At 34.8% G+C, this 53,180-nt stretch overlaps 1 protein-coding gene across 1 annotated transcript; it reads right to left on the minus strand.

Moving 5' to 3' along the window:
* Nucleotides 1–1,857: 1,857 nt before the first annotated feature.
* Nucleotides 1,858–52,263, minus strand: LOC145260414 (uncharacterized). Its single transcript, XM_080118396.1, has 9 exons — nt 51,421–52,263; nt 32,554–32,697; nt 30,384–30,420; nt 27,040–27,179; nt 19,422–19,551; nt 17,395–17,614; nt 16,427–16,493; nt 11,949–12,067; nt 1,858–3,781 (listed from the first exon to the last, which is right to left on the minus strand). Exons 1-9 carry the CDS (start codon nt 52,121–52,123, stop codon nt 1,973–1,975), a joined length of 3,369 nt encoding a protein of 1,122 aa, XP_079974522.1. The 5' UTR covers nt 52,124–52,263; the 3' UTR covers nt 1,858–1,972.
* Nucleotides 52,264–53,180: the final 917 nt, after the last annotated feature.

Here is a 53,180-nt window from a genome sequence, read left to right on the forward strand (position 1 = left end):
CGACACTACCAAATGTAGCTGCATTTGAGAGTTGTTTATGCTTCATATTCTCTCCTGAAGAAGAGATATATTCACAAAATTTTGGGGAAATTCTTACACCTACATCTTGCGCGACGCTATGTTAGGAAATAAATGTGTATGATTAAAAATTACTGAAATTCCTTCAATATCGTCATTGTTATTTATCTTACTAAATAGACTGTTTCCATACTGCATTGTGATAGCCCTCCAATACATTCCTTTCACACTTCGCACAATGCTTCAAGGAAACTACAAAATCCTCCTCATATATATATATATATATATATATATATATATATATATATAGCATCCTCTTTTTGTTCTGATGAGGTGGTCTCTTTGAATTGAGATTCCATTTCATTGAAACATGTATACACATATGTATAAGAGAATTAATGATGGAACAATTTTAATATTTTCCCCATTATGATACTGATATCAATTCTGATTTATTTTAAATCTCTAAATATTTAGCTATAAAGTTGTTATTTATTTTCAGATTACCATAATAACCCTTGTGGTGGATTAATCAGGTTTTACTGTTCAAAATCAATAAATAAATCATTTATTGCTAATATTAGCAATTGAAAACTAAATTTGAATAACAAAAAACAAATAAATAAAAACCGTTTTTAGCATTGGAAAATAGGCACAATTTTTCTGATTCCGATATCCAAAAATGTTCCGATTAATCGTCCTAACACATACACATACACACACACACATATATATGCTGTGTATAATGTTGCTTTTCGACATTAATGATTGCATAGGTTATACTGTTATTAAAGAAACCGTTATTTTACGGCGTGTGAAAATTCAAAATGAGAAAAATCTGACTCATAGGCACAAGTCTCAATTTTCTCTTTGTGAATTTCTTATGTTAAATAAATATGAAAAAATAATAATTAACAGTTTATTTAGTAGCGATATCATTTATGCTAACACAAATGTCTGTCAAAAAATATAACATTTCATGGGTAAAACTTCTTTATCAAGTGTTTCTATTTCTTTACCTCAGGCTACTATCTGACTTGTGTATATAAATAAATGCACAAGACAGGTAATAGCCAGAGATAAAGAAATAGAAACACTTGATAAAGGGGGGGGTGATATCGCTGAAATATTATGACATTCCAGCATCGTTCATATGACTCTAGTGATGAAGGAAAAATCTGGATAAAAAAATCACCTCATTATTCAATTTTCCTGTATATTTCTGCATTGTTATTAGTCTTCTATAAATTATCGCTTTCATTATATATATATATATATATATATATATATATATATATATATATATATAAAATAAATATATATTTATTACATACATACATATATATATATATGTATATTTATTTTAACATTTTACAGAAGGTCAGAAAAACGTTGGTACTGTTGGTTTCAAATCTGATACAAGAGAACCATTTTACAGTTGAAAAATATCGGATTTCTCTTCAGCTTCTGTTTATATCTGTTCTTACCAGAGGCTGAAGACAATCCAATATTTTTCGAGCATGAACTGGTCCCCATTATATAGGATTTGAAACAGTTTTTCTGACCTTCTGTAAAATTTAAAAATAAATACTACGCTCTTATATTGAATTCTTTTTTATAATTGAGCACTTCGCCAGGGTTCTTTCCCACAAATACCACACAGTAATATATATATATATATACACACACATCCTATAGATAAATCTCCTATACAAAAGCATATACTGTGTGTATATATCTATCCCATATGTACAAAAGTGTGTGTGTGTGCGTGTGTGCATATATAATTATATATACATTAAAAAAAAAAAAAAGAAAGAAAAAAAATATTATGGGTATTTTTAACATCCCCACCCCCCAAGTATATGTAGGGACAATGTTTAGAGAAAAAAAAAAAAAAAAAAGAAAAGGTTAAGTTTTCAATAAATCTTAAACTTCACATTTTATCAAAATATCAAGTTGTATCCTCATCGCTTGATTGCTGCTCCGACTGACTTTGTTGTCGGTAATGACACCGGGCACGTTCCAGCCGGTGCTTAAAGCGTTTGAATTCTGTCCAAACCGGCTCACTGCTTGAACTGTTTACACTGCTGCTTGTTGCCGTGACAACAGCATTACTTGTCACATTGCTGTTGCTGAGTCCTGTTGATGTAGCAGTACTTTCGGATCGGGTAAGGTTGTTGTTGTTATTGCTCTCGTTACGGCTACGCGACCCCATGAGCTCTGCACTAAATGCTTGGGACGCATGCCCGCTAACTGGGTTGCCATTTTCCCGATTGCTATTCTGTCCAGATGTAGACGTTGAGACCTTTGTCAGAAAATTACAACCATTTTCAGCGCTGTTTGTGGCTTCTCCAAGATTTAGCGGTAAAAGCAAAGGGTCTCTTTTGTGAAGGTAGGGACCTAGCTCAGGCTCATCTTTATGCACTGTCCTGCCCTCCTGAGCACTCACAGATGGAACCTTAATGCTCGATCTGGTGGGTCTGCTTTCGGCAGCTGTGATCCCAGTCTGTAGCCCAAATAGGGAAGAAGAAATAGAAGAAGAAGAAAAAGGTAGAAGTGAAGAGGAGGAGCTGGAGGGAGAGGAAGAAGACACAGTTTGGGGAGTCAGTTTCTTTTCTCCAACTCGGTAGTCCGTAGAATTTATCTGACACCGGAGTTCCTTCCATTTCCTTAGATCAGAAAGGGCTTTCTGCTTCTGGGTGCTGTCAGAACTAACTCGGGAGGTCCAGGTTTCTGAGGAGTTGGCTGTTGCTGTCCTCGAGAATAAACTGGAAGCAGAAGAAAAAACTGCTGCGGTTGAAGCTGAACTCGTAGATTGCGAAGTTGACGCTGGATTGGCCATCTTTTTCAGCTTAACACGCACCCTCGGTGAGTAGCTTACATCCTCATCAGAATCAGAGCTGGAAGGGTTCCACGGATAGATACGCTTCTTAATGTTGGCCACATGGCCCCCGTCACTGACCAGCATGCTCGCATTCTCTTTTCTTTTCTGTGCTATCAACTGTGAAATACTTTTCCTATTATTATTCGGCTGCTGACCTTCCATGACCATCCTTTCACGACCAGATGCAGGTGACCACTGCGGTCCTTGCAGTGTTATATTGGCATCAAGGGGTATGGCCATCAATGTAGAACTTGGTGAAGAAGAAGTACTTACTGCAGCAGAAGCTGAATTTCCCGAGAAAATAGTTAAGCTACTACTAGTACTATTACCACTACTAGTAACAGCAACAGAAGTAGTATTATTATTAGCGGTAGTAGTCGATGGAGTCGTAGTAAGAGCAGTAGGAATAGTGATAGTAGTAGGAGTAGTACTACTATTCTGTAATAAAGTATTCCGGACAGTCCGGATGCGATTTTGGGAATTGTCAGCTTCTCGGGCAGTCATAACACTGGCAAATGCAATCGTAAACGGACTGAATGAGCCCTCGTCATCATCGGAGCTCGGCTGCGGAGAAATTTCAAGCAGTTCTGCCTGCGCCTGCGCCATCCTCTCATAAAAATCATCATCATTTGTGGAATACTCTTCATCGGAACTCCATCCTTCCAGTTCGCGTTGTACCAACGAATCGAAGAAAGCCATCATCCGAGGATCCTCTTCTGTCGATTGGTGAGTGTAGTCATGTGACATGATGTGCCCACTTCGCAGCACAAGGTTGATGTACTCTTCGTGTGTGTACACGGGCCGTTCGTGTTGGGTTACTTTGTGGCTTTTCCTTAAGCTCCCACGGGAATTAGGAATTGGAAATGGGCTCCAGATCTAAGTAGGAAAAAAAAAAAAAAAAAAATTAATTTTAGGTAAAATATTTTCAAATTTAATTATGGACGGAAACTTATTGTTTATTGAAAAGGTTTTGGAAAACATGAACGAGAAAAAGCAATTTTAGCCTCAAAAATAAATTTGTGTATTCATTCTTTTTTATATAAACTGTTATCCTCATTTTTATAGTTGTTGTTTCACTACGTTTCGAGGTCCGGGGAACAGTGGATAGAGGCATTTAGTTTCTACGGTTCCAAGTGAGCATTGTTTGAAGGTAACGGTTTCAATCCTACCCAAGCATGCTTGAAGATTAGTTGGCCAAAACATGGTGAGACGACAACTATGGAAAGCAGTAATTACTGGGGATACAGTTATAAGACACAGCGATGCCTCTGTTTAGTTTCGAAAGACAATGGATACCCCCTGTAGGAGCAGCTGCGCATATAATTGTGAGGCAAGGGTTGTGCAATCCCTCACCACACCTCTCCTGAATTGGCACTATTTGAGTCCAGTGGCAAGGAGAAGTCCAGGACGATTGGAAACAATGCCGAGACTCAGCATTCCTATCCTGTGGCAGTTGATCACCTGAAGACGACCAGAGGATAAGTTGGCCGAAACAACAACAACAACAACAACAACAACGAAGATGAGGATAACAGTCTACAAAAAAAAAAAAAAAGAAAAAGATACAAATTATGAAGCTTCATCCCAAAAATAAAAATAACTCAAAAATTAAATAAATTTTTTTTATTTAGTTTAAAAAGAAAAAAAAAAAAAATTAAAACTAAAAAAATAAATATGAATCAAAAAATAAATTTGGAAATAAAATATCTGTAAAAAGAATGAATGGAAAAATAAAAAAATAAACCCCAAAAATAAGAACCCCGCCCCTCTAAAAATAAATAAATCCCCTAAAAAAAAAAAAAAAATAATAAATCCAGAAAAAATACAACTAGAATAAATAAATAAATACAAAATAAAATAAATAAATAAATACAAAAAATTGAAACCAAAAAAGTTTTTAAAAATGAAAATGAGAAAAAGATTTTACAAAAATATTAAGACTTTTTTTTTTGTTTTTGAAGTTTAAACAAATGTTTAAAAGTATAAATATGAAAATAATAAACTTTGGAAAAGAAAGTTTGAATAAAATCAATCAAAATGTAAAGATGGATGAAAAAAGCTGATATACGAAAACAATACACTCAAATAAACTTATATGCTGATATCTATAATATAAATCTCACCTGTCTGTTTAAATGTACGTATGTTAGTATGTCTGCCTAAAACTTTCGACAGAGGTGACGGATTTACACGAGACTGGTATCGTTTTGAAGTGCGACTCTTCGGACAACAAATATCGAAAAATTGGCTAAAAACATTAATTCCTTCACCCTCAAATAGACACTTTCTACAGGGAGGGATCACTTTTTTTAACAATATTTTCGAAAGTCATCCCCTCTTTTCGATTAACTAGCCTTAATTTAAACATTTGTCATTTTTGGTTGGTGATGGGCGCAACAGCAAAGACGCCACACTTTTTTTTTCATGTTCTTTTCCCCCTTCGCGGTACAAGTTTGAGCCTGCCTACTACCACCCGTTTTTTGTTTTTTTTGCTCAACACACACCTGCAAACACCTGGGCAACCTTGGGTACCCAGGCTAGTCTATATATATAAAAGGCAAAATGTGTGTGACCATTTCGTGTATGTCTTCAAAAGGCTTTTCTCGCACATGGTCCCGGGTTCGTTACTATCGCTTAAAACTGTTTATATAGGTCCTATATAATAATATCTAGGAATTAGGAAAGCGCGTAGTGTATAGATTTATTCACGTCAATTTTTACAAAATTATTGCTACTTTGGCTTCTCGCGTGTTGATCGGGCTTTTTAGTATAAATAAAGTGAAACTAAACTCAAACGACGTATTCTCGCCATTGCGCCGGGAAAAACGTCCAGAAGCAATCAGCTTTGATCAATCTTGTATATCAGATTCAATCTGGACAATTGGGAGCTGCTTTCCCCTCCCCAACATCTGTTGGGGGAAGAAACAGTCAAATTTGGATAAACAAACCCAAACGCTGCGTGACTGTTTGACCTTCTTAATTAGGTCAAATGGGAGCAGCAGAGTTAACTGTTATTGCGCACACCTGTTTTTATAGTTAAATAAATAAATAAATTCTAATCAATGTTGTCTGTCGCCGTGGCTCAATGGTTAACGTAGCACTTTTTTTTTTTCACACATTAATTTCCAACTCAAGGGTACGGGTTCGATTCTCATACTCACCTACCAAAACATTTTTTTATTATTACTTAACACCCCCCGGAGTTTTGATTTACCTCAAAACACCCGGGCATCGCCGGGTACCCCCTGCTAGTCTGTATATATATAAAAGCGAAAATGTATGTGTGTATGTATGTTCGCTTTTCCTCGATGTCCACGAAAGGCTTCTTTCAAAGAAGCGCTTGCTCGCTTCACAACTTCTTAAAACTTTTTATATCATCATAAATTGTAATATCTCAGAGTTATCCACGGAGCTCGCCTGTCTATTTAATTTTATTAACTTTCAAACGTTAATTATTCCACATTTCCCCGCATTGGCACGCGTTACATTCGGTTTTCAGTATAAAAAAGCGAAACTCCACTCTAATAACAGGCCCAGAGCCAGTGAACGTTTGTCGACTTCGTCATATCAGACGGGGGAGCGGGTTTTTGAAAACAAACAAACCGATTTATTGACCTCATTAAAAACTGTCCCGCACAAAATTCTGACTGCTGAATACCTATCGGCGTCACGTCAATCAAAAACGAGCACCTGTTTTTTTTTGTTTTTTTCACACTTTACTATTTTCCAACTGCGCGTCGTAAAAGCTTTTTTTTTTCACGGGCACCTGTTTTTTTTTTCACACACACCTACAAACACACGGGCAACGCCAGGTACCCCTCACTAGTCTATATATATAAAAGCGAAAATGTATGTGTGTATGTATGTATGCTTTTCCTCGATGTCCACAAAAGGCTTCTTTCAGAGAAACGCTTGTTCGGTTCACAACTTCTTAAAACTTTTTATATCATCTATAAATTGTAATATCTCAGAGTTATCCACGGAACTCGCCTGTCTATTTAATTTTATTGACTTTCAAACGTTAATTATTCCACATTTCCCGCATCGGAACGCGTTACATTCGGTTTTCGGTATAAAAAAAAGCGAAACTCGACTCTAATCACAGGCCGAAAGCCAGTGTTCAATGTCGACTTCGTCATATCAGACTGTAGCTTTCATTTTGCTCCTCCTAATAAACAGGGAGCGGGTTTTTAAAAACAAACAAACCGATTTATTCACCTCATTCAAAACTGTCCTGCACAAAATCGTAACTGCTGAATACCTATCGCCGTCACGTCAATCAAAAACGCGCACCTGTTTTTTTTAAAACACTTTACTATTTTCCAACTGTGCGTTGTGAAGGCTTTGGTTTTTTTTTCAGGTTTTTTTCACATACCCCGAAAAACACCCGGGCAACGCCGGGTACCCCTCGCTAGTCTATATATATAAAAGCGAAAATGTGTGTGAGTGTGTGTGTGTGTTTGTATGTATGTCTCGCAAAAACTTTCGACAGAGGTGATGGATTTTCACGAGATTGGTATCATTTTGAAGCCTGACATCTTGGACAAAAAATACCGAAAAATTGGCCAAAAACATTAATTCCTCCACCCTAAACTGGGCCCTTTACAAGGAGGGTGCTGAAAAAATCGTTCCTTCATTTTCTCTCCTCCTGCTACTATGACAATTACGTCATGTTTGACCTAGAAAACGTTGACGTTAGTTTAAACCACCTGCAAGTGTTTTTAAAGGTTTAATTTTATCTGTTATTAAGTATGTCTCTTTGGCGTAGGGGTAACATGTCGGACATTTTTTTTACGCCTTAGCATCGATGCTTCGGTTTGAGCCTGTCTTTTTTCCTCTTTTACACCTTTTTCTTCACTTTTTTTTTTTTTCCACTTTTTTTTTTTCCCACTTTTTTTTTCTTCACTTTTTTTTTTTTTTTCACTTTTTTTTTTTTTAAAAACGTTTGTTCGCTGTTTTGCTTTGTTTTATTACTTAGGGGGACGATTCAATTAGAACTTGTTCACATTGGACTTTTTCTTTTTTTTTTTCATAGGCATCAACACATTATCAAGGCCAAGAGGCCACTCAAGGATAAGGGTTAAAGAGTGTACAGTAGAAATTGGACAATATAATAATCATTAGTAATGAAACTTTGTTAAATTTGATAATTATATGGAACGGCTCATCAAGAACTTATTTACGTTAGACTTGAAGACAACCATATTGTAGTCAGCCGGAAAGCAGGAAAACGGAAGACAATTCCACAGGCGTGCAGTTCTAATAAAAAAAGCTTTGTTCATGGAATCTACGTTTAGGTTTAGGCACAGAGTGGGGGGAATTATTGATAGTGTTTACAGCTAGACGAGTGTTTCTTGTGAAAGTTTTGCGAGGGGGAACCATAGATTGAAGCTCAGTCGAACACTTTCCATGAAAATAACGATACATCAGAGACAGACTCGCAACGTTTCCTGATGATAGTGTTGGGTCAATGACTCCATGGATGAAATCATTTGGGTGTTGTTGAAAGGCGTTGTTTGAAAAAAAAATAAAATGAAAAAAAATTATTATTTAAAAGATTTTTTTCTGTTTGTGCAAAAAAGTTCTCCATTCCATAGTTTTTTTGTTTTTTATTTCTTTTAGAAGCATTTTTTGCTTTTGAGATCTGGTATTTAATCCAATCTCATCCTTGTTGCCAAATTTTGTAGTGTTCTGAGAAATTGACGTCAGGATTATTGGATAACATAGAACATCTAGGCAAGCTGATTGCATTTTTAAAACACAATTTATTTGTGGCAGAAACATTAAATTAATTAGACGATATTGAATGTCCGACGATGTCCGCCATGTTGCTTTTCTGTCCTCTCTCAAACTCTCTAGTCTTTTCAAAGATCTATAAGGAGCGATAACTCTTTATTTATTTATTTAGAATTCTTTCTTCTTTTATCGCTATAACAAAAACAATGATATTGTAGCCAACTGGGAAGTAGCCCAGTAGTATCATGTTCCACAAAAGAGTAGTTCTTTGAAAGAAATTCTGTTCATGGAAGTTCCCTTTAGCTTTACATACACAATGGTAACAAGGAAATATTTCTATTGTGGTTGTAGCTAGACGAGTTGTTGCTATAAATGTTTTTACAAGGAAGTGGGGGGGGGGGAAAGACCAGAGGTTGTTTTCATTAAAATTTGAAATGTTACTTATGTTTCAGAATTTTTTAGATGAGAATAATTAGTAGGATTCAGACTACTGTTCTTGTAATATACTGGCTGCGGCCCTTCGTGCAAAATGTCCTTTTCAGTCCATATAATTGCTAAATTCACTTTTGTCACTGATCTACAAAGTATAGACACACTGACAGCGAATAAAACATAACATAGCTGATCTATAAATAATTTTTTGTTTTATTTCATTCTGCCAACAGTTTTGGATTTAGTTGCGATGGGTGCTCGACATCAGTGAAGGGAGGTGGCAGTCGTATGAATGCTTGACAGTGAAGAAAATGTGTTGCTTTCTGTTTGTCTCAATCTATATAAACATTCTTTTACTCCAGAATGTTTAATATTACCCATTATCCTTTTTTTTATTATTTCTTTTGATTGATATCCTCTCATATTCTGAGCCAAATATGCACTCCAATAGACAATGGAGGAAAGTCTTGCATTCTTTACATGGAATCGATCTGCGTGTGTGCAATCTATCGAATGCCCCTCTTCCTGAGGTCACCTGCCAAATATCCAACATTCTCATATTGAGTGTTATTTTCACAATGTTTTAGCTGATGTAACCTTTAACCTTTTTCAGGTGTATCTGTGTATCTTGTCGAACTCAGGAATTTGTATAGAATTTTATAATAAAACCCTTTATTTAATCCACAGAGGTAGCATGCTCTTGTTCCATCGGTCATGACCAGGTAAGAAGTCTTCAGTAATTTACAATTAAATTCTTAGTATTGTCTGCACCTGAGGATTGAACCTTTAACTTCCAGAAGAGTTTCACTTAAAACTGAATATTATCTAGTACTTTGTCCGTTACACCACAAACAATGCAGACAACACTAAGAATACAACTGCAAATTTTTAAAGATTCCTATCTGGTCATGGCTGACGGAACAAGGGTATGTAACACCCGTGGATTGAATAAACGGTTCCGTTTGAAATTTTGTGCAGATTCCAGAGTTCAACTGAAAGATTCTTGAGGTCGACAAGATACATTTGAAGAAGATCAGAGGTTATATCTGCCGAAATGTTGTGAAAATAACATTCAAGATAAAAGTAGTTTGAATAATCTATATATTAATAGGATAGCGTGTGTGTTATTTGTTTTGTGTGTCACGCTTACATCCGAGTGACTATCGTTTAATTGTTATGGACTTCCATTTCTTGCAATAAATAATTTTATCAAGAATTCTTCGTAAGTTTTGGTTTCGATTATAGCTGAAAGGAACTCAAGTTATATATATTTCATAAATTTTGGTTTTGGTTTCGATTCAAGCTGAAACAACAAAGTCATATGGATATATTTTTTATTTTTGAAATAGCGACTTTATAATATGTAAAAATTGTAAATATGTAAAGAACATTGACTTTATTATAATTCTAGCAGTTCAGCCCGGCTTTGGTCGGGCCCTATGTACTGTTCATAACTTGCCTTATGTGTGAATACACTTTATGTAAAATTTCAAATGTTTAGACCAAAATTTGTTTGAGTAATTTTGTAGAGACCACAGAGGTCAAATTCTTTTTTAAATTTCACCCCAATTTTGACCACTTAACATTTATTATTTTGGTCTCAAGTAAAAATACAAAGTTTTACTCATGTCCAAGTTACCTACATCTAAAATTTCAAGTCCTTAGACACAAAATTGGCAGAGGAATTTGGTAGAATCTGCAAAGGTCAACTCTTTCAACTTTGACCTTTTGGCAGCCAAATTTTCATCCCAAAACTGATTAAAATGCTTGCCGCACGTCTGAATATCTGTTATGTATAAATTTCAAATGTTTAAACCCAAAATTGACTGAGTAGTTTGCTAGACACCGCAAAGGTCAAATCTTTTGAACTTTGACCCCTTGGCAGCCCAAATTTTCAACCCAAACCGATTAAAAAGCTTGCCCTATCTCTGAATACCCTTTATGTAAAATTTCAAATGTTTAGACTAGAAATTGACTGAATAATTTGGTAGAGACCGCAGAGGTCAAATGTTTTTAAACTTGGACCCCAATTTTGACTTCTTAACATTCATTTTTTTTTGGCTCAAATCAAATTAAAAAGTTTGATCCATGTCCAAATAACCTACATTTAAAATTTCAAGTGTTTAGACCCAAAATTGGTGAAGGAGTTTGGTAGAGTTTTCAAAAGTCAAATCGTTGAACTTTGACCCCTTGACAGCCAAATTTCTGGCTGAAAACCGATTAAAAAATTTTCCCAAATCTCAATACTCCTTATGTCAAATCTTGAGTCACTAGACTGAAAATTGACAGAGTTATTTAGTAGGGAAATGTACACACACACACACACACACACACACACACACACACACACACACATTTTCACTTTTATAGATATATAGATATACAAAATTTGTAAGAATTAAAATATAATAATTAAGCGTACTTTACAACCGGGCTATGCCGGGTGTCTCTGCTAGCTTAGATAAATACTTTTGCAGTTTTAACAAAAGAGTTACAATATCAGAGCGTCTATTTATGCTGAACATCTACAGAATGCTAACATCAATATATTACATATGAATGAGTCCCTTGTGGAATTTTCATGGGTCCCTCTAGTTCAAATTAATTTCCTACACAATAAAAAAAAAATTACTTAATATAGAATTAGAATCTTATTAACTTTAGTTACTTAAGATTGTTACCAATGGAGGCATATCCAAAATTCTTGCATAGATTAACGGGCATTTGTAGAGGTCACATATGGATGAAGATTTTTAGCTAGATAATATTTATCGTATTTTAGCGATGCGCAAAGTTTTTTTTTAAATTTAAACCAACCTACAACAAGGAAGATGCGTGTTTGAGCGACATGATGGAGGAAGAGATAATTACTCACCTTAACAACCTTTTCCACACCTGAAGATATAACCAGGTGATTGCTGGGATTGAATCGAACTTGATTCACAATTGATCTATGATCACGTAAAACCATGTGAGCCCGGTTAACATAAACACCTTCAAAGATAAAAACAATAAAATAATAAGATGTTGCATACAAAAAGTAAAATTTTCAAATTCTATAAAAAAAAAAAAAAAGAAAAAAAATGTCCTTATTTTTAGGATTCACCAGGAATAAATTTTTTTTAAAATTAATAATAAAAATTATATATATATGAGGAAGTATTAAAAAAAAAAAGCTTCTATTGGGTGATGTGCAGGAATACAAAATGTTATTTTGAAAAAAAAAAAAAAAAAAATACTTGATCAAAGTATGTGATTTTTGGTATTTGATATTTTCTTTTCATCATGGATACATCATAAATTTTTTTTTTCATTTTTGTTTTGTCAGCAGGAGTGGTAGGTATGGATTTACATTGAAAAATATTGTATAAATTGTACAATAGAGACAAAATATGTAGAAAAGAAAAAAATGTAAATGAAGAGACCAGAACACCACTTGACTTTTACAAAGGAAGTTGATTGATAAAATCTCATTTCCAGTGCCATCCTTAATATTAGTGCAACAAGTATTGTTCTTGCAGAAGAAGTAGTTGATGTTTTTGAAAAAATTAAAAAGTGTGGCTACACCAACAAAAGTCATTCTACTAGAAAACACCAATATAAATAGAGATTGTGAGGTTGTACTTGTAATAACATTATGTGTACATCTTGATAATAGTAAATGATAGAAATGTCCATTTGATACCCCAAAGAGTGAATTCTTTGTTTTAATTTTAAATAATACATCCAAGGTTATATTGACTGAAAAAAAAAAAAAAATGTGTAGGCAGTTGTTGCATATTTTTCTAAGTTTTAGTTGGACATGCATACATTTGCCCTTTATGCAATAGATTTTTCAAAAATAAACTTTTGCAGTCAACTATGAATAGCACAAAACTAGTGTTAATGTTACTGTGTTGAAACTGTGTGCATGCGCGCGCACACACACAGGCGGTCAGTTGGTAGGGTAAAGTAACCAGCTGACGAGTGCAGATCTGTCAAAACTGAATTTGTCGGAGGTGAATAGGTCAAGTAGTTGACTTCACAGCTGCTGGGGTTAAACACCTGCAAGAGAACAGGTCAATATAAACAAGTGAGATGACACAGAAAGAAGAGAGTCAAAAGCGATAGTGAGCCATGAGTCACGTAGCTGCACTGTGTCACTGAAATCCGCCCACCTCCTGCTCCCCCATTCTGTCTACAAACTGAAGCGCGCAACACAGAGTGAGTAATAAGCTAGTGTTTTATATTTTTCTAACAAACGCGTTCTTTGTTGTGAGTTCTTTTCTTGGCTGATGAGAAACTGCTATTTATTCAACCCGGCTAATATCACATTACAAGATTTACTCTTATGTTGTCAAAGTGCTAACCAAGGAGTCAAATTAACCGCAGATGTTTGCCAATAAGTGTAAGACAAAAAGCAGATAGCTACAAAAGTGTTGCGTTATAAAATGGTGTTTTCCTTTGATTCTAAAGAATCGCGCGTTAACGAGCAATTTATGTTAATCTCCTTCTTCAGGTATCAAATCTGTTATTGCATACATTGATGATCATAGCTCTCTAATCCCCTCTGGATTTGGTCTAATGAGATCTATAGTCATGTTTCCAGTGATCCTGGTAAGGCTTTCAACAAACTTTGTGGGTTGTCTTCCTCTGTTTTTTTTTTGTTTTTTCCCATGATTTTTCCCCAACATCAAACATTTTTCCAAGCTATCCACCCGCATTAAATGGCCGAAGAACTTTAACTATCTAGCATGGACGGTATTGAGTAGTGATCTGCTGTATTCTACCTTACACATGACTTATTCGCTTGCCTTCCTTTTTGTCTATGAGATTCTCCTTATAAACCATATCTCTGCCGCTTCCAAATGACTTTTAGCCATCTTTGTTACTGTCCAACATTTGCAACCGTAAAGGAGAATTGACCATGTGTATGTCTTCAAGATTCTGATTTTTGTGTTTAGTTTTAGGTTTCTGTTTTGTAAGATGCACTCCATGCTATGGATGGTGGATGGTGGATTTTGCCATCACGATTCTTTTCTTGATTTTCGCGTCACTCTTATGTTATTCACTACACACATTTATAGAATACTTTTTTTTTATTGTACAAAACGTTTTCAAGACCAAAAATTAGAAGTAGTAAAAGCCGTTCCGGTGCTTGTTTACACTTAGGCTACAGCAGTAAATTTTTAAATATGTCCTTTTAAGCAAAAACAGTAATTATCATCTCGAATATAACAATATATCCAAAAATTATGAAATCTGACTATGCAAAAACATATACTATTAATTTTTAAAAAGAAAATGCATAGATATTATCAGAATTGATGTCCGACATTAACGCCACGGACTTTTGAAAAACAAGGGAGAAAATTCAATTTTTCTGCTTTTAGCGTTATTATGTGTAAGTATGAAGACAATGTCGAAATATGCAACATTTTGTAAAATTTGCTTTTATGTATAAAAAAAGTTATCTAATTAATCAAATTTCGTAATTTTTCAATATATTGCTATTTTCAAGACGACAATTACATACATGATATTATTTTTTGATTAAAAGGACATATTTTAAAAAAATACTGCTGTAGTCTAACCATAAACAAACACCAGTGTTTTGTATTTAGTTGTAATTTTTAAATCTTCCCGATTAATTTTTGAGATGTTCAAATTAAAATTGTGGTTCATAAATCAAATTTTCCCCTAATTTAAGTTCAGCAACATATACATTTTGCCTTGTTTGTAACAGATAAAAATAATTTATTCTTTCAATCTTTTTAAATGCCATCATGGTAGCAGATAATGGGAGTACGTTTGCTAGTATACATTTTAGCATAGATGATTGAGTGCGGGATCAAAGTAACCTTGCTGTGTATGGAACAAAAGAAGTGTAGTGTACTGAGAATAACCTGCGGAAGTTGAGAGAGAGTGGAGAGGTCATGGACAACAGCAAGGTAGAACAGATTTTTAGAACACCGGTTGGGAGCTCGAAGTGAACGTTTACTGACAAAATGTTGTAATGATAACAAAACTGCTGAGAATCACACACAGTGATGGGCACTGATCCCTTAATCTATCTATCTAGCTAATAATTACTTACATTTATATAACAGTCTCTCTTCTAAATAAATGTAAGTTGTACTTGTAATTATTTAATATTTTTCTCTCAATAAACCTTCATTTTCAGACTCTGTCTTATCTTAATTATTTTTCTATAATTCGGCAAAGTCGTATGGACAATAGATCCTGCCACAGAAATGACACGGCCACGGTCTTAAGGAAGAAAGAACCAACAAAAAATCAACACGTCTGTGAGGAGGAAAGAAAAAGGGACAATGTAACAGCTGTTATAGCTTAATTAATGAAGTACAGCATATCAGAGATATCAGTTTCGATTTCCTTTTTTTGCGGGGAGCAGGGGGCATATTTTCAATACTAGTTATCTTTTATTAGTTTTATTTTAATAGAATAAACTAGCAACCTTTCTTGGCTTAAATTTATATTTTTAATGAAAATTGCTCCAGACAAGATATGAAGCCATTTGATGAAAAAAGCTAACAAGAACAAAAGTGTTTATCGCAAAGACAAGACACATATTGGCCTTGGCTGGGCAGGAAAAGAATTCCACAAGCCTGCAGTTCTTGGAAAGAAGCTGTATTATAATAAGGTATCAGAACAGCGAATTGAGAGAGAGATCATCATAGAAATTGCTAAGTTTTCTAACAAATTTATAGTCAAATGTTGAAATGCAAGGATTTTTCCCAGAGCAAATAATGAAGTTATCTGTTGTTCTTTTTAATTGCTTTTGTTATTACAGTCACCAAGAGAAAATGAAAAACATAAACATCTTTATGACTGTTACTGGCACTACTGTTGAGAGATGTAACTATTTAGTGAGCCAATTACTTACATGTTAATGAGAGTCAGCTCTTTTTGTTAAGAAGGCTCTGGATAGGGATTGATGAACTCTTTATGTAATGCTACAAAATACAACGCAACGCAACTTCAATCTTTATGCTATTCCTTCAAATGATTGTGCAAGTAAGCGATATCATTTTTCATATTAGTATTATATGAAAACAACTTTCTATAAATTACAGTAATTATAGTTTTTAAAAAAAAGTGAAAAATCGATCTATCCTAATGGCGAGGAAGCCTTAAGTGATTCTTAATTAAATTCTTAGTATCACTGAGAACTTAACCTTCAATCTCTACAGGACTATCACTAAGAAGACTAAGAAATGATTATTACTTGGTATTTTATTCATTGCACCATGAGCCAGTCCAAGATGAGAATTGTAGTCCAAACAATTCAAATTATCAATCTTTATCTAAAAAAATGCTGGAAACATAATAAAATCAATATTTCATACTTACATTTAGACAAGTCATCTGGAATTCTCCACATATACAGGTTGAAATCATCCGAACCAGATAAAATATACTAGGAAAATAAATAAATAAACCTTTTGTAATAATGAAGGTCATGTACTTTGATATATAAGATAAATATGATGTAGAATCTGACAGAATTAAAAAAACGGACAAACAAAGTGAGGTTTTAGTAATTTGGTAGGAATCACTGGTTTCTTGTTAAAAAAAAAGAAAAAAAAAAGATTTTGACCAAAACATGAAGAGTTTGCATACGAAACGGTCTAGCAATTTAATCAGAAATCCGCCTTTTTTGGATTAAAAAAAAAGGTTCTTGTCCAAAATTCCCCTTCTATTAAAAATAAAGGAAAATCTCTATGGTATATGTACTCATGACAAAATGAAAATATCATATTCCAAAAATCATGTAAATTGATCTAGTAGTTTTATTTTTATAGAGAAAATCAAATTTTATGAGTGACTGAAAAATTGCTGTCTCGTCTGCAATTTTGAAAACAATCTAAAAAAAAAAAAGAAAAAACTCAACAATAATTCAAGCTTGCGAGATTTATGTTATAATGCATACAAATTCCCATTAATCACTTGAAAACAATTTTTTCCTTTATAGAAATAAGAACAACAATTTACATTAACTTTTGTAATATGATATTTTAGTTTCATCATAGGTATCTACATTATAAAGATTTTCCTTTGTGTCTTAACATAGGGGTAATTTTGGACAAGAAACAAGAGCAGATGACTCACGCTCCTGATTCCAGGGAAGGAAGATGAATAGTTGAACATCTCTACGACTGTCATGTCACCATCTTTACAATAAGATATCACCAAGCATTTCAAAGAAACAAACAGCTGCCTCTGTCGACAGGAAAAATTTGCGTAGATAGAAGAAGGTCCCATCTCATCAGCTATGCTACATTGTCTTTAAATGCAAAGAATGCGTTCACTATGCTCACCTGGTCCTGATCTCCAGCAAAACAACAACTTTTCATCGTACAGGAGTTGTAGTATCCCGGCTGGTCGAATTCGCACACCGGATTTGGATTATTAAACTCGTAGAGAACAGGAGGTAGACGTCGGCGCAGGGCTATGATTTTGTCTCCCAGGGAATTGATACGCACACTCATACAGCTCTGTTGAACGTTGTAGCCAGATCCACCAAATCTTAACAAAGCGCTGCGGAGAAATAAGAAATAAAACAAACATTTGCACACACACACAAAAAAGACAAATAAAGGGACAACAAAGGAAATAATCTATTAACACAACAGAAATTATTGGCTCCATTTTTTTTAATGATTTTTATATTGTCAGACAACGGGAGGGGTAAGTTATATGGGAAGCAATTTTAGGGAATTACAGAATGATGAAAGTGAAACTACCTAGCAGCTGAATTCCTAAATGATTCTAACAAATGCTAAAAAGCAAATATGCTTTAATTGCTACCCCTTTTCTTTCTTTGCCGAGACTTGCTCTCTTCAATTTAGTTTTCACAGAAATATGTGAACTAAAAAAAATTTTTTTCCACCAATGAAAACCATTTCAAACCCCAGAAAGTTGTTACTGTTTATGTGAAAATAGTAAACCAGTGAGAACTTAGAGATTCTTATTAGATCTTTTCAAAATGCCTTTCTTGATGCCTTTTAGGCTGGGGAAGGCAAGTTGCAGAAGGAAAGGATGCAATGACTCGCATACAAGCTTCCTCCATCTCGCACACACATTCTTATGCACTAGCAACAGTCAGGCAAACAGAAACGAATTACTACTCACAACTACAAATGCACTAACAAGAACAAGGTAAACCAATGCACACACATACACAATGCCACCCTGCCAAATGTTCACATTTCTATACTAGCAGAGGGCGCCTGACCATGCCCGGTCATAAAACATGCTTGAATATATTTTAATTCATGCAGATTTTGTATTTATTATTACAGAGCCAATTCTCTATTGAATGTTATATTGTACCTAATACATATAATACTGATTTCAAAAGTTAAAAAAAAAAGTTGAGGTGACTTGTTAGAAAAAAAAAATGTTTACATTTAACACCATGGCGATTACTTGAATTTGCTCATGAAACAATAACAAGGTTTAAATTTAAGCAAAATAAGATATACTCTCAAAACAGGTTAGACTATCACCTAACATTGATGGTGCTCAAAAATACAGAGCCATCTGTAAGATGCCCAGTAAAATATACTATTGGCAGCAGGATTTATCACGTTTTCTCTCTCTCATGGTGGTGTCTGAATTAAAAGAGGTGCCAGTATTTGAGATTGTGCTTAACAGGAGACTGTGGGCAGTTGAGCACCAAGATGTTTGTTCACATTACATTTAAACTTCAGCAGGTTAGTACAATCAGAGAAGCAGGAAAGTGGGAGAGAATTCCAAAGTCTAGTAGTCGATGGGGAAAAAAAATATTAGAGTAGAAGGCTTCCCACCATCTAAGGACCATAAGAGCAAAGGGGTCAGATTTTGCTGCCTGTCAAGGAGTATGTACATTGAGGGGATACACATGGTAGGAGTTCATCAGTACACATTCTGTTAAAGTACTTGTAAAACAGACAGGGATACAATATTGCGACAAGGAGACAAAGATCTGAAACTTGCTCAACAGTGTTGGGCTTATTAGAGACTCTTTTTTGGACCCTGTCTAAAAGGGAGATGCACCAGCCAAGATGCAGCAACAATACTCCATACATAGCCACATTGCGACTTTTTAAAGATATAATACTTTGTATTGCACTTATATTAAAAAAAAAAAAAAATGTAATTTTAATGAAAAAAATTAATTGTGGAATATCAACGATTTTTTTGTACTATTTGTAATTATTTTAAATTTTATTATATCTGGCATACCAGGAATTCATCATGAAAAATTTAGTACAAACATTTTAAATGCTTGTTGGAAATAAATATTATGGAGAGTCAGTGTTAGATTTTTTTGTGAAAGAAGTATTTATTAAAAAATACTCACGTCCGAGGTTTGCGAACATCCCAAAGGCCCACACCTTCTTTAGCGTTGGCCGTAGCCAAGAGCCTTGGTTCCACAGGGTTGTACATAACGGCATGCATTGAAGATGCATACTCAGCCAAACAAAAATAATCTGAAAAAAACAAAAAACAAAACAAAAACATTTTAAATATAAAATTAACAAAAATTAATTATTCATTATTTGTTTATTTATCTGCTTGCAAGGACCGTACATTCCTGCATTGTAAGCCTTCAAAAATACCTTTTATCTGTTAAACAATAACATACTTCTAAACAAAAATTTTTTTAATTAAAATTTTTTTAAATAAAATTAAAATAAATTAAGAAAAAAAACAAACATTTTTTTGATTTAAAAATATTATTTTTTTAAGATAAACTTAAAAAATTAAATAAAAACAAGTGAAGCATGCATGGTCCCCTGTAAGTGCACAGTGAACAAGGCCTAAAAGAATGACTAAGTTCAGCACCCCCTCCCCCATTTAGCCCCCAAAGTCCCCAGGCGATCTCAAATCCTGGTGAAAATGAACAAATGGTGCAGTTTTAGGCCTCAACATATGTAAATTTGAGTTCTGCATCATGCAAAAAAAAGAAATAACTAAGTCCATCATTGCCCCCTCCCCCAATTTAGCTCCAAAAGTCCCCAAGGCCTTAACATATTTGAGTTCAGCACCATGCAAAACTGCTAAATAGACATACACAGAGAATTTTGGACAAATATCGTAAAATAGTCTCAAAAATGGAGTGTTTTTATTAGCCCTAAAAGAGCCCAGAAAGTTTTATAAAATTCAAGGCATCAATTTTTTTTAATAAGCACAAAAGTGTCAATTTTAGCCATTTTAACCCGAAACACACCCCAAGGGAAGCAACCAGAGTTTTCCATGAAAATCCATTCTGTTACTTTTTACTCATATCATGTTTAATGTTTGCGCAAAATTTCAAAAAATTCCAAGGCAAAGTAATTGAGAAAATTGTGGACGGATGAACGGACAAGGGTGAATTTACAGGTCACATTCCTTTTGTTGGGGGGACCAAAAAAAATTGGTAGGTATGTTTGTTAATATATTTCCTAAAATATATTTGGTTAGATAAATCTGGTGTTATATTGTAAACAGGAAATGTTTCAGACAAGGGATCATGAAGAGTTTAAATGTTTGATCCTTCTTGTATAAGCTAGAAATCATAAGAACGGTTGGTCTTTCACAGCTTTTAAAGTTCTAAAGTGTCATTTAAGGCAAGAAACCTTTTTTATTTTTAACTTATTTGATCTTAAAAAAATAGTTTATAGGCTATCCTATTTAGGACAATATTTTCTCTTCATTCTTTTGTTATTGTTTTCAAAAGTAAAATGTCACTTTCTTTCAAAAACAAAATGCTGTCAATTTTTCTTTTGAAAATGTTTTTCGAAGTAAAATGTTTTAAGCCAAGCCAGTATGTTCAGACAAGGAAGTGGGAGGGGGGAAGAAAAAAGAGGGGTGGTCATAATTGTTGTTTTTGGCTTTGCAGAACATTGATGCATTTGAGTTAGGAAGCTGATATCTTCAGACAGCCTGATCTAGTAGCACCAGATGGTGACGATGGAAGTCAATATTTAATCAGATATGGCATCAGATATATGACAGACAAAATAATGAACACAACTCCAGTTTAGTAGAATCGGCTAAACACGCATTTTAAAGCATGTTATTCATTCTATATGAGGCACTGACATAAGGGCTATTGTGATAGGGGTCAGATTTGGGGGGGGGGAATTGGATAGCAAAATGTTTTGTTCACATTACTTTTAAATTTATAAATTTTGATATGGTTGGGGGAAACAGTGAGTAGGAAGGGAATTCCAAAGACAAGTGTTCTAGGAAAGAAACTGCCAGAGTAGAAAATCTTACGATATTTAGGGACCTCTATAATGAAGGAACGGGATATATCTATCTGATAGCCAGGTTAGTCAACGGTAATTTTGTTAAAAAAAGTTCACTAAGTTCATTGGAGCACATTCAGTAGAAGTACTTGTAAAATAATTGTTTCTTTTATTTTTTATATTAGTGGATACATTTGCTAATATCAGCTAAAATATATTTAATCAGATAGATCTGGTGTTATATTGTAAACAAGAAATGGTTCAGGCAAAGAGTCACAAAGTATTTAAACATTCGACTTTTCTTTTATAAACTAAAACTCATGAGAAAGGAAAATGGATGACCTAACAAGATCTACGGGTCCATCACACTGCGAGAGGTAAGCATGCTCTTGAGTTCTAAATGAGGTATTTCTGTGCACATACACCTGGGTAGATAAAATAGTAAGTAGCTACTTATAAAGTTTTTCTCTCTTCTAAAGAAATTAACATAAAATTGAAGATAGGTTCCCCTCTCATAATAAGTAGAAAACATGGAACTATAAAGCACAGAAAGCAAACCAATTATTTTTTTATTGATTAATTTGTTTTAGAATAAATGAATATAGTATGGTTTAAAAATTGTCTAAATGATATAAAGAAAATACAAGGCGAAAGTGAGATAAATTCATTTATCTTTGACTTCTACAAGCTTCATTGATGGCCTATCTAAGAGAAAGTTGGCTACATTTAGTAATATCAGAAACCGTTTAAACATTTGACTTTTCTTTTATAAGCTAAAAATCGTGAGAAAGGAAGTTCATAATAATTTTAACTCAGATATGACGTCAGACGACATACAACACAGAGAGTGGCAACACCATTCTAAAGAGCTCAGAGAAACTGATCGAGCTGCTAATATGTATTGAAGATGATCTCAACAAATGTTAAATAATCAAGCTATGAGTTTAAAATAAGTCTTTCTTATCCTTTTTTGACCTTGCAGCCTACTGGATAAACATGGCCAATAAATCATTCATCTTTCAAGATCATGTTGTTTATTATTTGCAAGGTAATTCATGTAAGAATAATACATCAGATGGCCTTTCATTACGGTTATAAAAATTATCCTCAGTCAGCAGGATCACACAAATGCATGTTGCTGGCAAGTTGATCAAAATATTTATAATTAAACTAGCAAGGCTACCAAACTTTGCCTGGAGCAGAAGTGTAACCTATTTCTATTAAAACTTCTATCTCTTTACCTTTTTCTCTCCAAACCCTTCTTTTCTTTCTGCTCTGCAGATTCTTTTTTAAGCTGGACATACACACAATTCTCTTTTATATAATAGATTTCTTGAGTAACGAGTCAGCATTTTCTTTCCAAATCAATACATAATAACACAAAAAAAAAATAATCTATGAAACCTGACCTCATTGAGCACCAGAGAATGTATAGTCTTTTTTTCCTTAATTTTAGATATTATTCACCCTGCGTAATGCTCATCCAAAATATACCAATTTTTTTAGTCTTTGTTTTGTAGTTTTTGACTTTTAGTTGGACATATAAACATACACACAGACAACTATTCTTTATATGTAGAAGAACTACCTGGCATTGTTTGCGGTCATAAATAACTAAGTTTCTCCCACCACCACCTACTTTCTTTGTAGAGAAATGATGAATTAAATCTGGAGTCAGCGTCTTTTAATTTGCAAAAATGCTAACTTATTTCCTGGCCATGGTGATAGTTGTGCTATTCATCCATAGGTCAGTTCAGCCAGCTCTTTCCAACAAGTTCACCAAGTCTCGAATACTGGCCAAGCAGGCATGGTCCTCCAAAGCCGCTTCCACAAGTAATTTGCAGTTCCAGTAATGGATCCTGTGAAGGTGGGGGCCCAGAATCAGTTCAGAATCTTACTTCACCCTCCTGAGCCAGATTTCAAATTTGGTCACTACCATGTTTCTTGTTCATTTCTTGCGTTGTATTAATACACAATAACCTTAAAAATCATGTTTAATTATTGATAACATTCAATGATATAAATAACCATTTGACCCCCCCCACCCCAAAGAATGAATCTTTTTTTCTTTTAAATTTAGATATTTTTCTGATTAAAAAAAATACCAACTTTGTAGGGGTTTGTTGTATATTTTATAAGTTTTAGCTGGACATATAAACATACACACAACAGTCCTTTATAAAATAGACTAATAAGGCTACCATCATAAAAACAAAATAGAATAAAATGTGTGATATCTTTTTATTAAAATTTCAATCTTTCTGTCTCTCAATCTTTCTTTCTGTTTCCTCATCTCTTTTGCCAACCGTCTCTTTCTCAACTGCTCTTTTAATTGTTGTTTAATAATTCCTAGACTTTTATTCTACCTCATCTCCATTTAACAATACTATGAATATAAATGATCTATATATTAATAGGATAGCATGTGTTGTTTATTTTGTGTCACGCTTATATACGAGTGACTGTCGTTTAATTGTTATGGACTTTCATTTCTTGTAATAAATAATTTTACCAAGAATTCTTCATAAATTTGGGTTTCGGTATCGATTATAGCTGATGGCACTTAAGTCATTTATTTTTTTTATAAATAATTTTACCAGGAATTCTTCATAAGTTTTGTTTTCGGTTATAGCTGAAGAAACTCAAGTTTAAATATATATATATATATATATATATAAGTGAAAGTGCGTGTGTTTGTGTACATTTCCCTACACAATATCTATCTCTGTCAATTTTCAGTCTGCAAGACTCAAAATTTGATATACAGGGTATGGAGATTTGGAAAAATCTTTGTAATCCGTTTTCGGACAGAAATTTGGCTGTTAAGGGGATAAAGTTCAACAATTTGACCATTGAGAACTCTACCAAACTCCTCCGCCAATTTTGGGTCTAAACAATTGAAATTTTAGATATATGTTCCTTGGAAATGGATCTAACTTAATAACTTGATTTGAGCTCAAAATAATAAATATTAAGGGGCCATAATAGGGGTCGAACTAAAAAAAAAATTTGACCGCTGCGATCTCTACCAAATTACTCAGACAATTTCTGGTTTAAACATTTATAAGTTTACATAAAGGGTATTCAGAGATAGGGCAAGCTTTTTAATCGGTTTGGGTCGAAAATTTGAGCTACGAATATATAAATGTATGTATGCATGTTTGCATGTCTGCCTAAAACTTGACAGAGGCAACGGATTTTCACAAGATCAGTATCGTTTTGAAGCTCGACCCTTCAGACGACAAATACCGAAAAATTGGCTAAAAACATTAATATGTTCACCCTCAACTGGGCACTTTTCAACAGAGAGGGATCGCTTTTTTCGCCGATATTTTCGAAAGTCATCCCCTCTTTTCGATTGTCTATCCTTAATTCAAACCTATTTCACTTCTGGTTTGGCGGTGGTCGTAACAGCTAAGACGTGACTCCCCCCCCCCCCCCCCCGTTCTTTTCCTCCTTCACAATACAGGTTCAAGCCTGCCTTTCTACTTCCATTTTTTTTTAATTTTTTTGCTCAACACACACCTGGCAACGCCGTGCACCCATTCTAGTATATATATTTTCATAAGCTTTGGTTTCGGTTTAAGCTGATGCACCCAAGTCATATGGATATTTTTTTTTTTTTTTTTAAATCGCAACTTTATAATATATAAAATTCAATAGAATAATAACTCTATAATATACAAAATCTGAAGAATTAAAATATCATATTTAAACATACTTTATGACCAGGCTACACAAGGCATCCCTGCTAGCTTAGATAAATCCTTTTGTAGTTTTAACAAAAGATCTACAATAATATCAGAACGTCTCCATTTACGCTGCTGTGGAATTTCCACAGGTTCCACTGGTCTTCATAATTACAATACTACAAAGAGATTTCATATGTATACAACTTACCAAATGTAATACTGAAATCTATTATAATAAAGTCGTATTCCTGTCTGTCTGTTCAGTTTGATAAATTAATTTTCATATTGAAAACGGATATTTACACACTTTCATTCCACCATGATTTCTATATGTACTATTTATTCAAAGGAAATGAACATTTAAGTTACCGCGTTTGTATATTACATGAAAGAAAATCTACTTTAATAATCATCTCAATGCTATTAATTGTTTATTGTAATAGAACAATTAATAAAACAATTCTATTTAGAAATATTATTTAAAATTCATTTATTTTTATTTTGGTTTATATTTAGTATGAGAGTTATTTCTCATTTAATTTTCATAGACGAAAATGGATGTGTTTTATGCTTTCATAAATCCAACATGTGGCGCACTTTCAGGAAAATTGTAAGTTAGGATCTATAGGTTTTAGTTTTACTGGTGTTTTAAAATCAGTAAATATTTATTTTATCATTAGTACCAACAGTGGAAGATTTTGTTTTAAACAAAATCAAATAAAAAAAATAAAAACAATTAAAAGAATTGTTTTTAGCATCGAAAACAGACACAAATTTTTCTGATTCTGATATCCTCAAACAGTTCCGATTAATTGTCCGAATACTAATTCTAATATTTTTCATCATTCAACTGACAATCTATCCATTTCATTAACCCTTATCCTCAAGTATTGTTTAGCCTTGATAAGTAGTAATTCACTATTAAACAAGCTGCGCATGCGTGATCCCTCCCTAATGCTGCATGTCAGATGACACCACAAAAAATAGTGAAGAAATGATGAATGTGAGAAGTGTAAAGGGTCAACGTTACCTTCACATTTTCGCCAAGTTTCAGAAAAATCTAATGAATGGGGCAAAAGTTATGGGGTAAAAAGTGTCATTTTTTGTAATTTTCGGGCATTTGTGACCCCTTTTGAGCTCCTGGGATTGCCGAATCTCAGTGAAAAATGGACGAATGATGCAGTTTCAAGCCTTAAGACATGTATATTTGAATTCAGCACCATGGAAAACCACTATATAGACATACATATCAAGTTTTTGAGTAATATGAAAAAAAACCTCCAAAAAGGCATGTTTTTTTAGCCCTAAAAGTCTTAGAGGGATGCAAATCAGAATTTTGTCAGGGTCACCCATACTGAATTTATATTAAGAACAATAACCTCCATATTTTGGCCAAGTTTCAGGAAAATTTAATGGATGGATCAAACTCTATGGGGCAAAAAGTGCCATTTTGGGACATTTCTTTACCTCTCATGAGCCCCTGGGGATGCCGAATCCCAGTGTAAATGAATAATGGTGCAGTTTCAGGCCTTAACACATGTATATTTGAGTTGACCACCGTGTAAAACCACTATATAGCCAGACATATCAAGTTTTTGTTGAGAAATATGAAAAAAGAGCCACAAAAAGAGGTGTTATTAGCACTAAAAGTCCTCGGGGACGCGAACCAGAATTTTGCCAGGGTCACCCATATTGGATTTATATTATGAACAATGGGCTCCACATTTTGGCCAAGTTTCAGAAAAATCTAATGGATGGATCAAAAGTTATGGGGCAAAAGTTCATATTTTGGGACATTTTTTCTTTTTTTTACCTCTTTTAGAGCTCCTGGGGACGCAACAGGAATTTTTGCAAAAAAATTTTTTTTACTGTGCACATCTATTTAATGAAATACAATTTGTGGCAAAATTTCAGGACAAACTAATGGACGGTTATCTGGCAATTGTCCAGAATAATGGACGCACGGACGTACAGACGCCACTGAAAACATGTCCCTCTCCGATAAATCGCGGGACCAAAAAGAAAAAGTCCCTCAGAGTGGATAGATATTTACCTCTCGTTGCTGGTTCTCGGATGTCGATGATTAAAATTCTACCATCATCACAGGCGCTGGCAAAAACATTGTTGTTATTAGGATCAACAGAAAGTCCATAGACAGCATCTTCATGAAGGAATACATCCAACATGGTACCACTGATAAGCAACAAGAAGAAAAGCAACACCATTAAAATACAAGAGAAAAAATAAGCACTTCAAATAAAATTCTTTCATCAATTTTTTTATATAAAATAAAATACAATTTGTATTTATTATAAATTTAATATTAAAGTCTGAACGTCTGATTGTGGTTGCTTGATTCATTAGAATATTTGGGTTGTGCAAGGGGGATAATCAGGTCACTGATTATGCAAGTGGGGGTCGAAACTGGGATTTCGGAAATGAGGAGAAATTCGGAACTGGGATTTTGAAAGACACAGAGAAATTAGGAATAGGAAAAAGGGAAATTGGGATTTTGAAAGGGAACTGGGGAACTAGGGTTTCAAACGGGAAAACTGGGGTTTAAACAGGGAAGGCGAACTGGGGCCTTGTAAGGGAAGTGAAATTAGGGAACTAGGATTTTTAAATGAAGAAAAAAATGGGAAAGGAGAAATTCAAGATTGGGATTTTTGAAAGGAGAAATTCAAGATTGGGATTTTTGAAAGGAGAAATTCAAGATTGGGATTTTTGAAAGGAGAAATTCAAGATTGGGATTTTTGAAAGGAGAAATTCAAGATTGGGATTTTTGAAAGGAGAAATTCAAGATTGGGATTTTTGAAAGGAGAAATTCAAGATTGGGATTTTTGAAAGGAGAAATTCAAAATTGGGATTTTTGAAAGGAGAAATTCAAGATTGGGATTTTTGAAAGGAGAAATTCAAAATTGGGATTTTTGAAAGGAGAAATTCAAGATTGGGATTTTTGAAAGGAGAAATTCAAGATTGGGATTTTTGAAAGGAGAAATTCAAAACTGGGATTTTTGAAAGGAGAAATTCAAAACTGGGATTTTTGAAAGGAGAAATTCAAAACTGGGATTTTTGAAAGGAGAAATTCAAGATTGGGATTTTTGAAAGGAGAAATTCAAGATTGGGATTTTTGAAAGGAGAAATTCAAAATTGGGATTTTTGAAAGGAGAAACTCAAGATTGGGATTTTTGAAAGGAGAAATTCAAAATTGGGATTTTTGAAAGGAGAAATTCAAGATTGGGATTTTTGAAAGGAGAAATTCAAGATTGGGATTTTTGAAAGGAGAAATTCAAGATTGGGATTTTTGAAAGGAGAAATTCAAGATTGGGATTTTTAAAAGGAAAAATTCAAGATTGGGATTTTTGAAAGGAGAAATTCAAGATTGGGATTTTTGAAAGGAGAAATTCAAGATTGGGATTTTTGAAAGGAGAAATTCAAGATTGGGATTTTTGAAAGGAGAAATTCAAGATTGGGATTTTTGAAAGGAGAAATTCAAGATTGGGATTTTTGAAAGGAGAAATTCAAGATTGGGATTTTTGAAAGGAGAAATTCAAGATTGGGATTTTTGAAAGGAGAAATTCAAGATTGGGATTTTTGAAAGGAAAAATTCAAGATTGGGATTTTTGAAAGGAGAAATTCAAGATTGGGATTTTTGAAAGGAGAAATTCAAGATTGGGATTTTTGAAAGGAGAAATTCAAGATTGGGATTTTTGAAAGGAGAAATTCAAGATTGGGATTTTTGAAAGGAAAAATTCAAGATTGGGATTTTTGAAAGGAGAAATTCAAGATTGGGATTTTTGAAAGGAGAAATTCAAGATTGGGATTTTTGAAAGGAGAAATTCAAGATTGGGATTTTTGAAAGGAGAAATTCAAGATTGGGATTTTTGAAAGGAGAAATTCAAGATTGGGATTTTTGAAAGGAGAAATTCAAGATTGGGATTTTTGAAAGGAGAAATTCAAGATTGGGATTTTTGAAAGGAGAAATTCAAGATTGGGATTTTTGAAAGGAGAAATTCAAGATTGGGATTTTTGAAAGGAGAAATTCAAGATTGGGATTTTTGAAAGGAGAAATTCAAGATTGGGATTTTTGAAAGGAGAAATTCAAGATTGGGATTTTTAAAAGGAGAAATTCAAGATTGGGATTTTTGAAAGGAGAAATTCAAGATTGGGATTTTTGAAAGGAGAAATTCAAGATTGGGATTTTTGAAAGGAGAAATTCAAGATTGGGATTTTTGAAAGGAGAAATTCAAGATTGGGATTTTTGAAAGGAGAAATTCAAGATTGGGATTTTTGAAAGGAGAAATTCAAGATTGGGATTTTTGAAAGGAGAAATTCAAGATTGGGATTTTTGAAAGGAGAAATTCAAGATTGGGATTTTTGAAAGGAGAAATTCAAGATTGGGATTTTTAAAAGGAGAAATTCAAAATTGGGATTTTTGAAAGGAGAAATTCAAGATTGGGATTTTTGAAAGGAGAAATTCAAAACTGGGATTTTTGAAAGGAGAAATTCAAAACTGGGATTTTTGAAAGGAGAAATTCAAAACCGGGAATTTTGAAAGGAGAAATTCAAGATTGGGATTTTTGAAAGGAGAAATTCAAAACCGGGATTTTTAAAAGGAGAAATTCAAGATTGGGATTTTTGAAAGGAGAAATTCAAGATTGGGATTTTTGAAAGGAGAAATTCAAAACTGGGATTTTTGAAAGGAGAAATTCAAAACCGGGATTTTTAAAAGGAGAAATTCAAGATTGGGATTTTTGAAAGGAGAAATTCAAGATTGGGATTTTTGAAAGGAGAAATTCAAAACTGGGATTTTTGAAAGGAGAAATTCAAAACTGGGATTTTTGAAAGGAGAAATTCAAAACCGGGAATTTTGAAAGGAGAAATTCAAAACTGGGATTTTGAAAGGAGAAATTCAAGATTGGGATTTTTGAAAGGAGAAATTCAAGATTGGGATTTTTGAAAGGAGAAATTCAAAACAGGGATTTTTTAAAGGAGAAATTCAAAACTGGGATTTTGAAAGGAGAAATTCAAAATTGGGATTTTGAAAGGAGAAATTCAAAATTGGGATTTTTGAAAGGAGAAATTGGGAACTGGAATTTTGCAAATAAGGGAAGTGAAGGGAAGAAATGTGATTTTCCAAGGAAGAGAAATTGAGAAGTTGGATTTTGCAAAGAGGAATTGTGAACTTGGATTTTTCAAAAAGTAGAAATCAGCATATCCTTACATTTGAAGCTAGGAATTTGTGTATTTGCAATTTCTGTATGAATCAGAGTCAGATTTTTTTAAAATAGACTTTGTTTTTTTTTTTTTTACTAGTTTCCAAGTCTTTTGTAGTAAGACTAAAATCTAAGAATTAACAAAAATCAAAAGTTTACGCAAAACTAATTTGCAGTTTACCTTTCAATATCATGGACTTGGACAAGTTCATCATTGCCTGAAAAAAGATACAATAACTGTTTTATTATCTCACATCCACAATTATTAAATTAATATTTATTTACATATATTATGTATGCAAATGTATGTACTTATATCTGATAGACTCAAAACCAATTTAAATTATTTTAGAATAAAAGGTTAATGTACAAGGAGCATTCCAAAAGTAATACCTCCTATTTTTTTTTTATTCCATTCAAATGAATCAGATGGAACTGCAAATTGCATTGTTATGATGACTGAACTTATGCATTCATGACCTGGAAGTTTCATCTGTTGCAAATTATGAAGGTTTGTAAGAAAGCAACTTATCATGGACGTGTGTTGGAAGCAGAGAAGCGTCATTGAATTTCGAATGGTGGTGATTATGTAGAAAAATAAATTTTGGGGCACAAAAGGTTGATCGTTTTAATAGTATCACTCATGTCTTCATAACTCCAACTTTTTAAGTTAAAAGCAAAATAAAAAGCTTTACTTTTGGAATAACCCTAGCAGTTTGCTTGAAGCATTGTCTAGTGTGTATATAAAGAAAATGTATAGAAGTTTATACAATGCAGAGGTAGATGCAAACTGAAACAAATTAAGACATAACGGAATAAGCTATGTAGATTCACCTTTTATTAATCTCTCTCTCTATATGAAAGTGACATTGTCTACCTGTCTGAGGAACGGTCTCTACCAAACTCCTCTGTCAATTTTTGATCTACATACTTGAAACTTGATATATAGGGGATTTGGAACTGTGGAACAAATTCGATTTGACTTTTAGCTGGCAAGGGGTCAAAATTGATAAAATCGAAACTTGGCAGGCACAAATCAACTTAAAGTGCTTCTACTCATGCACAAGTATACATTTATATGTTAAAGTCAGTTCATTTTTAACTGTTTCTTAGCCATCTGGTGAGAGCTCAAACAGTAACAATTAAGGCTAGAGTCCTATATGCTTTGATTTCAATTCTAGCTGATGGCACCCAGGTCATTTTTTTTTTTTTTTACTTCTGCAATCATTACTACATATTGGGTACAATATAATAACTGATTAACAATTGACTCTATAATAATATGAAATCTGCATAAATTGAAATATATTTAAACATACTTTATGACTGTGCAACGGCAGGTGTTGTGCTAGCACGATATATATATTTTTTATTTTATACTCGCATTGCGTTTTTACTTGCACCATATCGTTAGGTGGAAGTTCATTGTATATTTCGGGGAAAATTAGCACCTGTACGCACTTAAACTAAAGTTGAAAACATATATGAGAAAGGGATATTTTCCCCGAAATATCATACAATACAAAACTTCCATCTGACCATACTGATGCAAGTAAGAACATAACACAAGTATAAAAAACATATTGCATTAATAAAAAATGAATCTGCAAAGCTTATTCCACTGTTATATGTCTTAATTTGTTTCAGTTTGTGTCGATCCATTACACCATTGTATTGCTTTCTATAAATTACCTTTATTTTAGAATTTTTATCATTATGACCCAATGGAAGATAGTTACTTCAACTACAGGGTGGTCAAAAAGTCAGGTAACATGTTAAAGGTAGAAAAAACAATATGATCCATTATAATCTCTATTCGTTTAATATTATTTCTTGGATGAAATTTTTCCACAACGATGGATTGGTCGCCGTGGCCCAGTTGAATGGACAGCCAGATCTCCGGATCTTACCCCTCCTGATTTCTGGCTTTGGGGCTATGTAAAGGATAGCGTTTATGGCAAGAAGCCTGATACAATAGCGTCTTTAAAGTTATTTATTGAAGAGGAGATTGTGCGGATATCAGCTGACATGATTACACGTGTTACACAATCAGTGGTTAATCGCTTCCAGCGATTGATAGAGAGAAATGGACGACAATTAACAAAATAAACATATTTCATGTTTGTTTCATTTTATATTTCAATGTATGGTACTTAAATATACGTGTATTGCTAATATCGTTTTTCTTTAAAATGTTACCTGACTTTTTGACCACCCTGTAGTTATAAAATAAATCGCATTTATTTTTAAAAGATTTTGATGGCCAGTTATTATATAGAGAATGAAGTTTTTGAAAATTTTTAAACAGCAAATGATTGCTATTTCTGCCAGTAGAAATAAATGATTCTTACCACCTGAGAATATCTTCTTGTTTTCATTGTCAAAAGCCAAACAGAAAATATTGCTGTTGTGTTCTCCTTTCATACTTATTGGATTGCCAATGCCCGACAATGCCTTCTCCGTATTCCAAAGCAACACTCGCCGATCATCTCCACCTGACAAATATTAAATTTTTAAATTATCATTCACAAATGTATAAAGACAAATGCTAATATTTTAGTTTTTACTTTGATAGACATCTTGCTAAAACACTATACAAGCAAAAACAAATGTAAAATTCTATTTAAAAATGCAAAATCCCATAAAAATGTAAAAAATCTAAAATTGCATAAAAAAATACAAAATCTCATTAAATATAAGATCCCATAAAATACGAAAACCTATAAAAAATACTAAACACCATTAAAAATACAAAATCCCACTAAAGAAATAAAAACTCATTTAAAAAAGAGAATTCCAATAAAAAAAAATTTCATTAAAAATGTCAAATCATAAAAAAGAGAAATCCCATTAAAAAAATACAAAATCCCATTAAAGTAAAATACAAAATCCCATGAAACATTTAATTACTATTTTGTTTTAATTTTTCTTTCTCTCCTTTGTCACCGTATTACTTGTTGGATTCTAATCTGTTGGACCACTTCTGGTTGTTCACCAGATAGCTGCTGTAGTTGAGGCATAATAACATTCAACAGTAAAAAAGAGAAATCCCATTAAAAAAATACAAAATCCCATTGGTCACTCCCTTGCTTCCTCAGCGGTAAAAAACTGTTGACAAAGTGTGAGTTGTAGACTCTCCATGAACACCTGACACCAACGTGTAGGTGGTCCTTTTTGTAGTATGCAGATACTTGTTTGTGGACAAGGTTTTTTTTGAACAACCAGCAGTTCTTGTCCACAATTCAACCATATATTAAAAAACAAAATTAAAAAAATCTATATGATGTATTCATCATGAAATGAAAACATCATATTCTAAAAATTATGTAAATTGATCAAGTAATTAGATTTTTAAATAAGCAAATCAAAACTTATGAGTATCACAAGAGTGACAGTATCACCTGCCATTTTCAAAATAATATAAAAAAAACCAAGAGAGATAACTCAACAATAATTCATATTTACTAGATTTGTGTTTTAATGTCTATGAATTTCCATCAATCGCTTAAACATGATTTTCTTTATAAAAATAAAACTACTTAATCAATTTACATAATTTTTGGAACATACATCATACAGAATTTTTCATTTTCATTTTTTACCAACATAGAGGATTCTGGACAAACACCCAACTAGCTGCTGGGTGTACTGTATTGTACTGTACCGTACTGAAGCGGCACTCACTCTAGGCAGATTGAACTGGCTTCCTCCAAAGGAGGAAGTTTCATGGGAGTATGAAAATTCACAGTCTGGCACAAGTCGCATGTATATCCCTGTCAGGTAGATGACGACATGAGGTTTTTGCAGCTCTTGCAGGAAGGTATCGACATCCTCCAACATACAGCAGCTGGTATTCCCATATCGTCACTCATCTGGTGCTAGCCAGGCTTAACTTTGGTGGTCTAATGAGAACCGGTATGTCAACGCGATTATGGTAGGCATGCCTGGAGGTAGATGGCTAAAGACAAATATAAACAAACCAAGCATGTGCCCCCCTTCTCCACGAGTGAATAATTTACTTTCACTATGACTAATGTTTGTGCAAAAATTTCAAAAAATTCAAGTAGTGGTTATTGAGAAAAATATGAACAAATGAACGGATGAATGATTTGGTTGCCCTGGAGGAGCAACCAGACCAGGAAAATACGTTCTGGCAAAAATTTACTTTCACCATAACTAATGTTTGTAGCATTACAAGCGTATGCTGTATTTTCGTGGACATCGGCAATATTACATATCTAATGTGCTTCAACAAGTCATATTTTTTTTTATTTGCTAGTCAATTTTTAAAAGAATTACATTGTTGAAAAGAGAATAGAATAAGCATTTCAATGATCTTTATTTATTTTTCTTTTATGCGTTCAATATTTTTATGCTCCAAGTTAAAAATAAAAAAATGGTAAAAAATTACAACAACAAAAAGGGAAACAGTTTTTTTTAAATGTTTACATTTTATACGTTATGTTTGGATACATATGCGCAGGGTTAAATTTGATTGGATATGACTGAAATTTTACAGGCTATATAAACAAAGAAGTCTATCTCTACTGGTGTTTGATTTATATTTTTACGACCATAGGAAGCAAAGTTATGACTGAGCAAAGTTGACAAAGAATAAAATTGATAAGATAAATCGGTATATATCATCTATTTTCATATAGATAATAGTTTCAGAATTATTTTCATGTATAATATGTAAATATTTGATAATTGTGTGCAAATTTCTTTAAAATGTTATCTTTTATAGAAATTCAAATGGCTTAAAGGGAAACGATGACAGCGATGGTTAGCTATGCGCTAACCATCACTGTCAGCGTATTAAAGAGTTTGTATTCTCTCAAAAATAGAAAACTGTTTTGTCTACTTTCAAAACGAAAGCAGAAGAAAAAATTTAATTTTTTATTCTGGGTTTGTCAATTTAAAAAAAAATTATTATCAAGTTTTTCAAATTTGATTTCCAAACAATACTATTTTGTTGTTTTTAATGCTTGTAGTGTACAAAAGCGTTAAAAAACAACAAAATGTACTAAGTACATGCATTTGTTTTTTAGTGGTAAAAAAGAACAAACAAAACAAAAACAAATATATAACAAATAAAAGGTACTTGTGCACTTATGTTACCATGCTGACATAATGTTATTATTTAGAAACCCATTCTTAACATGGGGAAGGAAGGGTGTTTTGTTAACTATTCTGCATTTTCACCTAACAATTAAATAAAATATATTGTGTAATAATTAGTTGGTTCGATAAAGAATTTCATTGTGATGCATTTTGTAAATTTTTACCTTGTTTCCCTCTTAACATTTTTCTTTAAAATGACTATCTTATAAGGTTTTTGGGTATACTGAAAACGAATATCGCATTTAAATTTTCCGCAAATAAGTAGCTTTCCAAATATTAAGCAATGTCATTTCTTATGTTATTGCTGGTGGCCATCTTGGTATGTGTGTTTATGCATAGTTTCTCGGGGTTAGGTTTGCACGCTCGCGCATACCAAGATGGCCACCAGCGATTACATAAGAAATGACATTGCTTAATATCCAGGAAACTACTTAATTGCAGAAAATTTAAACGTGATATTTGTTTTCAGCATACCTTAAAACCTCCAAAAAATTAATCATTTTAAATGTTAAGGTGGAAACAAGGTAAAAAATTACCGTTTTATTTCTTTGCTTATATAGTTGAATTTTCAGTAAAACAACAGAATAGAAATGACAAAAATTACCATCAACTGGTGAATATATAGTTTTTGCTTATCAGGATTCCTGCTATCCTGGTACTGCGAAAGCTATATCAAGGATTCACATTAAGTACGATTTATGGTTGCATCTCAGAAAATAAGGATATATTTTGGACCAGATAGAGAGGATTTACAAAATTGAAAATTGGACTGGTCCCCAAATGCATAAGTTCTGGTCGACTATGGGAATTTCCATCTTTTACAGAAATCCAAAAGCTATATGAAAAATTTTCTTCAATTTATTTCTGAGATGAATTCATATCTACTCAATTTTTTTTTTCTAAATTTTAGTAAATACCGGCCATGAATGCTCTTTAGGCATTCAATGGCTACACCAAGATTAAGCTCTCCTTTGGTGAGGAGGCAGGAAAATGCCTATTCTCAATAAAGCTATATTTAAGTACCACTATAATAATCAGTTTTATTCATGAATAGACACCCACTGTATGATATAATGCACCAGTTTAAAAAAAATTGAAATTTGTATATCTGAATTTATAATTCATGGCTTATGGTAAAGAGATACATCAGATTTAACTGCATAATCAGAAAGAGCACACAATTTTACATAAGAGTGCCAAGTTTCATGAGAATATCTTGAAAAATAAATAAATGGTGGCAAAATTACTGAATTTCTTAAAATTTTGAGGTCCGTAATTTAGCCCACTTTTTCTAAAGAAAAATGTCCATGGAAAAGCCTAAATTTTGGCACTTAAAATTCTCATAACTTTTGGACTACTGATGGTATTTGCATAATTCAAACGGTTTTAAGCATCTTTTACATAGCTCTTTTCATGCAAGTTGATAAAATAACAATTATCGAAAAAGAAAAAAAATCAACTTGTAATGCTAATATTTGTGCAAAATTCTAAAAGAATCCAAGGCGTGGTTATTGAGAAAAGTCTGAACAAACGGACAGGAGTGAATTACTGGGTTCAATCCTTTCTTTGTCAGCGGATATATAAGGTAATATAGGTGTAAAAGAGTGAGAATTCCTCATTCAATCCTGAGCAACACCAGGTTTTCTTGCTAATTCATGGTGGTAATACGTTTCCTTCTGCTCCAATCTTCACTTTTTATCAGTTTGTGGTACTATTCACTTCCTGTTACTATTTTTGTTTTAACTTTGGTGCAAATATTTTGAATGTTTATCGTATTGGATTTGCTATTATCAGTGGCAGTATCTACCATACATGGCATTCAATATTAGAAGATCACTTTATAAAATACACTAGAAAACCGGGATACAGTGGCCCTAGGATACATTTTTTTTCAGGTTATGTTTTCCGGCCCCTGGTTATGGTATTTGCCCCACCTTATGATGCTATTTATAATGTTATTTAATTATATACATGTGTATTATATAATGTGCTGTATTTTCTTACTAATCTTTAATGCCATATTCCAGGGTTCTACTGTAATTGATTGTCACAAGTTGGCAATACAAAATAATCTATTATATAAAAGGCAAAGTTTGTGTGTGTGTGTGTGTGCGTGTGTGTGTGCATGTGCGTGTGCGTGTGGGTGTTTGTGTGCCTGCCAAAAACTTCTGACAAATGCATCAGAACCTGAACAAACTGATATAGTTTTCAACTTAGATCCTTTGGACGACAAATATCGAAAAATTGGCCAAAAACATTAATTCCTTCACCCTCAACTGGACAGTTTTGTATAGGGAGGGGTTGGTTTTTGTGTCACAATTTTTTGCAAGTCATCCTCTCTTTTCGATTGACTAGCCTTTATTTTGTTCTCAACTTCTGGTCAGGCGTTAGAGACATCGACTAAGATGTCAGGTCTTTTTTCTTTTTGCCGCCTTCGTGTTACGGGTTCGAGCCTGCCTGCCAATTACCCCCCCCCCCTTTTTAAAACACCTCTGCCTACTGTTGTTTTGACCCCCCCCCCTTGTTAATACCACTCCTGGGGGGGGGGGGCTTACTACACCACCTACGTACCCGGACAACGCTGGGCACTCCCACTAGTAAAATATAAATCACCAACTAAAAAAAGATGTTTGGCTTTGCTAAATAAGATTTCTCAGTTTATTATTTGGATTGTTGAAACTACTGTTCTTATCTTCATGGAAATAGTAAAACTGGGCCTAAGAGGGATAAATAAAGACCTGGACGGAGACAAATCTGATACTTTTTGAAACGCTAATAAAAGACGTCATATCTTGTTCAATAATGAGTTATCCACCGTTGCAAATTCTTATTTTTAAGTGATTATTTAAAAATGTGTTGCATGGATTTTAGGTGTGACATGGAACCGAGATCTGCTGCCACTTGTATAGCCTTCCCACAGCCACCCTGTCAACCCAGTCTATGACAACAGCAGACAACACAATATAAGCATCTGAATTAAGTCAGAGTCCCTTTTCGAAGATATGGAGGCAGAATGATGATACCTTCACTAGAAATACACCTAAAACCATCAGAGTTTGAAGTAACTTTATACAAGGTGATCAAGACAAATCTGACACTTTTTAAAAAGCAAAGCAAAAAACAATGTCAGATCTTGAACAATAATCGATGTATGTTCAAAATTCAAAGTTCATTCCATAGAGGATCATTTGTTGAATAGTTCAATTAAAAAAGTGTGAACCTGGAGCTTGCTGGACAATAATTTAATATCAACATCTAAATTAAGTCAGAGTCCTTTTTTGAAGATGAGAGAAGGGGCGCAGCATGATGTGGCCTTTGTTTTTTCTTTTTGTTTTTTTTTACTCATGTTCACCCCTTATAAAGAATATTGCCACTTGGAAGTAAGGGGCTACTATTTGGGGCCATGTCTAGGAAAGATAAACAAGATATTTGTTTATGTTACACTTAAACTTCTGTATATCAGTACAGCCAGGGAAGCAGGCAGCAGGAAGAGAATCCAAGGTCTAGATGTTCGAGGGAAGAAACTATTAAAATAGAAAGCTTTCTAGCATTTAGGGACAACGACAGTGAACGGGTGAGATCTTATTGCTGAGCGGGTTTGTCGGGAATATGTACATCGAGGGGGGGTATGAATGAAGCAAGTTCATCAGAACACATTCCATTAAAATATTTGTAAAACAGGCACAATGATGCAACATTGCGACGATGAGACAGGGGCTGGAGCTTAGTTGATAAAGTGGGACCGATTAGATTGACAACTTTTTTTTGGACTTTATGTTATAAAGGGAAATAACCAAAAAGCAAAGAGTTATCTTCCCTGGATCGGCAGGGGGAAGAATTTTCCAGATGACTGACACAGCATTTCACATAATCGGTTGCTCTAACGTTTTACTATTTTTCTGTTTAAATAAATAATTTGGTGCCAAAACAATGTCTTCTTGTAATTCCCACATTTAACAACCAGTTATATTCCGTGATGACATAACAGATATGGCGACGAGGATAAGATGAATTAAGATTAAAAAAATTAAAAATAAACAAGAACTGGCTGGACACACCACATGGCGCTTTAGAAAAAAAAAAAATCCAACGGACTTGTCTCTTGGAAAAAAAAAAAAAAAAAATTTCTCTTTTGTGCACAGCACAAAAAAACAAACAAACAAAAGAAACAAAAAAAAAACAACTGCATTATTTCTGCTATTCCATCTGTTTCCCGTATAAAATCTGCACAAAAATTCCCGACTGGAAAGAATAAAAAGCCGCCAACACCCTATTGGTCATGTGGTGATATGCATTATGCGCGTTTTTGGTCTTTTGAAAGACATATGTGTCAACTTTGTTTACGTCGTGGTCACAGGGACAGATTTTGTGAAAAAAATAACTTTAAAACGACCAGGATGAACTCTTCACCGACAAGAGCAAAACTCAGAAGAAAATGACAACGCGTTTCCAAAAATCTACCATAAATTCAATTTTTGCTACGTTTAATGTAAATTTTGAAGCTCGTAGGAAATATATAATGGTTGAGATAAGCAACAAGCCAATAAAATTTCAATTCGATACTGCTTCCGACATAACTCGGATTTCACAGTCAACATGGGAGTTATTAGGAAAACCAACGCTTAAAAATACTAAGCATGTTGCTTGCAGTGCATCTGGAAACAAAATACAACTAACTGGTGAGTTAACATGCAATGTCTCTTTCAAAGAAAAATTTTTTCAGGATTTACGCTATGTTTCTGATTCATTAATCCTGAATCTTCTTGGTTTGGATTTCATCGAGGAACTTGATCTTTTCAATGTTCCACTTAATACAATTTTCAATTCTTTTTATGTTAATGCTATAGCAGATGTTGAAACACATTTTAAGAACATTCTTAAAACAAAGTTCAGCAACGTTTTTCAAGAAGGTCTTCGATGCTGTACGAAATTCAAAGCAACTTTAAAACTAAAGTCTGATGCAAAGCCAGTTTTTAGACTAAAGCGTCCTGTACCATATGCAGTTTTAGCTACAGTGGAAAAAGAATTGGACCACCTTCAACAAGCGGGAGTAATCCAACTTACAAATAACTCATCCTGGGCAGCACCTATTGTTATTATAAAGAAGACTAATGGCAAGGTACGTCTGTGTGCGGATTTTTCCACAGGATTAAACGGTGCACTGGAGACACACCAGTATCCACTACCTGTACCAGATGATTTGTTCTCAAAACTCAACGGTGGAACTTGTTTTGCAAAACTAGACCTTGCAGATGCATATTTACAAATGGAAGTTGAAGAAGATTCCAAAAATCTTCTCACTATCAACATCCACAAGGGATTATCTGGTTTCGACCGTCTCCGTTTGGGGGTCAAGTCAGCCCCGGCTATATTCCAACAAACCATGGATGCAATGCTCACAGAATTGCCAGGAGTTTTTGCCTACATTTATGACATAATCGTTACAGGCACATCTCAAGAGAAACTTCTGCATCACTTTACTTCTGTGCTGGATCGAATTCAACAATATGGATTCCACTTAAGACCTGACAAATGCAAATTTTTCCAAACTTCTGCGAAATACCTTGGATTTTTATTTGACAAAAATGGTCGAAAACCAGATCCAGATGACATTCAAGCCATAAAACACATGCCACCCCCAAGGGATGTTTCAACACTACGATCCTTTCTGGGCCCTGTAAGCCATTATGGTTCCTTTTTACTCGAATTGCAAAATTACGTGGACCTCTTAATCATCTTTTACAAAAAGATACTAAATGGAACTGGTCAAGTACATGCATAAGGCACTGATCAGTAACTTCAGCCATTTTTTCAGCGAAGATCTTGTTTGTCTGAGACTAATGGAATTCTTCTTTTTGCTGAACATGTTGTTGTTCCATCTAATCTTCAAAATAAAGTCCTCAGACAATTTCACCAGGGACATCAAGGAATTAATCGGATGAAAGCCTTGACCCGTGGTTATGTATATTAGCCAAGTATGGACAAACAATTAGAGGAACTTGTCAGGAGTTGTTCTAATCATCAACTAGTTTTAAAGCCCCCCCTTCATGGCCAACTCCAGAAATTCTTTGGTCACGACTGCACATTGATTTTGCAGGACCAATAAATGGACAAAATACTCTCGTGCTAGTTGATTCTTACAGCAAATGGCCACAACTCTTTCAGATGAGCCATATCTCATCAAAAGAAACTAAGAAAGCTACAGCAAATCTTCAGCAGGTTGGAGTGCCCGAAGTATTAGTTTCAAATACAGGTACTGCTTTTACTTCAGCAGAATTCGCAGACTTCTGTAAACAGAACAGCATTCAGCACCTGAGATCTCCACTGTTCCATCCTCGATCAAATGGACAAGCAGAATGGTTTGTGGACACTTTCAAGAGAGCGCTATTGAAATTAAAAAGGGGAAGGAACTACTCAAGAGATAACGCAAATATTTTTAAGTAGCTACAGAGCTACTCCAAATCCAAATTGCCCAAATGGAAAGTCTCCTGCTGAAGCACTTATGAATAGGAAACTACGTTTGCCAATTGATGCTATTCGGCCATCAACAACTAAATTTTACAGAAGAAACAAAATGATGAAAAACCAGTTTAATTGCCATCATGGAGCAAAAGCTCGTAAATTTCTTCCAGGACAACCTGTATTGGCTAAGGACTACCGTAATCGTAGAAAAAAATAGACACAAGGTCGCATAATACACCGTTTTGGCAATGTCGTCTATGACGTAGATGTACAATCATCTATTTGGGTTAGACATGCGAATCAGCTTCGTCAGTCATTCCTTCCAGAGCGACGTCCAAATGATGCAGCAATCAGTTTACATGTGTTACTGGACACATTTGAATTACCCCAAAGTGTTGCAGTTATAAATAATAAACAAAGCAAGTCTCACATCAAGGTCCCAACAAGAAGAACCCAGCGAATTTCTAAGCCAATGCCAACCTTACAAACAGATCCACATAAAACCTCTTACAAGGGTCACATTTCAAGGGGGGGGGTGTTATAAAGGGAAATAACCAAAAAGCAAATAGTTATCTTCCCTGGATCGGCAGGGGGAAGACTTTTCAAGATGGCTGACACAGCATTTTACATAATCTGTTGTTCTAACGTTTTACTATTTTTCTGTTTAAATAAATAATTTGGTGCCAAAACGATGTCTTCTTGTAATTCCCAAATTTAACAACCAGTTTATTTCTGTGACGTCATAACAATCTAAGAGGGAGAGACTAGTGGTAGATGCACCAGCCCAGATATGGCAACAATACTCCAGCTATGGGTGAATGGTAGCCCTGTAAAGGTAAAGGATACTCTCAGGCATGAGTAGTCTTCTAGCTCGGTAGAGGGAACCCACCTTCTATGCAGCAGCCTTTGCAATGTCCTCTATGTATTTCTTCCAGTTCATATTGCCCACAAATGTTAAGCTGAGGAATTTGAAGGTAGAATTCTCAGGTAGGGTGCTATTTCTCGTGGATTTAGCGAATTGGAGAGGCGTCTTGAGTTTGAGGTAACTTGGTCTTCATAATTCAATGTAGGCTAGCCACATGTCAGCACATTTTGTACCTGATCCTGAGAAGAACCAGAGCAATCATGAGTATTTGAGCTTATTCAGGAGTTTCTTGGCTTTTATAAGGCGGTTCTCTTGGGCATTGACATTGAACAGTTTACTCTTGCAAATAAACTGCACATATTTGCACATGACACATATTCTTCAGAATGCAGGTGCCAATATTCAGATGCTTTCAAGTTGACCATTGTCTCAAACTTTACAGCCTTCTAATAATAGAGACAGTTTAATTTTACAGCGGTTACATGCTTCAAATAGTTCTGACATTAAAGTATAGGAAAACACCTCTAAAGCATGTGGACCAGATCTCATCCCGGCTGTGCTATTAAAAAAATGCTCTGCCGAGGTTGCTCCAGTTCTGTCCAAACTTTACAATAAATGCCTTAACGAATCTTGTTTTCCCGACTGCTGGAAAACCGCCTCTGTGGTACCAGTCTTCAAGAATTCTGGTGAAAGAACTGACCCACTAAATTATCGCCCCATTAGCCTCCTCCCGCTTTTCGCCAAAATATTTGAGTCCTTAGTTAATAAAGCCCTAGTCCAGCACCTAACAGCTGCTAAACTCTTGACTGACAAACAATATGGATTCAGGCAAGCCCGTTCAACAGCAGATATCTTAACTGTAGTTTCTGAACGTATATACCGTTCATTGGATAAAACAGGGGAGGGTAGAGCGGTGGCCCTTGATATATCTAAGGCTTTTGACAGGGTATGGCACGATGGTCTTCTAAGGAAAATTAGATCATATGGAATCACTGGAAGAATTCATAACGTAATTAAATCCTTCTTAAGTAATAGAAAAATCAAAGTTGTCCTCGACGGACGTACATCCAAACAATATGACATAAATGCGGGAGTGCCTCAGGGGTCTATCCTTGGACCTCTATTGTTCCTGATATTCATAAACGACCTCCCTGATAATATTGTTTCGGAGATGGGTATATTTGCCGATGACACCACTCTCTATAACAGATATGAGGGGAAAACAAATGAACACATATCCAAGAAAATGGCAGAAACACTAGAGGATGACCTCCAATCCGTAGTGGAATGGGGACAAAAATGGTTGGTCTCATTCAATGCTGCTAAGACTAAGCTTGTTTCCTTCAATAACTACAAGAAACCTTCTCTACCACCAATAGCAATGGCCAAGAACACATTGCCTGAAAGTACTTCTTTTAAACTCCTCGGCCTAACGTTTACAGGGAATATGAACTGGAATAGATACATTGAGAGCATTGCCAAGGCTGCTGCAAGGAAGGTTGGCTCCCTCTACCGTGCTAGAAAACTACTTACGCCTGCCAGTATCCTATACCTCTATAAGGCAACCATTCGCCCATGTATGGAGTACTGTTGTCACATCTGGGCTGGTGCATCTGCTGCTTGTCTCTCGCTCCTGGACAGGGTTCAAAAAAGAGTCGCAAACCTGATAGGTCCTGAACTGTCATCTGGGCTTCAACCTCTGTCCCATCGACGAGATGTTGCATCCCTCTGCCTGTTCTACAAATACTTTAATGGTGAATGCTCTGACGAACTGCAAACACTTGTACCTCCCCGACGTAACTACCCCCGACAAACCCGACAAGCTACTAAGTCTCATCCCTTTACAGTGGAGATCCCTAGGTGCAAGAAAGCCTTTTACTCCAATAGTTTCTTCCCCAGAACTGCGGGTCTTTGGAACTCCCTTCCGGGATTCTGCTTTCCCAACTGCAATGATATGCAGAAGTTCAAGTGTAATGTTAACAAACATCTTTCTACTCTTCTCCCTTTATAATGACCCCGCTAATTAATTCCCTAATAGTAGCCCCCTGCTTCAAAGTGGCACTGTGCCTTGTTTGGGGTGAAAATTGAATAAAAAAAAAAAAAAAAAAAAAAAAAAAATCATCAAATTTGTCTTGAACACCTTTGTATGTGTGGATGTGTAGGAGTTTCTTGGCTTTTGTAAGGTGGTTCTCTTGACCCTTGGTAGCGAGTAATTGGTCCTTGCGATCCTTTCATGAAAATCAGTGAAGATCTGCATTCGGCTTTCTTTGTAGTCACCACTCCAATGCCCAACTATCTTCCTCTCTTGCCAAGGTCCACATTCACAATTCTTGGGTATTGCAAAACCCCTTTTTTCTTTTTTTTTTGCAGCTTCAACAAATTTTTCTGTGTGGATACAGTCACAATACTTACTATGATCCTGCTAACTTCTCTTCCACATCTCCGTCACAATTGTTTAGCTTACATCTCAAACTACGAAAGGAACACCGAGCTGCAGCTATTTATGAATTTATGAACCCAACATGAATCATCATAATACATTCACTACTATTTTTTTTTAAATGTAAATTGCTCCAGACAATGTGTGAAACCACTTGCTGTAAGGAGCTACTAAGAATGTAAGATAATTATCAGAAAAAAAAAAACAGATGTCTATTGATGTTTATTGACTTTAGTTTTAAAAAGACAAAAGCTATAGGTAAAAGGAAAACAATTGATAAGAAGCTACTAGAATAGGAAACTGTGTTACAATGAAGTATCAAAACAGCAAATTGATGAAGACCACTAGACCAAGGAGTCCAACGAGCTGTAACAAAGAAAGCAGGGAATAGATCAGACAATTCTGAAGAACACATGCTCGTATAATAGTATTTACAGAAAAGACTGAGACCCACAAAATCTATTATGATGCTTTCCAGTCATTGATGGTTTCCAGCTCTCAAACCCATTAATAATACACAGAAATACCTATCCATTGCATTTTACTGTTATTAAATACTTAAGATAATTATGAAATAAAAAAAAATTACCAAATCTGTCTTAGACACCTTCTATGTTAGATGGACTTTGTGCTATTATAATATTATTATATTTAATTTAACATCCATTTTACATGCTGGCATGTGTTAGATGGCTTTTAAACAACTAACGAACTAACCAATCCCCCTTTCTCTCATCCATCCTTATCTCTTTCATATGTTGCTTAACTTTTTCCTGTGAACTGAACCTGCAACCTCATTTATTCTACATCACTAACCCAAAACTCTTATCCATTGTTCCAATGTGACCATACCATCAAAGTCTCCTTCTCCACACAACTCTCTATACTGTGCAGAGTTAATCTTCTTCTGAGATCTCCAGATCTGGGCTTGACTTAAAACCCCCATATTTCAACATCCATTATATCATTCTTATTATTTCTTGCTATGCAACACATGTCCTCAACCCTTATTGAAATAAAATAATTAAGATGTAATAGCATGTTGAGAAATTACTTATTTTGCAGAAGTTAAAATGAATTTAAATGGAAATAAATATGTAAACAAAAAAAGTTGGAACTTTTTTGTAACAACATTACAAAAAGAAATCAGTGTCATCCTCAAATGTGTTCTTTTGAGATTTGCTGATTCTGGGGTGCCTCTAGTCTAATTACTTGTAGTTCTATCGACCTGGTCGGATTGAGCCTGCTCCACCTGAACACAAACTGCATCTCAAACCATCACAGTTCAGTTTCACCGATCTTGGGTCAGGTTGCAGGATATGGCTAACCATTCCCAGTTTTGTTGCTGGAGACCAACTACTTGTGAATTCAATAGTACCGCCATGTCATCCTTAATTGTTGTCGCCAAGGTCTTCGGCTGTCCATTGGCATGTTTGTGTCGGTCAGGCAAAGAGGAAAGGAAAGAAGACCTTGAGAATGAACTCTCCCTTAGTTGATGAGCTGTATGTTCAAATCAGCTGAGATGTCGTTGAAGAAGGACAGACTGTAAGGGGTGTAGGTGTCTTCAGTGGAAAATAGAAATAAGAACATGATCTCCACAGCAGCAACGCAGAATGCTGAAAAGACAGTTGTCAAAAACTCATAGGCCATGGTCTTAAAGCCATAGAGAAGGCTGGTCCTCATCATCACCTGATAAATGCATCCCTTTGTGTCCAAACATATTTCCTGTCAGGACCACAGAGACTGGCTGAGACAGAAAAATGCGGACAGTGCAGCTCCTATTCGTCATCCAATCTCAGCCGCCACATGCCCAGTTGACATGATAGTAAAACTACAACAAAAAAGCCATCCACAATATGTAGGTGAATTCAATCCAGTGTGAGCAGCTGCCAGGTACTCTGGTCAATCAGCATGGACATGATCTTTGTTTTGGAGACATAGATACATATCCCCAATCTGTAAGCAAATCTGTACTTGATCCAAGCAGGACGATATCATCTGCATAAGCAAGGTCAAACGCAACAATGTTCTGCCCCCCCCCCCCCCCAATGACTTTGAAGGGCTTCGTTGAGGATATTGTAGCAGTTAAACTATATACTATAAGCGGATCAATACCCGTTGCCAAAGTGATTCGGCCACACTGACCAATCGGTTGGCTGGGCGCATTGATTTCAGCTGTCCCCTTAAGGACTATTTTTAGCCCTTTGGGATCTCAGCTGTGATCGGCAGAGAGACGCCAGCATGCGACCTGTACTGACCTCTCTCACTCACTCCTCCCATTGCTACTTGTTGACAACTGCAGTCTGATGGCAGACGGCACCTAAAAACAGACATTTTACACTTTCTTTCTTTCTCTCTAGTCTGAGATACAATCTCGCCTTTTTTACATAAACCCTTTGTTGTTGGTTTGTTAAAGCAATGTCGTTTGGCCTTGTGTTTATTTAAGTAATTATTAGGAGAGAAATGCACAACATTTTCCTCCTATAAAACCATACTATTGCTTTTATTTATTTTTATCTTACTTGTAATTTTTCTGACTTATTTTCCTTTGTTTTTCTATCTCTCATTCGTGTCTCTTTGAAGAAGTTTTTTTTTTTTTTTTACTTTTTCGTCTGTTCAATTTACTTATTAATCTAATGTCTACCACCTTGCCTGCTTATGTGGGTGACGTCCGAGTTTGGTTCGCTCAGCTCGAGTGGTATTTTTTAGCAAACGACATTAAAGAGCATCGGCAATTGCCAATATTATTTAGTGCATTCCCTACGTCGTTGACGCCAGTGGTCAAAGACTTGATCACTGACACTCTTCCTAACTCGATAAAATGGGAGGTCCTGCTCCGGACGTCAATGTCAGTGGAAAAACGCTTCCAAATGTTAGTCCATGACGAGCTCTTGGGAGACCGTTTGCCTAGTGAGCAACTCCGGCGAATGAGAAAGTTAGCTGAAGACGTCCCTGCTGACAGTGCCCTTATAAAACAGCTTTTCTTTTCAAGGCTGCCGGCACAGGTGAAATCTATTTTAGCCCCTACATTGGAAAAACACTCTGTCGACGTTGTAGCGGCATCGGCAGATAAAGTTATGGACTTTACCAAGGGTCCTACCACTGCAGCTATCCCCCAGACTTCAGCTGAAGTTTCTACACTCTCAGCCAAAGTTAAGGACACAAGTCAAGAAGCCACTTCCTTGGCTATACTTGACGCTCTTGAGCGGCTTACCGGAGAGGTGAGGAAGCTGAGTGTGGCCAGATCAGAATCACCTAGACGCCACTACAAGAGCCGTTCGTCATCCCCAGATCACCGCCATCACTCTAGCAAGCCAGGACTATATTTTTATCATAGTCGTTTTGACAAGGACACATGGCGCTGTACGATGCCCTGTTTGTATTTGAAGAAGGGAAACGATTGTCTGGAGAACTGAGCACAGCACATTCTCCACAGACCACCTACAACCCTGCCTATTTTATCACTGACTCCTTATCCCAAGTGTGTTGCTTGGTTGATACAGGAGCAGCATTTGGCCACTGAAACTCCTCACCGAGAAGCCGCCAGTTTCACCCATAACACTGCAAGCGGTAAATCACTTGTCTATTCCCACATACGATCAAATTTCTCGTTCCCTTGACTTGGAATTACGTAGAGACATTACGTGGGTTTTTATAATAGCTGATTTGCCCTATCCCATAATAGGCGTGGACTTTCTGCACCACTTCAACCTATTAGTTGACATACGCAGACAACAGCTGATAGATGCTAATACAGAACTTTCTGTCACAGGTTCAAAATCGAACTTCACATCTATCAGCCTTGTATTTTTCATCACTTCTGCCGATGACCCATATCATATATTATTAAACTCCTACCCGGAGTTAACTAACTTGAATTTTGTTATGAGTGAACCACCTCATTCAACAGTTCACCATATTGAGACCACAGGTGCTCCTGTATTCTCACGACATCGACACCTCCCTGCTAACAAACTTAAAGCAGCGAAGGCAGAGTTCAACCATATGCTGCAACTGGGAATCATACGCCCCTCGTCCAGTCCACGGGCTTCCCCTTTGCATATGGTCCCGAAACGTTCCGGAGATTGGCGTCTGACTGGGGACTACCGACGACTGAATGCCACTACGGTACTCGATCGTTACCCAATTCCACACATACAGGACTTTGCTTCTTCACTGCACGGTTGTAAGACCTTCTCCAAACTAGATTTGGTTAAGGCAAACCATCAGATTCCAGTGAATCTAGCCGACATCCTGAAAACTGCTGTAGCAACTCCGTTTGGAGCATTTGAAATTTTAACTATGCCTTTTGGTTTGCGAAATGCGGCTAGTACCTTTCAACGCTTCATGGACAAGGTAGTGCGTGATTTAGACTTCATCTATAACTACATAGACGACATTCTAGGGGCAAGTGCCTCACCTGAGGAACATGTCACTCACCTCCGCTTACTCTTCGAACAGTTTCAACAGTGTTGGGTACATTTTGTTGCTGCACCTCACTATTTTCGACATGTAGGGAAAACAAAAACAAATATCCAAGACAATGGCTAAATCTTTAAAAAATAAACTCCAGTCTAGAATGTGGAAATAAATGGATGGTAATATTTAATGCTCCTAGTACAAAGCTCCTTTGCTTCAACAATTATACAAAAAAAAAAAAAAAAAAAAAAAAAAAAAAAAACACCTTTTCAATTATCGATTGACATGGTTAGTACTCCCTATCCGAGAGTCTATTTAAACTCCTCAGCCTTACATTCACAGGCAACATGAGGACGTTGCCAAGGTTTTTTTTTTTTTTTTTTTTTACATAGGAGTAACCACTTCTCAAGGCCTGAAAGCAACTTGAGAGTAAGGGTTAATGAGTTTGCGGTAGTCACTGAGATAACAGTGTAGTTAATAGTTAGTGGTGGAAATGGGCTAAAAATGGACTGGAGGGGGGGGGGCTCAAGAAGAACTTGTTTACATTAGACTTGAAGACGACCATATTGTAGTCAACTGGAAAGTAGGTCAGCAGAACAGAGCCACCATGTTAATAATGGCTTTCTGAATTTGTAGACGTGCTATTTATGGTATATTTTTACTTACTTTCCCCTTCAATAATCACCTTTAAAATGAAGACTTTTAAATTATTTTTAAAACAACTTCACATTCTAATTTTCATAGCGATTCAGAAACAGTCAATCCTAAGTGCGACACCGGTGTTAGGTGAAACTGAAAACGTAGCCTCGATGTGAAAATGACTATGAAAATTAAGATGTGAAATTATTTTAAAAATAATTTTAAAGTCTTCATTTTAAAGGTAGTTGTTAAGTTGGAAAACAAGTAAAAATTTACCATAATTATAATAGCACTTCTACACGTTCAGAGAGCCATTATTAACAAGGTGGCTCTGTTAAATCTTATACTGCGCGGACAGAAATCTCCTAAAATGAAAACAATTTGCTTGTGGGTGTTAAACTGCACTAGTGCAATCATAATTAAAGTATGACGAAAGAAAAGGTAGATCGTGGATTTTGAGACCATTTTCAGGCATGTTTAACTATAGATAAAAACAAACCAAAAACAGTGGCCAAGAATGAAAGAAATACCCATCAAATAAATGTTACCAAAGGCAAGATAAATTACTCTTCTAGCTACCGGGCTAAGTTATTGGGGTCGTAACCTATTTTAAAGAGTTAATTAAGTTTGAAAATACCGATAGAAATCCACCCGATAAATGTCACGATGATATTCATTTGGTAGATTTCTATCAGTATTTTGTTTTATTTTCAAGTTTTAGGCGATTCTCAAGACTCCAAGGTGGCAGCCTCGTGTTCGACATTTTTAAAAAATTTTTTTTTTATTGATCCGTGCTGAAATAACGTTATTATTTAAAAAGCCATTTTTAACATGGGGAGGAGGAGGGTGTTTTATACCTATTCTGTACTTTAACCTTACAATTGAATAAAAAAACATAAAACTTTAATTAAACTTGGAAATACGATTTAAAAAGTAGCGCGGATCAGTAAGTGCATTACTTTTTTTTTTTTTTTAATTTTTTACTTAAGCGCTCGGCTCGGCATGACTTGTGTTTAAAACTTAATAAATGTTTTAAAAATAAGTTAAAACAAAAACTTTCTCCAAGTAGGTAGAAGAGTAATTTATCTTGCTTTTGATAACATTTATTTGTTGTATATTTGTTTATTAACCACTTTTTTTTCAGTTTGTTGTCTATAGTAAAATATCTCCCTCATTTTCATATGTGAGTTTTAGCGTCCCAAATTTCACTTTGGTATCGCTCTGTATTTACTAGAGCAACCCCCCCCCCTATTTCTCGCACAAACTTACCTGAGACGATCCATTCCCCACCATTGTTGGCAAACTCAATCGCATTTACACACCCGTAGTGAGCCTTCAAGTCCCGACGGTAAAGGTTTCGAGCAAAACACAATCGTTCATTGATCAACTTTCTGTGGAGAGACTGACCACAAATACTCCGGTGGGTCGTGTAAGAGAGGGGCGAGAAACGGGGTCCCTTCGGAGGTTGGATCGTGTAATTAGACGATGATCCATTGATTGTGGAGCTGTTATTGTTATTAATTTTAATGTGGTGTTTTTTCTTAAGCAATGGTCGTTCAGCAATCCGTGCGTTGATCGACGTGATGTCGTTGTTGTTATAAGTAGTAGTAGACGTAATAGCGGTCGTGACGTTAGGGTTATATTGAAGTGCTGGTTGGTTAGTGTTGGGGTTTGGAATAAGAAGGGACGACGCATCATCGGGGGTCTGGTTTGGTGGTGATGGTGTTATAGTAATGTTGTTATTGTTTCTTGGTCTTGTTGTGGTTGCGTTCGACGAAGAGGAAGAACTCGAAGACGAAGAAGACGACGACGAAGTGTTAGGACTGCTACAACGGCGGTGTCCATTTTTAGGGTTAGGAGACGACGACGAAGAAGAAGAAGAAGAAGAGGAGGAGGAAGATGACGAAGAAGGTGAAGAAGAAGAAGGAGAATAATATGAAGATGACGATGAACTGCCTAGCGTGGACGACATGTTATTATTATTAAAAAAAAAACAAGAAAACTATTAAAATTATTAATATTACAATAACAATATTAAAATATTATTATGGATAATAACAACTTTAAAATTACTATAATTATTGTTTACTAAGTCTTTAAATTATCTCCTTTTCTTGTTGTTTTTGTTTAAACTCTTGGTGGACATAGGCCGTAAAATAAAATCTGTCCGGATTCCTGCCTGAGATTTTTTGTTAAAAAGAGGGGGTAATTGTTCTAAATAAGTGAGATTTTAGCCCCTTTTGCGGGGTTAAAGAAGAAAGGGTGTAATCTGTAAAGACAACAACGACAGTCGTGTTGTTCTTTTTGTATAATTCGATGGTATTTTCTCGTCATCGTCCTCACTAAGAGATTGTTATCCTTACAGACATGTTTTGGTTCATTCAGCGAAACAACATGGCTGGCAAACCGAAATCTCGCGAGATCTACAAACGAGACTTGAGAATCTGATTTTACTTTGAACGAAATTATTTATTTTTATTTATTATTATTATTATTTATTTATTATTATTACTTATTATCATTACTCACTATTTTTATTAATATTTGCTTTTTTTTACACCATATGTGTGTGTGTGTGTGTGTGTGTGTGTGTGTGTGAATATATACACTATTTTAAAATATTTATTATTATTATTATTTTATTAGTGTTTGATTTTTCAATCAATCAATCAATCAATCAATCAACCAATGCACACACACACATACACACACATAACCTAATTAAAAAAAAAAATACAGAAAAATCATAATGTACCTATCCGACACGAAACAAAAATTTCATGTTCCAAAAATCACGTCAATTGATCAAGCAAGTAGTTATATATATATATATATATATATATATATATATATATATATATATATATATATATAAATCATTTTTAAACAATTTAAAGCGATTAAGGCTGATTTCGCACGTTTTAAATATTGTGGATTTATCTGCCCTTGCTTTTTTTTAAGATGGCGACGCGAAACAATCCTTTAAATTTGGATTGTCTTAGTTAAACATAAAACTATTTGATCAATTT

This window comes from Euprymna scolopes, chromosome 36, assembly GCF_053919585.1.
Source record: "Euprymna scolopes isolate OS-2025 chromosome 36, ASM5391958v1, whole genome shotgun sequence".
Taxonomy (NCBI): Eukaryota; Metazoa; Mollusca; class Cephalopoda; order Sepiida; family Sepiolidae; genus Euprymna; species Euprymna scolopes.

Bases quoted from the DNA above. Each gene is read 5' to 3' on its own strand.
- LOC145260414 (XM_080118396.1), bottom strand. From the start codon at position 52,123: ATGTCGTCCACGCTAGGCAGTTCATCGTCATCTTCATATTATTCTCCT. The intron at 30,421-32,553 runs GTAAGAATCATT...ATCTTTTTTCAG, and splicing joins CAAGAAGATATTCTCAGGTG to GCAATGATGAACTTGTCCAA. The intron at 12,068-16,426 runs GTAAGTATGAAA...TTATCTTTGAAG, and splicing joins TCCAGATGACTTGTCTAAAT to GTGTTTATGTTAACCGGGCT.